Source organism: Electrophorus electricus, chromosome 18, assembly GCF_013358815.1.
Source record: "Electrophorus electricus isolate fEleEle1 chromosome 18, fEleEle1.pri, whole genome shotgun sequence".
Lineage (NCBI taxonomy): Eukaryota > Metazoa > Chordata > Actinopteri > Gymnotiformes > Gymnotidae > Electrophorus > Electrophorus electricus.
This window is the reverse complement of record NC_049552.1, coordinates 8792219-8864307: the sequence shown is the minus strand read 5'-3', so window position 1 is coordinate 8864307 and position 72089 is coordinate 8792219. Positions and strand designations below refer to the sequence as shown.

Here is a 72089-nt window from a genome sequence, read left to right as displayed (position 1 = left end):
TTATTTATATGTATTATTCAGTGTGTGTGTGTGTGTGTGTGTGTGTGTGTGCCTGTACATGTGTGTATATTCATATGAGACAGCAAGTAAGAGAGAGTTAGAGCAGTAGTGAGCGGGAGAAATTCAAATGGAGGAGGAATTAATGAAGACAACATGTCACATATTTTCACCTGCACTGAGCAGGAACAGGAAATGAAGCTCTGCTCATCTCGCAAGCTGCCGCCCATGTTCCGCATGTCACCGTTCTGTCATCGGCCTGTGTAAAAATGGCAGACAGTGATATGTTCACTCCCTCACAACACCGCCCCCCATCCATCATCGCCTGCTCCACTCTCTCTCTCTCTCTCTCTCTCTCTCTCTCTCTCTCTCTCTCTCTCTCTCTCTCTCTCTCTCTCATATCCTTGTTTATTTATGCCTGGTGCCATGCATGACTTTTTATTAGAACTATGCGTTATGTGACATGTGACATGTTGGTAGAACTTGTGGTTTTGCTTCAGCGAGATGAAAGTGTGTGTGGGTGTAGGTGTGGATGGGGGTGGTGGTGTTGTATGATTGCGTATTCTTCGACTCTGTACATAATGCTTTCTTTATCCTCCAGCATCACCTAGTGACTTGAATCTGAATGACATCTCATAGAGATACGCTTAGTTTTAACAACCACTGACCAGCCCAGCAGACAGCCCAGCAGGCAGGACATTTAGACATACAACTTGACAGCAAGCTGAATGTACAGAAACATACAAAAAAGGGTAGGGGGTTGTACAAATTGTTCCCTTACAATATTTGCCAGCACCCTAAAGGTTTGAGTTTAAATATAAAAGTGTAAATGTGCACAGCGAAGACTCTTTAGCCATCTAATTTGGCTCACAGTGGAGATAAAATATCATATATATCTTAACAAATTTGCAATCATGGTTTGATTCCTTTATTTAAATAAATAAATAGCAATACATGTATAATTATGTTCATTCACTTTTGTTTTGGGGGGTGATAATAGTCTAGATGGTTAGTCTGTTGTAAAGTAATTTATAATGCAATAAAAATATCCATTTTTTTGAGCCTGTATAAACTATTTAACTGTTTACACAGGTGTAGTAATGTATATCATTCCTTTATATAAATCTAAGCTATTATATGTGATTATACATTAGGCTATTATATCGCTTTCAGACAAAAAATTCCAGTAACACAGTAATTCATACATTCTCCACTAGAGGTCAGTGGTGGAATTTCACTCATTTCCAGTGGAAATGAGAAAAATTCCTTCACTGACCTCTAGTATATATGGTTTGTTTGTTTGTTTGTTTAATGAAATGATGACAGTATCAAAAATATATTCTACGAGCAATGGAATTTAGATACTTAAGATACCTAAGAGGTGAATATATATATATATATATATATATATATATATATATATATATATATATATATATATATATATATATATATATATATATATATATATAGAGAGAGAGAGAGAGAGAGAGAGAGAGAGAGAGAGAGAGAAAGAGAGAGAGAGAGAGAGCTCTCACAAGACTAAAAACAAGATATGCGAAGGTTGTAGCGATGCTTTATAGTGTTAAGCAACGGTTATAGTGTTTAAAGTTAGAATTTTAAAGAACAGCAAGAATACAATATTACTGCCTGTGTAACAGTACAGTACTGTTCTATTGTAAACTGTCAGTATGAAAACATCTGCACATGAAGTGAAAGGTAACTGGTAAATTGATTTAATTACACTTAATCACCTGGTTTAGGTAAACTATCAGATTCAAATGTTAAATGTTTCTATTAGAATCGTCGGCGTACCTTGCTTTTAGAAGTGCTGGGGACAAGAATGTGGATGTTGCATTTAGTTCAATTGTCCCTGAAATTCGAGGTTCATGAAAGATGGTTCACGATTTTACTTTGTTGTTTCATACTTGGATACACTTGGGGGCGGCAATGAGCAAAATACGCTTGCAGACATAGGAAAGACTCTTGACACTCACTCCACTGGGTCTTGCACTGAAACCGAATACAAATTTTAACCATGACAAGGGTCTCAGACCAGTCAACTGACAAATAACCCTACTGTATGTTTGTGGAATATAGTGAGAAAACCAGTGACTAGACAGCCCTGTAACACAATAATGATCTCATGCTTTCCATGTTCTCACGTGGTCTAATTTCAAGCTTACATTTTATAGAACAGGGTGAGGGAAAAGTAAAGTATATAAAGTACGTATTAATTCATCAAATAAAATTAAATCAAAATTGATTTATATACTGCTTTTTACAATAGATCTTGTCACAAAGCAAGCCCAAGCCCCAAGGAAAAAACCCCTAGAGCATGAGGAAGAAACCTTGAAAGGAATCAAGACTCGGGAGGGGGGGGGGGTTGGGGGCATCCATCTCTGGCCAAAAATGGTCACCACAATAATAACAATTTTAAGAAAAAGTTTAAAAAAAAAAAAGTTTAAAAAGCACTCTAGAACTCCAACTTTCTAGAGGTCCTAGTCTTGTCCCGACGGTGTGCATGTGTCAGAAACACATCCCGCAAGAGAACGTCCATTAAGAGCAACGGAAAAGTAGTTGGCTGGGAGGAGGTGTGGTGGGCTACAGTAGGGTACATCAGGGGTGGTGGGAGTAGCCATGGCAGCTGAGATGGGTAGAGGCTCAGTTACATCATGACATCCCGCAAGAGAACATCTATTAAGGGCAATGGAGAGTAGTTGGCTGGGGTAGGAGTAGCCATGGCAGCTGAGACGGGTTGAGGCTCAATAACATCATGCCATCAGTAGTAGGTGTACCTCAGCAGAAAGATAGAATAGATTATTAGGCATGTCCAGGTATGAGGGTGTGTAAATTAGGGAACTATAATGTGTAATGATGGACTCTGGCAGATCTAACTATGGCAGCACAGCTAAAAGGAAAGAACCAGAAGGAACCACAGGCATGAGGGCACCCTGGAATATCAGCAGTCCGCCGCTCTCAGTCAACAAACTTGAGTGACAAAAGAGAGGTGAAGTGACAGCATCATAATATCCCAGTTTATCATAACTCTCAATGCCCATGGATCCCTAGAAATTCTTGTACAGCAACTGGAATATTAAATATAATGGATCATTTATATTAGTAATTTCATTAAAAAGTAAATCTCCCAGTAATTTACATTTATTTTAATTGAGATTTAATCATCTTTTAGATTTGTCACATTGTTGCAGAAAACTGAAAAAAGAATTCACATGAACAAAGTGGGGAAACTACAAAAAATGACCCAACCACCCAAACTTCAATCTGAAATCTTGAAAACGGATATTCCCTTCTCCTGCTAAATGCAGAGTGCCTTGGCCAGTGAGGGCTTGCGCTGCCTACCTCTGAAGGCTTTCCCAGTGTCTGCCACTCCCAGGGATATCTCTAGCCTCATTAAAGCAGGGTAAGTAGAAGCATTTCTTCTGCAGTCAGAATGTTTCATTCGCTTCTTGGTTTGCAGTATGAGTATGCCTTCAGCCTGAAGCCCATGGCAGCAACCCTGATGGACCTCCTGCTCTGAGAGACACGGAAAGATCCAGGTTAAAAAAGGGAAGACACACTTAAAAGTGCTCTCTCAACAGCGAGCCAGACATGACAGCCACAATTCAGCTTATACATCACATTTATACATGTCTCACATCAGAGAAGTCTTTCCCAAAGTGGGTAGAATATGCCACAAGTCAGGTTTGTGTAAAATTCTATACCTTAAATACAGTGTTTTTGATTTAGTTAAAAAAAAAAAAGAAATGTAAACTTGTTTTCAGTATAATGTATAGGTCAATATAATCTATAGGTCAGTATAAATCTGAAAAAAGAAACAAAACACATACAAATGCCATGTTTTAATTAAAATACACTGCATTGTGCTGCACAAGGTTTTTAAGGCCTTGTAAACATAAGGCTTTCAGTCAGTCAGATGTGAATTAGACACAATTTGAATTATATGTACCAAAAGAATAGTTAAAACTTGAAGTCAGTTAAAGGAACCTTTGACAAACTACATAAAGTTTTAATCTTTTATGTAATTCACATAAATGGAAAGTTAAATAAAGACAAGAATAAAATGTCATCTTGCTTGTTTTGTATTATAATTGCAATGTGTTACATCAGTATTTTGCATTTTGTTATATTGGGCTTTACAACTAAATTTCTCCACCTCACCCTCTCTCTCTCTCTCTCTCTCTCTCTCTCTCTCTCTCTCTCTCTCTCTCTCTCTCTCTCTCTCTCTCTCACTCACTCACTCTCTCCCTCTTTCTGTATGTGTGTGTGTGTTAGATGTTAATAGTCAGAGGTTGTCCAATCTGTGTCAGCGTGTTGAGTAGATGAAAGCGGGTGTTCTGTATGCGGGCCAAAACAGTGTCCACCTTGTGCAGTTGAACAGCAGCTGAGGGTTGGAGAAGTGGACGTGTTTTACTGTTTGGCAAGCTCTCTAGACTCCCCACTCATGCTATGAGGTACTGGACAGAATGGGCTGAAAGAGGGGTAAAATACACTTAAGTTGTACTGAAGTGATACAAGGCAAAATGTGTCATTTTTTAAACCCCTATTTCCTTGTTAATTTATATTTAATATATATTTTAATACATTTGTTTTTAATTGCTTAAGTGTATTTGCTCTACTAGCATTAATAATCCTATAGTTTGTTTCAAACTTTGTCAGTTATATGCAAATTATAAAATTGTACCCAGCCCACTCATCCAACTAGCTGCACAACATGATTAAAGCTATAAAAAACATTTTAATGCTAGCTTTTAACTCTAACATATCCCTTAATAGGATGTTTGAACAATTCCAGAAATTGTTAGGTGTTTATGAAAAGTTATTATGCAACGGCCCGAGTGCCGCAGGGCAAGGAGCAGGACTTATGGACTCCCTCGATGGTGATAGACACTTATTGACACACATGTAAGACAATGGCACTCACATAAATGTTGAACATGAATAAGCATTGTGAACATAAACACGACTGCAAACACTAACAACGATGAACGGCTAATGACTGACAAAGCTGCACACACCAACAGCGGTTTAAATACACAGACATTATAACACTAAACAATATACAGGTGTGTGCTGACAAAAAAGGGCGTGGGTACAAACAAGACTAAATGAATTCCCATTACATGTGGCGCGCGGAACCACATGACCAGTTGAAAGAGGAGCAGTCCGTGACATATTAGTAGAGCAGAGACATTGAGGATCTGGTGTCTGCAGATAACCTATCTCAGACAAGACTGAAAATTAAGTTGATTCACTATATCCTTCTTGTACAAGGTTAGACAGAACCTGAAAGTACCACACGCATTATAATTTAATGGATATTTGTCTGAATGCTAAAAGAAGCAATCATGCTTTGTTGCAACATATTTCTTAATCAATGGGCTATGTAACACCATGTTATAATTTTTGGGGAAAGCACAATTCTTAAAAGCAGTATAATATGCAGATTTAAAATATGTAAACTTCAAATTTAGTATATCTCTATACATTTTATAAAGAATGCATAAATATAAATCTATAGAAATTCAGTTTCTAGTACCTTTAATGTGTATGTTTTTTATAGGGTAATTACAGCAGGTACTTCTCTTTTTGGTATGTTGATAAGTGCCATGCACATCTCCATTCAGCTTTTGTGAGCTTGGAGACAATAGGGTGGCTCCGATGTGTCCCTACGAAGGCGAGAATCTGGAGCTACTGAGGGGCAGTGCACCCACAGGGCCTGGCTGACAGGCTTAGATCTGCTCCATACCTGTACCTCCCAAGTCTCACCCTCAGCTTGTAGCATTTCAGACATTTTACCCGTATGTGACACATCACACACACACACACACACACACACACACAGACAGACATTTACAGTGCTCAGAAATGCTCCCACTTGGGCAAAAATGTGATTAAAACAATGTTCTTATGGCTCTGTATTGTCATTATAAATACAGGTATTTCTTTCATAAATGTATGTGCATAATATACATATATACATAATATACTCTCTTTCAACAGAGTATGCTGGAGAAGGCCCTAACCCAGCCCTCTGGACTCTTGGAGGGTCTGGACCAGCCATACCCAGTGACTCTGCCTCCACACATAGTCCCACCCCAGATGCGCACATAGACACTGCTTCCAAACATAGCCCCACCCCTGCCAAGCCCAGTGACACTGCATCCACACATTCTCTCCTCACATGTTTTTACTTTTGTCCCTGTTATGCTTTTGTGATGGGGAAAGTAATGATGGTATTCTGAAACCACACCGTAAAATGAAAATATAGAAAATAAAAAGAACCAGCGATCCATGCATGCACTTCTCTTTGGCTTAAAACCTTAGTGTGTGTGAAGTGTGTGAATAGTTAGTGAATAGTTGTCTTAAAACCTTAGTGTGTGTGAGCATTTTTAAAGCAAGTAGCAATGTGATTTTATGATCATGTGAAAAGCAGAGTGCAGCTATTTTAAATTAAACTTCTTTCCATCCAGGATGCAATTAGAAAAGTCATGGTTTTGGTATTGAAAAATGTCTTCAAATGGAAAAGGCTTGGATCATGTCAGATATTCTCAGCCTGAAAATTCACTATGATCACACTGCACATAATGTGTGCAGCATATGTCCACCAAGTGCGAAGAGTGAGTAAGAAGATGAGAGAAACCTGTCGACCCATGACTGGGAGATCGTGCACAGGCATGCTCTCCTGAGATCACACTGTCCATCTGCTTCCAATGGAGGGTGGAACGAAAGAGCCATTCATCGCAAGGCACGTCTTGGAGAGTGGGCAAGGGTGCAGTTGGGGTGGGAGTGGGCTCATATCTTTATGCTCTCCATTCCTAGTCAAACACTCAGCCAATGTGGAGAAACATGAATTCTTGTCCTTGACAATTATCTAAACTGCCTTGAGTCTCTATGTGCTTCTGGATGGGCAAGGCCCAGTAGAACATGAACTCTGGACCACTTCACACAAAGCTGAGAATACATAATTTACCTGCAGTATTCCTATTATTGTCTAATAGAATGTGCCTAGTAGCAGATAATACCTTCTGTGAATGCTTTAAATGCAAGAAAGTGGAAGATACTTTCAATTAATGTTAATTATTGTGGCTCTGCAAGCCTTTTGTTTCACATTATTCCGTTGATGGTTTGGTGGAGGGCAGTGTGCCACTGTGGTTTTGTCGGGGGGGGCTAAAATGCACAGTCCTCACTGCACTTCCTTCTTAACAAGCTCAAAGTGGACTCTGGGGGCAGATGGAGATGAAAACCATCATGGCTGGATCTGGCCAAGAGAAAACGGAGGCATATCAAAGCGCCAGGCAAGTTCTCTCACTCCACGGGGTTTCTCCCTCTGCTTCTCCCTCCATCAGAATGTCTCTGCAATGTGAGGCATATTAGAGTAATTGAAGAGCACTGGAACCAGGCGTGAGCTGATCTCTTTCTTCTTCTGCTGGCTGTCCTGTCTGTACACACACATTTTTTTCAGTCTTTCTCTCTTTCACTCTCACTATCTGAGTCTCAAAGAACTCAATTTTCTAACTTTCTCGCATCTTCTTCCACCGCCTCTCAGATATTTAATTATTTATGGACTATTTTTCTTTGACATGACTACTTTTTGTTCCTTATTAATTTTTCTTTCTTTCCACTTGACAGCCAGCGGCGAGTGGAACAAAAAGATCAATTAGCTCCTTTCAAGTCAGATCAAAGCAGTGTGGCCCCATGTCCAGACGTTTACTTAATCTGTGTACCAATTAAATCACTAGGGGATACTGGCCCCACCCCCACATGCCTGCCCACACATGCTGATAGGTAAAGGTTAAATAGGTATATCTTTTTTTTTTTCTTATCTATTACTTAAGATACTGCTAATAGCATGCTGGTGTCAGACACATTAGCGAAATGCTGGATTCTGGTTGATAAGTCAAACTTATTTTTCAAGACATCCCCTCCAGGACAATTAGAGGATGTGAATATGACTTCATATGAAAATAGACCTTTACCACTACTGAAATAACCGAGCGTCATGATGGCATGGAGGTGGGGGCATTGGGGAGGCTTAGGACAGGGAAACATCTCAGTCCACAGACAGGTGCAGTGACCCTGACCACCTCTGTAGGTGCCACTCGCAGTTTATGGGACATTTATGGCCTGGCGGTGCTTTTTAACACGGCCACCTGGATGCAATAAGAGTGCAAGCCCAGAGTCCCCCCCATAGGAAACCCATGCGGGCTCCTGGGGGAGCCCGGCCCCTGTTATGATGTTTATGATGCTGCAAGTGGCCTGAAGGGAGAACACTGGCAGGTACAGGAACGGATTTGGTGGAGGGAGCTTGTTTTCTTGTTACTCCTAACACTCCCCCTGAGAATTGGCCCCTTCCCCACACATATTTCCCTGAACAAACACCCAGTAGAGGCCTCCCTTACCCAGAAGCCTAAAGAAGACTGGCCTTTTTAAATCTATTTACTTCTTTTGTTTTGTTGTTATTTTTGTTATAAATATAATTTTTGAGTAGCTAATAAGCCTCTGATTTGTGTTCCATTCCCTTAATTTGTAGTGGCCCATAACCAGAAGTGGCACATAAATTATTAAACCAAATGCAGAACTGACCAAACCCGTACATGTATCATACATTATGAATCATATTTTGGCAGTGTTTGATGCAACTACCAACTACCAACCTTGATGTGAAGTGTAATGGAAAAGGAAATACCCATTCCTTCATTTTGTCATGCAGCTCAAACCCGTGTTGGCTTTGCAAAGTGGGGTCAGCGTAACAAGTGCCATGTCTAACTATGCCAGAGCCCTTGTGCTAACCTCCAGATGGGGTTCTCTAAGAACGTCATTAGATTGCCATGGTTTCTGCTCAGTGATGTTAGAGTTTGTATTTCTTCTTTTTTTCTCTTGTTTTCAGTTTAATTTACCTTTTGCTGTTTTAGAATGATATTAATAGAGCTTAATATTTGCAAACACATAGTTTTTGAAAAATGAAAAGATAATCATTGCAAACTATCAGTTCTATATAATGAAAAATTCATAAGAACCTTGTTCAGAACTTTCTTGGAACGAGCATGAAACTGAAAATTCTAAAAATTATGAAAGTAAACCCACTTGACCTTAACCTCTCCTGCCTGGTCCTACCTGGCTTCTTTAACTTCTCATAACTATACCTAGCTGACCTGAACATCTGAATATATATATATGCCGTCTGATTAAAGGGGCGGGTAAGTGACCTACCCATCAGCGAGAAGGAGTGCACTGATTAATTCTGACTGTTATTTGCACAGGAAGCTGCAGGACACCGTTTAAGATCAAGAAACAGGCCAATGGCTGAAATAGTTTGAAACTGGTTTTCATGATCAAGGAGCTCCTTTCTGGCCAACCCTTCAAACAGTGTGCTTTCTTTGGGTAAAGGATCAGTGCTTTGGACACAAGTCAACATGAGTCTTTTATACATTTTTTTTTACTCTTTTATGGGCTACACTGAGGTCAGCAGCTGAGAACAGTGTGCATGCCGTCTCTCTGCACTCTGTCTAATGTTCAGACAGAATGGAGATGCTCATTTTTGACATCTACCACATGGATCTCCCCATCACCACCACAAGCATCAGAATCAGCCGGATGAGGACCATCTGGGAGGACAGCTACCCGGATACACAGTGGGCTGACAGGACCCACACAGCAAAGGTTGTTCAACCTCTGAGTTATAGTTTTTCCCCATCTATGGTAGCATGCTTTGCAAACTAATGCAAACTCTGTTTGGTTTTCTTTGTTTGTTTAATAAAGATGATTGCATTAAGAGGTGGCGATTCAAAACAGAAGCCCACTGGCTGGCCCTTAGTGACATGACATCAGTGTGTGACTAAGATCAGTGAGCCCCATGACACACACACTGAGGCATGACTGTCGAGCACTCCATTGTTTCCCTGCTCATGCAGTTTCTACTGATGGCCATAAGGGCACAACTTTCCATTCTCTGTGAATCCTCTGTAATCCTTACTACAGTGCATAATTACACACCTATCAGGAGCTATTAAAACCCACTTGCTTTCGACATGGCTTGGAGTCTCTGAATGAACATGTTCGTGTACAAGCCGCAAGACCCAGGACACGCATGTAATTCGAAGAGCTCTGGCTGAACCTGGGTGTCCCACATAAGAGCGAAAGGGAAATCCTTCTTGTAAGTGCAAGGATCTTAAAGTCAGCCTCAGAGACGTGGTTGGCAGGAGCCTGTAAGTGAGTAAATCAGCATGGAGATGAATCACATAGAGAAGACAACCATCTGCTGGGAACATCGTAAATCTCGGGCTCCAGTTGGGAAGCCTTGCTGTCAGCTGCCACCGCTGTTTTCTGGTCTATGAAATCACTGAGTGAACAAAGGCCAGATCTCCACCGTGTCCCCTAAGAACCATGCAATAGATACACAATGCATATGGACACAAAGGCATGTAAAAATACCTGTAAAAAATACCTGTAAATGTAAAAATACCTGTAAAAAATACCTGTACATGTAAAAATACCTACAGTACAATCCTGTATTTTGCAAATATTTTTGTGTAGTACACAGATTATTCCACATTATTCTTTAGAATATGAAGAAGGCTGGACATGTAGAAGACCAGGAGTAAGGCCAGCATTAAAGAGCTATATGCTATCTGTGGTTGCTTCAGGAGTCTTTCTTTGCTTGATTGGTTGCCACGTTTTCTTCTTCTCAGAAAAGACACCAGCAGATATTTGCCAAAAACTCTATATGTCATACTCCATATGACAGTTTCCAGGTTCAGTCGAAAAGAGAACTACTTGTATGTGAGCTCAATGCCACATCAGACTAAAGCCAAAGTAACCTGTTTAATTTTAAACTTACTTTTGAACTTCTTGGGATCCTAACCTTTGATAAGAGAACTCAGAATAAAAGCTTAATATAAACAAGTGAAAGTACCGTGGCTCTGAAACCTTTCCTGGCGGGATAGGAAAAATGTAGATTGTAGGTGGATTACCTCGCTCTTCTCAGCAAAACAATAAAGGTCTACTCATAAACCTTTATTACTAAATGCTAAACTAATTGACAAATTACTTTTTCCAGTTTACATCAGTACTAACATATGCTTGCATCAAGTTTACAGTTGGCTTTTTAGAGAAACAGTTGGCAGTTGAAATGAAAGTCACTGCTGAACACCATTAGCCTACAATCACCACAGCTTCCAGCTCATGCTTACATGCTCTTTTACTTCTGCTGTTATATGTACTGAGACTTGAACAGATTGACAACAAAAAAGCAAGCAGTTAATTAAACAAATGCGCTTCACTTGAGAAATAATGTTGTCAGGTAGGTATTGTATATAATATTTAACAACTGTATAAAAGGGTCTATACAGCAGCCATGTATAATGGGCAGTGTTTCAGATAGCTTGAATACATTTTGTATTTGTATGTGAATGAGCTAATATAAATACTGCAATTGTTACAGGATGAAATGAAATGAAAGTTTCCAAATTTTTGTGTTGGTAGAGATGGTTGGCTAAATGATGATGATGATGATGATGATGATGATAATAACAATAATAATAATAATAATAATAATAATAATATTAATAATAATAATAATGAACAACTGTACTTGATACTTGCATTAAGAAGAGCCTTTTCTGTAGCAGGTTGGTGGTATTCTTGATTTGAGGCAATGTTTAGGTGTCATTTATGCAATGTTGAACCTGACTGTCATTAGTGTTGATGAGTTCTACAATGGGAAAACACCTGGTGATCAAAAAAAGAGAGAAAACCCTCACAGATGGGAGAGACATGGTAGTGTAGACATGACCTAAATTGCTTCATGTTGGAGAGATCACTACATGTAGACCACAGGTCATTAACTGCATTTTTAACATTTTTGACCTTCTGAAGTATAAAACTGAATAATGTTATACCACACTTTCTAATGAAATACATTGGTTTTTATTAATATCCTAAAATCTTAAAGTACAAGTGAAACATCTTTAGCCTAGTAACACTGTCTGAAGAACCTAAGAAGAAAAAACTTCGATGAACCACAAGGGGGAGACATTTACACTCATCTGAGCGTGAAAGACTAGAGGACTATTCTTGCCAATACTTCTGCGAAGCGCAAGCTGGAATACAATTCCAGAGCACAAAATAAATAAATAAATGTTTTTTTAAATACAGAAAACAGTATATGTTTACAAATATCATTTAATGTATCTTAATAAAAGAATAAAATATTGACAGCTTATAATAATAGTAAACATATATCGTATTTATAATAATAGTTAAATTCTTTAATGAATTAAATAATTGCTCATACAGTTAAAACGATCCCTGCTCCTTGATCATATCTGGCGATTTTGTAAAGTGTCAAGCCATATTTGGAACGAGAAGGACTACTTTTATTCTGTACTTAAAAGACGTCGCTGGAAGAGTGCAATGGTTCGGAGAAACACTCATTAAAAGATCAAAGTCAATTCAAACATCAAAGTTAACTGCCAGCCCAATTTACTGTATGTCTTCGAAGAAAGGCTTTTCTTTCTTTCTTTCTTTCTTTCTTTCTTTCTTTCTTTCTTTCTTTCTTTCTTTCTTTCCTGTTAAACGCAAGCATTAAATAGTCTTCCCACAGTTGGTTAAAACATTGTTTTCTACTACATTCCCCCAAAGTTTTTATTTTTATGAAGCTATAAAATCCTTATCTTTTACATAAGAGTAAGAACAAACACATAATATTCGGTATACTGAATTTTCTTGGAGGAAAGACGTGCGCTGCTTTGCCTAATAACTAATTACTAATCGTAAATTTAAAAAAAAATCATCATCATCTCAAAGATAGTTGAGACGCGAATTTGTAAATATATAAAGAGCATTGGTATGCGATGTTTCTAACTTCTACTGTCGCAAGAAGGAAATAAATCAACAATGCTGTTCTATACTTTGGGTATTTACGCACTAGCAATTCCAGTGATTGCTGTGGGCTAGCGTGTTAGATAACAGCGGTAGAAATGAAAGGATATCTAATATGTTGTTCAGTTGGTGTGTTACATCCATTTAAAATAGCTAATGACTTAACTGAAAAATAGTGCTTTGCGAAACAATACATTTTTATAACATTTAAAAATGATAAATTGTGTATTATAAGTGCAACACAAAAGTGAATGTTTTTCCCTAATATATTGCTTTTCAATCAATTTAGAAAGTTAGTGAACATCTAAATGGAAGTTACAAAATCATCACAAAATTTATTTTTATAATATGCAATATCATATATCATAATTCTAATAATTGTTTACACTTACGTTTTCATATCTTGTAATGAAATTATTATAATTACTCATTATCGTTAGAGGGTAGTGTAACGCTCCGAGTGTGAATGCGGTTAAGTAGCAATATCAGCTCTTTTAAATCAGTATATTAAGCAGGTAGTAATTTTGATAATGAAATAGTTTAACAGGAAAACGTTTTATAGTTATTATTCTAGACTAGAATTGAGTACCGACTAGGATGGCTTAAAAGGATGATCACCTACTCGAAAGTTCACCTTCTTTGCATTGACAAAGGGACGCGAGTTAGCCTGTAGGTGGTCAAATAATAATAATAATAATAATAATAATAATAATAATAATAATAATAATAATGCCACCAGTACACAGTCCCAGTGATTACAGGCAATTCGAACAAACTTTCGACTCAGGAGACCATAGGCTATTTCTTATTGAAATTCTCCATACGTGCAAATGATAAGGTCTATGATAGTATAACGAATAATTTTGAAAAGCACTGCTTTCTCGAAGCACATATCATTTTTCATTATTTTTAAATATGCGCTGAGATCTATCTATCTATCTATCTATCTATCTATCTATCTATCTATCTATCTATCTATCTATCTATCTATCTATCTATCTATCTATCTATCTGATAATACCTTAAACCTAATCCCAATAAATAAGACGCTGATCTAGCACGCATGTCCCAGCACACCGAAATCATTTAATCCTTTTCTTACCTTGTGGCTCAGTAATCCGGTTTCCTTAACTAAAACTACCCTACTGTATCAAAGCTGCCAAATTTAGGCCTATGTAGAGTTTAAATTAGCTTCTCGCTGTCAGTGGTGCACGTGCCACACACCTGCGGCTTAGGTGCTTCATTTTGCAATGGGGAGGGCACAAGAATGAGAAGAAAGATTTGCTCACAAAACATTTCTTGTTTCATAATGTCGTTCTCTGGTTTGCATTTTGCCCAAAGTCTGAGCCTACAGTATACGTGAAAGCTTCCATGCTTCCAGGTTAGGGATGTTATAAATAACGAAAGGTTTTTTTGTTTTGTTTCGTTTTGTTTTTGGTTAAAAAAAAACTGTAAATATTGTGGTTTGCACTAATTATTTTTATGCTCAGTGAGGTTTGTCTTTATGAAACACTTCGTAAACCAGTGACTAGGAGTTCGGGAAATATAGGCCAAATCCCTCCGTACACGCAAATCGTGCCTCTTGCGTATGGCTGATGACGTTGAGTGTAGTTCGCCGCGGTTCTGACAAAATTATTTCTCCTACATCTTTCATGGCGTGTAGCGTGCAATTTCAGAAGAAGAAAATACTCTCTCTACATTTACGTTAAAATGTTTGATTAGATAAATTGGTTCATGAACTGAGACCATTAGGGCTGTAATTTAAGATATGATACAGTCTTACATATTCTGATCGTGGATTCTGGCATTGCGGCATTTTGTCTCAACCGCTAATTAGGTCCACGCGCGTTCGAAGTGCGTTGCACGGCGTTTCCCCTTCCAGAGCTCTTTGCAGTTCATCTCGTCAACACGAGAGGGCATGTTGCACAAAATCTCAGTAAGGGTCATTTGGATAATGGAGCGGTTCAGTGGTTCCTCAGACTCATGTACCACAAAGGATGCAGCTAAACCTATGACAGCGAGGTAAACAATCTCTCTATCTCTTGATACAGTAATGTCATGCATGCAGGTTTTTTTGAAGTAGCTAAAGTGCCTGTCTGTTATGGTGAAGTCTATGAAGCACAGGATATTTATTTTCAATGGTTTTGAAACCATTTGAAACCTTTTTCTTTCTCATGAAATTCTGCTACAACTAATACTAATACTTCTAATACTAATACTAAAACTACTACTCATAATTTTGTTTTGTTTAGAAATATATATATATATATATATATATATATATATATATATATATATATATATATATATATATATATATATATACTAACATTTTTACTGTTAATTGATTTTTGGGGGGTAATTTGCGTAATCTTTACCGTGCACATCATTTCTTTCTGTATAAATATCGAATTGTAATTTCTCTATGATAAACCTGTTGTATTCTTCACTGAAAATTACAGTAAACAGCGATAAACGGTATACAAAATGTAATTGATATACAATATGTAAGATGTGATCCTGTAGGCTACCAGCATTCACTGTAATGTAATCAACCCCTGTGTGGTTACACAGTTCCAAAACATACAAGTTAATGCAATAAACGATCTAACCGGTTTATCGCTATAAAGATTGGCAAATAATGTATGTGTTGGTCCGACCACTGTATTCATTCAGTGTGATGACAGGTTGGTTTCTGTGTAATGCTAAATTTATTTCCATTCTTGGACGTTTTATCCATTGGATTTAAACACTGGACCATAAATAATACTATCTAATTAACTCTAGAAGACGACTTTGGTCCGTCCCCCCCCCCACACACACACAAACAAGCAAACACACGCACACACACACACACACATCCTTTCCTTATCCTGATTTTGTCCTTGATGCAGGAGATTGGTTTTACATTAGATTGTTTGCTCTGAGCAGGAGAGACTGCATTGTGGAAACGGGCATTTGGGAGAAAACATTACATTATCGGCTGAACTTGTAAAGGAAGAAATGCGTTTAACTGCAATGGCCTATGGATTTTAAAGTGTCGACTGAAGGGTTTCTTTTTTTAATGACCGCGGAGAATTGTTTCATAATGAAGGCGCACAGGTATCTCCCATAATTGCGTGAAATTTCGAGCTATGGGGGTATGGAAACACTGACACAAAGCCGAAATAGTGGAACATGACAAATTATGCGCAGCGCTTAGACTCGGCTGGAATGCGACGCAGCACTTTGCGTTCAGCACCTATAGAACGTGCAGGTTTAAATAGAACCGCGCTGTGATTTTCTATCCGCTGAAGACCAAAATATACTAGTACAAGGTCAAGGTAAAGTTGCTTAATGCATTCATGGTTCCAGCAATTTTTCTACGTTGACTGACTAATAATGTGAAGACATCCGACATAGTGCTATACTTATAAATATGTAAGTCGCTCTGGATAAGAGCGTCGGCCAAGTGCTGTCAATGCGAATATAAATATAAATTGCATTGTTTTTTGATTAGATAACGGCATTTGGATTGAACTAAATAATTCCCTGGTATTTAAAATAAGTATGGAGGTGGGATATGTGGAGTGCACCTCCCCACCCCAGAAATGGCATAAATATTAGCAACAACACAAGACACATGAAATGAACAACAACAAAAAGAAAGAAAAGAAAAAAAACTACTACATTTGGATTTGTACACAAATGTGCAAACATACGCAGGAATTAAAATGAACAGTGTTCCGTATATATGAAAATTCTAAATGGAACACCAACGAGAAATTAGTGCTGGTGTGAGTTAGACTTCAAATAATGTCAGTTTTTATTTACATTTATAAGGGAGCCTTTTCCTATAGTACCTGTAAAAGTAATGGCATTCAGGGAGTATTTATTTCCCTTTAAATGAAATGCTTACATTTTGTCAATAACAAATCTACCTCTAATTACGAATCATTTAACTAATAAAATATCAACGTGTTAATATCTTGTACAACATCGAGATTGGCGTGCTGAATCGACAATGATATTAATTATTTAGGAAGTTTCCTACAGTTTATCGCTTGCTCTCGTTAGCTCTGCTTCCTTATTTATTCGTTGTTAAATAAACAAAACTGTTTTTGAATGAAGGTGGTTCTACAGACGCGGCATATTTAGGCTACTCGTTTGCTCGTTTTTTCATATATAAATTATTTATCACGAATAATCTCAGTGGCGCTACGCGCACCGGTCTTCCTTTTTTTCCAGGCTGCGCGGTCAGTCGCTATCTGGACCTCGCTGCGTCTGCAATTATCGGCCCTGATCTCCAGGTGCATTGGAAACAAGGGTCAGAAGGTTCGAGGTTTCATAATGGCCACAAAGGTTCAAGGCATGCGAACGGCCTGGGCGATGCTCCACTACCTGATATCAAAGCGCCGCCTCTGTATGAGTAGAGAGCCTTGATGATCGAATAAAAAGACTCACAAAATAATAGAACCAAGAAACGGAGACAAGTGCTTAATCTGATTGAATTTTATAACAACAGCCACAATAATAATAATAATAGGATAACAACATCATCAACAACAACAACAACGATGATAATAAAAAATAACAACAATAATAATAACAACAACAATAATAATGTTATTATTATTAATAACAACAATAATAACAATAATAATAATCTATATTTCCCGATAATGGCACTGTCGGGATTATCCGTGTTATCGCAAAGGCCCGACATTTTGTGTTTGTTTTTTAATGACGAAATACGAAATGTAATATATAGTAGCGCTGCATTTATGTCAAAGTGTTGCTTGATTTTGCTTTTAATAAATTACACATTACATAAGTTATAAATTACAATTTTTAATAAATTGTAAACAAAACAAAAAAATTACCCTATGCTTGCAGCATGACATAGGAGAGTCCGTATGTCCCTCCAATAATTTTCACATCAGTCCCACTGTCCCCCTATTCACTTTAGTATACTAGAGTTTACTATACTAATCAACTTTCGATCTCAGATGGTCTTCTTTCTTTCTTTCTTTCTTTCTTTCTTTCTTTCTTTCTTTCTTTCTTTCTTTCTTTCTTTCAACTATTTACGCCTTGAATTTAATTGTTTTCTCGGTATTTGCGATTTTAATGCCTTTTTTTGTCTGTATACAGATATTTACTCCCCTCGTATACGCTTCTGATCTGGATGTTGCGATTTTGTAGGCGGAACGGTTTTAGTTCCAGTCTGCAGAGCGCACGAACCCTGTGCACCAATAGTATCCCGAACTCAGTAAATAGTCTGAGAAGTGACGCGACCAGAAAGGGGAGGGTGTATTCCCTCAATTGTATCTCGGTTTAGGGCTCTCGTGAGCGGCAGGGATCTGAATGGCACACTAATTTAACAGTTAACATTGTGACATCTCAGTCATATTTCCTTGGATTTTACTGATTACTTTCATATTTTCGTGCGTCGAGACAACTTATGTGTAGTACTGAACGGAAGGATCCTTCTTTGAAGTTCGTAACAACGCGGCCGGGATACAAACTTTGTGCAAAACACATCTAGCCTCACTCAGTTGTAATAAGCAGGTGATTACGCGTGTGTTTATCAAGTTTGCTGTTCGAACTCGCCGTGCCTGTGTGCCAAAGCAAGGTATGATGGAGCAGATCCCGTCAATGGCCATGCCAACTCTGATGAGAAGTTTCTAAGTTGGCCATCTTAGCTACATGCACAATAGGATTGAGAGTGTGGTTTCAACTGATTTGTGGGCTATTGTTGGAATTTAAAACAAGGACAGGTTTGACAAAATATTGTTATGGATATTGCAACAGGTCCTGAGTCACTGGAGCGGTGCTTCTCCGCGGGAAAAAGGTCTGAGTATTCAGATATGTTAGACGGTATCAAAATCGAAGATCACCCGCTGCGTACGGGACAAGCTACTCTTGGAGTTATGCTTGGTAAGTCTTTACATGTACCTTTTTGTTACATAGAAACCGGAGATAGCCGCGGTGCACAGGTATCCAAGGTACTTTTAGATAATGGAGTGTACCGTTGACTCTGTCAAATTGCTACGAGTACAGCACTGTCAAATTGTTAAAACGTAATTGTGGCAGACCCTTCTTGAATGCCACCGGGATTATTCGGATGCATTCTTGCGTCTTATGTCTTTCATGTAAATTAGAGCACTTGTCAGATTTTTTTAGAGCACCGGTGTTATTTTAAATAGGCTATTAAATAATGAAAAAAAATAATTTATATATATATATATATATATATGTATGTATGCATATAAATATGTATGTATATATAAATATATATATACATACATATTTATCTAATAAACATAGAGTGCGTGTGTGTGTGTGTGTATATATATATATATATATATATATATATATATATATATATATATATATATATATATATATATATACACACTATGTTCATTAATGAATAGTATGAATAGTTTTAGAGAAATATGCCCAAAACTTCAAACATCCGGCACGCTGAAATCTAAATTTACAAATATCTGAATTTGTCAACATAGGCAGTTACTTTAGTCAGTCTGGATTCTTGCCGATATTTTTGTTTATTTTTTAAAGTCAGTAACTACGTTATATTATTATTGTCTGTTTATTGGTTTAGCTGAATCTTGATTCGTGTATTTTTCAAATACTCTAGGAATCAGTTGCTATTTTAGCCTAGTCAAGTGTGTAACTGTGTTTTTGTTATTGGTTCTGATTTTTTAAATATCGTTTTAAAAGTTGTGTTAGACGTGACTGCAGCACGCAGTCTAAGACAAGACGAGCCTTCTACTTCTAATTCTGGACTTTTCGACTTTTCCTGTGATTGACTGATTAATGGCTTTCCAATTATAACTAATATCTAGTAATTTCTTTCCTCTCCAGGGACGGAGTGCCATCACCAGGCGGTTTGTGAGGGGTGCCAGCGTCCCATATCTGATCGCTTTCTGATGCGCGTCAACGAGTCCTCGTGGCACGAAGAGTGTTTGCAATGTGCAGTGTGTCAACAACCGCTCACCACCAGCTGCTACTTCCGGGAGAGAAAGCTGTACTGCAAGCACGACTACCAACAGTAAGGGCTTGGGTTATTCAAAATATGTGTATATGCTATGTTTAATTAATTGATGAATGTTTCGCAAAATTCGGCGCATATAAGTGTTTTTGTGTAGTAGGCTAATGCCAATGAATAGACTGCCATTTTATTCATTTGCCTTGAGTGGACTAATAATTAATAATTATTCTTAATGAACCATATTTCCTAAACTCTTGACGGACAGAAGTATGCGTTTACAGCGTCTGTCAAAGTCTTTAATTTCCCTTCATCTCCGGATGACACAACTCAGGCTTCAAGATCCGAAGATTAATTTGTCCTATCTTTTTCATCAATTTCTATATATTAAGCTATTTTAACCAGCATAATATTACAGATTTCTTCTTCACATATGTGGCAGGCGCGTTTTTATAATTTTAAGGCAAGATATTCTTTCGAATATCAGCACATTACACTGTTTAGGTGGAGTATGCGCACAGTAGGCCTGTTGTTTGAATGTTTCATAAGTGCAAGCCTTGTTTTGCAGTTAGGTGGTGGAAATCATAGTTTACACGTTTGAAATAATTATACCACTGCTTCGACACCTTCTGAGCGCTGAAGTCAGACTGCTGCTTACCTGTCATCGACATATAAAGATGATCAATAGCCTGTCGTGATTAATGTCGCATTTTTTTAATCCAGCATTCTTATTATACATTATGAGCAATATTAATAACAAAAAGACACAACTCAATTCTAAATGTATGTTCGTATCAATGTGATAATATTAGGCATAAATCACTGAATTATTTGTCTGTTCACCGATCCTTGAGTTCTTATTTCTGCTTTGTGTATGAAAATATTTTAACACCTTTCACAATGTGGTTTTTACTGCCTGGCAGTAGGCCTAATTGTAGACTAGTTAAATATTTAGTATTATTAAATTACTAATACCTTTATCTACTATTACCTAAGAAGTAACAACTTAATGGTCTTATCAAAAAGTTTTGTTGGTGTTATCCAATATTTCACATTGACAAAATAGACAACAAATTTGCCGTTGACTATATGAGCCTCCACAAAGACGAGTAGAATTGCATCGTTTTTATTTCGTTTTTCAATTTCTGTGCGAGAAAGCAAGAGTCTTCATACCGAACCGTAGAGAGTGGTTTAAGCGAAGTAAGTACTTGCCCACGCACCATGGGTGGGTGCTGTTTTCAAATCCCGCGTGTCCGAGACCTGAGTGTTGACCACAGGGTGCCTCGTGTTCTATGGATTTTCTCTTCATGCAAGTTCCTACATTTATGAGGTCCCCCCATCCGATATTTGAAAACATCACTACGTCTGTCATGTTCTTAGTGGGAATCCTTTTCAATGCCAGACAACAAACAGTGAAATATATCCACTACGTAACTTTATAGCGGGCCTTTCCCCCAGCTTGCGTGACATGGCCTTTAACAGTTAGAGGTAACAATGTGAATTTCATAGCTGAAACCTTGCATTCCATCGCCTTGGAGATGCCAGCATTGCAGAGACAGGCCAGTTTACTTACGATGGGCATCAATAGGGATTTCTTAAGCAGTTTATTGTGCGCTCTGCTGTGTGTGTGTGTGTGTGTGTGTGTGTGTGTGTGTGTGTGTGTGTGTGTGTGTGTGTGTGTGTGTGTGTGTGCGCGCGCGCGCATGCTTGCACGCGAAAGCATCAGAAAATGTATACATTTTTATCATTTTATTTCATGTTTTAGTGCTCTTCAAATAGGCAGTTCTTTTTAATTTGTGAGAATAATAACGTAACCGTTTTATTTTTGAAAATAAAGTATTTATTACCCAAATCATAAGGCCATTTTTAAACAAAATATTACGTTAATAATTTCCCTTGATCCCTTTTTATTTCTGTGCAAATAGCCATGAGACATTTCGACTTAGACCGACTGATAAGCCGATGCGTGCTACCTCTGTGTAAATCATACAGCCCTGACTGTTTCTACAAGAGAGCCCCCCCCCGCGCGCGCACACACACACACACACACACACACACACACACACACACACACACACACACACACACACACACACACACACACACACACACACACACAAATTCTGCCTTGCTCCCTCCATTCCATAACTGGAGCCGGGAAGCCAGTAGGTGCACACTCGCTTTTCTTACACAAAAAAAAATAAAATAAATAAAATTAAAAAAAATAAAATAAAACAAACAAAAAGAAAAAACCAGTAACCTATTTGTTTATTTGATTCGCACCGATAGGCCACTTAGAGATGTAATTGGCACCTTTTTGACTTTTATGACATTCGTTTAAGGTTGTACTTGTCATCCCGCGAAGCGCACTTGGCTTACGGCAAGGCGCTTGGCCGGTTCGCTGGATCTCTGCCTAATGGCATTCCAGCATCAATTGATTCATGCCCTATAATCATTAGGCTCATAAATCACAATATTGGGCAACATTCATATTCTCACCTCTCCGCCTGCAATTTACAGCCCGAGCTTCACAGGCGGGATTTATGGCTTGTTGTTGAGGCCAGGATTTAAGTTCAGTTTCAATTACTAGTTTTATAGGAAATGTTAATAAAATTACATTATTTGAGGAGTGACTTTAAAATCATGACACATTTGATGTGGTCCAAAATGAGCTCACAGACTTTTAATAAAAATGTAATAAAAACAAATTTTAATAAGAAATGCAATATATAACATATTGCAATATGCAATATATAACATAATAATAATAATAATAATAATAATAATAATAATAATAATAATAATAATAATAATAATGATGATGATTATTATTATTATTATTGTTGTTGTTGTTGTTGTTGTTGACAACACCAACACCAACACCACCAACACCAACAACAACAACAACAATAACAACAACAATAATAATAATAATAATAATAATAATAATAATAATAATAGTAGTAGTAGTAGTAGTAGCAGCAGTTGTATTTTTGCTGCTGGTGTTGTCGCCAACATTAAATTCAGGTTGACAGTTAAATGGTTGAATAATTAATATTTTAAGTGCTAATTACATTACATTTTAGGTGGTAATTATTAAATTAATTTGGCTCTCATCATTGACAAGGACATGTTAAGGTGAAAATCGCTTCTTCCCCATATGACCTTCAATTTCTGAACACATCCAAGATTCTTATTAAAACTGAGATATGAGCCTGTTTGAATAATAACAATAAAAGTACATGCTGAGCAAGTACAAGCACTGTTTGCAGTCGTAGAAGGTTTTATCAGACCTGGGAAAATAAGCTCTCTCAGTAGGACAACCTTCGCTCGAAATTAATACACAAATGATTAATAAAATTAATTAAAATTAATTAAACAAATGATTCCAGGCATACATATGATTCCAGGCATACATATATTTTCAGTTATATATATATATATATATATATATATATATATATAAAACCTTTTTTTTCCCCCCCGTTTGATAGTCCTTGTATTAATTGACCTTATATATGGCCTTTTATAAAATGCATCTTTGTATAAATAACCGATTGAATCAAGTTTATACATGGCAATCACTGAACATTAAAGACAGTTTACACCTGAGCTAACTGAGCTACATAATTATTTATGGTATGTCCTCTGGGCCTGAGTCACTTTGTCTTAAATGTGGGTGTCACACACACAGGGAAGGTGTTTTTTTGTCTATGTCTCTGTGTTTCTCTTTCTCTCTCTCTCTCTCTGTGTATGTGTGTGTGGATAAGAGAGAATTTTGATCTAGATGTGGCATTGATTGCTATCTCAGAGCAGTACATTGTGATATTTTCTGTGTTCAGATCATTGTAGCAAAATGGTTGTCCAAACTTTTTGTGTGGGTCACTGCTGATGTGAGGTGACCTCTTCGGTCTAATATTAGTGCTCACTCTTCTGTCTGTTCTTGATGTTCACTCTTCTGTCTGTTCTTGATGTTCACTCTTCTGTCTGTTCTTGATGTTCACTCTTCTGTCTGTTGTTGTCCCTCACTCTTCTGTCTGTTGTTGATGTTCACTCTTCTGGCTGTTGACTCCCAGTTCTCATTTATTCTAAAGTTACAAATCTTTATTATTTTGTTATGATAAAAAATGTGCACTCTTATATCATAAATTACATAGCTAGTTACACTTCATGTTTGCTTTTGCCAAGGCAATTCTCCTCTATATCCTTCCCCCAAACACTGCATATGTAAATCTGTTTAAGGTGGAAAAAGCTATGTGGTATTATGTGATATGATGTGTTATTAAGTGATACTACTGTTATATTATGTGATATTGGTGGTGCTGGTGGTGGCTTAGGTGTATTGTCAGGTCCAGAAGCAATTTATCCAGAGTGAAGCAATGTGGCTGAATCTCCCTAGTGTGCTGATGGGTAGATTTGAAGTCCGAGGGGGGGGGGCCCTCCCACCATGTGTTGTTTTTTAATTAGCCCTGCTTGGCACGTGGGATGCGGTGTTTGCGCTGACGAAGCCGGATTTAGGCACTGACTGTGCACTGGACTACCAGAACTCTGAAACCTCCTGGCTTGACCATACACATCAGCTGCTGAGCACCCACTCACCTTTTACCCACAATGCCTCTGCTGCCAAATGGAATGTCCCCTTCACCATAGTCATGTGCATGTTGCTGTGTGTTTTCCTACATGGAGAACTTCACTGTGAGGAGCTCTTCTGGGTTCTCTTCTGAGCTGCACCCACAGAGCCTAGAGCTGCACCCACTCATTGAATATGTTACCATTCAGTAGTACTGATTTTTACATTTCACTAGGCAAAGCATTTTGGTTTTTAATGCAGCAACACCTACATTAGATTTTTGAGAGTAGAAATCCTTTGCACACAGAGAGTACGTTTGCCATTAACTACATTACTGGTTAAACTAAACATCCCTCTAGGTGCGCCATAACATTAAATATGCATTAAAATATGTATTAAAAATGTACGGTTCTATACACAGTTAGCTTACCATTCCCACAACCTCCTTAGTGCTGCTTTTGTATTGGGCTTAATCACAGAATTGTCACTTAGCCTCTTAACCTGATTTTGAGGAATGATATAAAAATGAATATATTTTTAACATTAAAATTTTATAATTAGCCCCTATATACACCTGACTGTTCAGACATGGTTTCCTGAGGGAGACCGTATCGGGCCAAATGTTGCATGTGAGATACTTTAATAAATTAAGGAGCTTTCAATACCGTTAGTGGACATTTATTATGCATATTTTACACATTTGTGACATTCATATGTATTTTTCTGATTCAATCACCCTGATTCAATGAACCCCAACAATTGTGAGTAGTGGGTAGACAGTCAGTAAAACCTGAAAGATTTTCTTCAATGGATATCTTTACACAGACCCAGTTGATAAGGTTTTTTGCCCTCTTCTGTCTTGCCCTAATATGACCGTAGGCATGGTTAGCCCGAGTTACTTTTCTTGGAAAATACTGTAAGGCAATGCAAGCATGTGGTGCACACACACACACACCCCTGGCGGGTGAGGCCCAGCATTCGGGCCCTGGCTGGCGTACCCCCCCACCACATGCTTCCCCTGCTTAGGCTTCTTGCAGTGATGCGGGAATGAGATCACATTTGGGTGCCAAGTGGTGGCGAGGCAGTGCTTCCCGGCCAGGCCTTTCTCCAGCGCCCTAGTCACACATTCTGCCCCTGCGTGAAGACACCACTTATGGGTTTGCATTTAGCTCCATGTAGGAGACTCACATGGCCCCTGGCCTGTGCCGTCATTCCTGACAGGTCACATGGTCCGAACAGCTGGGCGGCAGAGCTGATGCTTGCATTTGTTTCAAGTCTGGAAACAGAGACAGTAGAATTTCGCCTTAGTGCATTTCCAAGCTATTTGGTAACGTAACATTTTATGCGTTAGTTTATGGGTTTGAATTTTGAATTCGCAAAGTGAGCCTGCAGAAAGCCCTAGGAGAAAGTTATAAATCTGATGATCAAGACTCATTTAGGACAGGTCAGACAGGTCTTTCTCTTTTTTATTTTGCCTCACTGTCTCTGACTCTTGCTCTCTTTCTCTCTCTTCATATCATAATAAGATTAGACTCCCTAGCAGTAGTTGTGAGACCTGACTGTGTATCCTAGGCTGTCTCACTAAGCTCTTGGCTGTTTTGTCCTGAATGGAGGGCCTGGCGGAAGCTGTGTGGCCTAATCCCTTTATTTGTGTCGGGGGGAGCAAAGTGGGAGAATGGGCTGAAATGGAACGGTGCTCTGGAATGGCACTAGCACTGGCTCTGCTTCCTCAGCCTTCTCTCACAGTAAAGTGAGCATGAGAGAGATCTAATGACAAACACACACACACACACACACACACACACACACGCATGTGAACACGCACACACACACATGCACACATACATTCGCTCAAGTCTAAAGACCAATACATTTTCCCTACTTAAAATATGTCTGTATATATATATATATATATATATATATATATATATACACATTTTATTTATATTCATGAAAAAAATAAAATAATTATATATATATATATATATATATATATATATATATATATATATATATATATATATATATATATATATATATATATATATATAAAATTATTTTATTTTTTTCATGAATATAAATAACATTTGTTCTCCAATACAACAAGGGTAGTGTTATAAAAGACCTCTGTGCATATTGCTTCATCAATATCATTTTTCAGTTAGGTCTGTATGATTATTTGTATATCAAACCTTTTGCAGGCAATCAAGATCAAAGTCTAATTAATTTGAAGACTTTACCTCTGCATCAGTGTGTGTACACATGTGTCCATGCACTTCTAAACGGCCTGGGAGGGGCAGCAACCCTGACTGGAATAAATAAGCTCCTCCGTCTCCTGGAGGAGGCCCCGCTGCTGGGCTTTGTGCCTGCTCAGGCCTCCTGCGTCTGGGCTTAGCAGCCCCTGCACCGCACCCTCTCGGAGCTGGAGGTAATCTGTCTCCAGCCCCAGCACCCCACAGTGCTTTATTTACTCATTCAACTGGTTGGAAGTCTGTTAGACTGGCAATCAGATGCGCTGAAACCAATCTGATTAATGCAGCTGGCCAGGCCTGGATCCTTCCTTTACCAGGCTTTAGTCAGGGTAAGAGTAGTGCAGTGAACTCACTCAGCAGGAGATTAGCCTGGCCAGTGATCGCTCCCAAAGCCCACTACAAGTCGTGAAAAACTGGGCCAATATATTGCTACTACAAGAGAAGGCTCATTCTGGAAATTATTGCTGAGGAATGTAAGATACTGATATCTGTTCAGGTGCTCCAAAGAATATAAAAGGTTCATTATCATGAATGTAAAAAATGTTATCACTCATTCATGTTACCTGTTTGGCCCCGTCTCTTTTGATCCAACTGCCTTTGGTAACCTCTTAACACACTCAGAGACATAATACTTCCTGTTAATTGCATGAATCGGACCAAGTCCAAGATATCCTGGATGGATCCGGAGACGCGTCATGCTGTCCATTAGAGCAGGAGCGGCAGGGCTCAGCGCATGCATATCCGGGGCCAAATCCTGAACCCCAACCTCAGTGGGCTGTCAAGAACTCTAACTATGCCTCCCTCCCTGCAGTGTCTGGGGACAGTGGGAGCAGTGTGTGTGTATGTGTGTGTACTTGGGGGACGTTTTAAGTAAACTGAAAGAACAACATTTGGCCCGGCGAGAACCGTGGAACCCCTCCGGCCCTCCAAACCCCAGCCCTGCTCTTCTTTTCTCGGCGGGGTTTTGGGGGATCACTGTGGAGTGGCCCAGGACTGACTGGGCTAAGAAAAACAAACGCGGGCGCAGAGCGGAGCGGATCGCCTTTCAGTGTCTCCCAGCCTCGGCAGGACAGGGAGCCCCCCCATAACCCCCCCCCCCCCCCCTCCCGCCAGCAGCTAAAATGATTTGTACTGGAGGTCGGCCGACCCGTGGCAGCTTCAAAAAGCGGCAAAGGGAAATATTTGGAAGATAGAGAGGTTAGGAGGAGTGGAGGAGTAGACAGGAGGCAGGGTGATGGGAGGAGGTGACAACGATGAGTTAGAGAGGGAGGAGAGAGGAGGCTGCACGCCAGTGATGAGCAGCTATACAACAATACAGATGTTGACTTCAGCCAAGTGCTTGGCCAGAAAGTTGGAAGGACTAAACAGACAGACCAGTCAAAGATAATTTGATACAAGCATGAGATCATAGGATTGATAGGAACGCAGAATTTTTCATTTACTGGTAAATGGAAGTATTCCTCAAGTTAACGGATCTTGTTTTTGTAAGCGAAGGTTGTTTTGGCTGGGGCCTATGTGGTGTCAGCCTTAACTCAGGTCTTGTTGCTGTTTTACCATTGCCATCTTTGTCATAGTGAGCCATGGAAAAAAGAAAGGAAGAAAGAAAAAAGAAAAAAACCAAAAATCCACACACACCCCTAAAAATGATACCGATCATCACTGCTGTTCTCGCTCCTCTCCCTCTCCCTCTCTGTCATCCCTCCTGGCTGGTTGCTAATATTTCTCTGAAAACAGCGACAATACATCTTCCTGGGAAATTCCAGTACTCATGAACACTGCAAAATGATCTGTTCGTCTTAGGAAAAGGCTAGATGAAGGAATGAGATATTGAAGCTCCCACAAATGGCATAAAACCCCGATCTTGATTTATTCTGTAATGCTATGTTAATAAAGACTCATGTAGCTTTGACAGAGAGCTCTCTCTCTCTCTCTCTCTCTCTCTCTCTATATATATATATATATATATATATATATATATATATATATATATAGATAGATAGATAGATAGATAGATAGATAGATAGATAGATAGATAGATAGATAGATAGATAGATAGATATGAAACCTTTTTGTGGGAGACAAAAAAAGCAGGTAATGTCCTTTTTGTTTCATCAGCCCCATAGTTAAAAAGTTACAATATGTCTCACTGTGTGTTGTTTTGAATGGAGTTTTCTCAAATTAGTCTTGCAAACATATTTGATAAAGGCCAGAAATTCAAAAGGGGGAGAGGTGCATATTGTTAATGTCTGCGTATCCTAGGAGTCATGAAGATCTACTCTGATTACATGGAGAAAGTCAACCTTGCATTGAAGCTGAGTTGTCCTTAAGTACTGAGGAGAATGTTAAGCTCTGCCGGCCACTGAGGTATTCTATCTTATTGGAATATTGTGGAACAACATTGATATTTATAACAACCCGCAGCACATTTTACACTGATTTTACAGTGTTTTGATAATGCTCTTTATATATATTTATATTTTCTGCTGTAGCACTTATCATAAACTTTGATCATGCTCCTGACAATGTAAACAGTTGTAAACAAATCTCACATTTGAAATCTGTGCAGTGTGCAGCATGGCAGATCCACTCCATTTCCACCCGACACGGCTGTCCCCCTCCTGTTGTTGTTTTGACGGAGCAAGCGAGCATGCGAGTGAACACCTCCCCCCCACCTACTGTGGGCGTCTGTCTGTTGTCAGGCATGAGGAGTGGCCCCTACCCCTGCCATCATGACCCCTGGCCCCCGAACATGAAACCAGAGCCGACGTGTGGCGCTCGCAGCTCAGCTGGAGAGGCAGTCGTGCTGTGACCCAGGCTGCACCGGCGCGGCGTGTGGTAGGCTCCTCTCAGTCCCGCCTGAGCGCAGGAGAGGCCAGAGGCCCATGCCAAACCACCTGCGGCCACTGCCCAGGTGCCCCCCAAAAATGCCTCCATCTGTGTACTAAGGAGAGCCCTGGCAATGGCTTCTAGCTCGGTGTCATGTTCTTCTACCTGTGTACACATGGTTTTCAGACGTTTACAGCTTGGGCTCAAAGACGTTCTCTGGTCATTTTCAGTTTTATAGAGGAAATGTCCTCAGTGTAGTTATTAAAGGTGTATTACAAATCTTTTCTTTGGAAAGCACATTTCGCACTGCATATTGGTGCTCTGTATTTAGTCACAAAAGAACACCAAAACAATTCTGTTATAACAGTGTAACTATAGTTTTCCTGAACTGTCAAGTGGTTATTACCACAATTGCCTTTATCTTCTAGTTTTTGAGCGTTAAACTCATGAAATTCAATTGCCTTAAACATCTGTGTGTACATTTGTATGAGCTGCTGTATCAGTTTGTCAGGCATTAGACAGGATGTTGGCAGACAATATATGGGTTCCATCCCAGTTCAGAGTATCCAGGATGTGGCAGGGAGTGAGTGCCTCTAAACCATTATATTCTCTCTCTCTCTCTCTCTCTCTCTCTCTCTCTCTCTCTCTCTCTCTCTCTCTCTCTCTCTCTCTCTCTCTCTCTCTCCAATCTCTTCATCTCTCTCAGATAATTCTGTATGCTCTGTATGCTGGTGTCTAGCTGCAGCAATGTAGCTATTAATCTATGAATTTTTATTTCGTCTCTATACATTTGCTTAGCAAGCCAAGCTAAACTATCCACAAAAATGAGCCATATCATTCAAGGAAATGCCAGGAAAACATTGTCCATAGTGACAGAGCTCCTGACACAAGAAAGAAAAAAAAGATCCTCTCAGTAGTGTTAAGTGGTGCTGTGTTGTGCTATCAAATGGAGCATGAAGGGTTGGACAGAGGTTTATGATTTCACACTCGGCATGCTTTCATGGCTCTTTCCTGTTACTATTTCCCCACCTCAGAGCAGTTCCCTGTCAGTCACCCATGGCCTGTATTTGCATACAGTTGCAACTCAGCACTGAACCTTTCTATACACTATAGCTGTACATTCATCATGGTGACGAATGATGAGTCAGAGAGGAAACACACTGGACTGACACAAATGCAATCTGCTCACACCCTCGCAAACTGTTCTGTGTCTAAGTGGAGCATTTATGTATTATTTTCTTTGGTGCATGTGTGTGTGTGTGTGTGTGTGTCTGTGTCCATGTGTGCGTTTGTGTATGTGTGTGTGTACCTGCATGCATGTGCGTGTGTGAATACATGTGTGTGTGTTGGCAATTTGTAAATAGAAACAGTGTGAGCTTATATCTGACAGCAGGCTGTAGGGCTTGTGGGTACAGGCTTTTGAAGAGTTGGTGTTCTACTCTTTTGCAAAGGGAGGGCAGCTGCTGCCTCCTTTCAACAATCTGGCTTGATCTGCAGGTTATACACACACACGCACGCACACACACACATGCACGCACACACACACACACACGCACGCACACACACACACACACACACACACACACACACACAGACACGTGCACATGCACACGCACAGCACAGCACATCTGTATCCCACATGCATATACAAACATGCACATGTTGTCATATTTGAGACTATAATCAAATTAATTGGTCCATCCTTCCTTGGAAACAAAGCATATACTGTAGGCATAAACAATCTCTTCTCAAGAGCCACATCGGTGTGATGTTAACCAGAAGCTAGCCTCTGAGTGGGGTCAGAAGCAGTTTGGAGGGCTTCTAACATGACATCCTAATACAAAGACCAAATTGATCACGAGACAAAAACATAACAAAAGAAAAGGAGATGGAGAGAACAATGTTAAGAATTAGCCTTTAAGAAGGAAGACTTATTATTTTCTTCATATTCCAGTTAAATACTGTTCTTAAGTGCAGATTAAGTGTATCTTTTCTTTAAATGAATGAAAAATTAACATTTTCTTCAGGTGTTACACCTTTGTTTTAGAAACATGAGTAGATCGTCTTTTCCACACAAGGGAAAAAGAACATTTGAAGTATGTTTCTAATCCTTATGAACATTCTCTAAAGTCAGGCATGAAATATAGGTTTTGTGCCACACTACACCCCATGTGTTTTCCTTTTCCCATGGAAGTATTTTTCAAAAAGATATCCACTACATGCACTGTGGTGCATTATTTTATAATAGGTTTTAAGTTCACCACAACCCTGATTCACAGAGACAGGAAAAAAACATTCTCTCTGTCTTTTTCTTTCTGTCTTGCACTTTCATTCTGTCTATATTTCTCTCCCTGTCTCTCTGTGTAGGTTTCTCTCTCTCTCTCTCTCTCTCTCTCTCTCTCTCTCTCTCTCTCTCTCTCTCTCTCTCTCTCTCTCTCTCTCTATCTATCTATCTATCTCTCCACTTTTCCCCTGAATTCCTTTGTTTTTAGTTGTTCCTTAAATCATATTCAGTGTTGTCATCATTGAAGTGGCTACAAAATATGAATTTTCTACAGAGCCTGGAGTACATTTAAGAGGATGCTTTCACCATGGCAACTACCACAGACCACCCTTATGATCTCTGCATAGATGTCCATATATGTTTTGGCATGTCATCTCCATCGGCTTCCTCATTTTCCAGTCTAACTGTATGGACCATGGCACAATCTAGCAAAATTGCCATTTTTCTGCACTCTTGGTAACTCAGGGCTGCTGTGAACTGTGGGTATCTCTCAGCCACTATTTTACAACACTGGACATCTGGGCTTCCTAGCTGTAAAAGAGATTGTTTTGCCACCCAGTCATTCATGGAATCTCGATGGAGATCCACCATAGGTGTGCAAAAATATTGCATTCCTGCATGAACGTGTGGCTGGGGTGAGCCAGAGGGTGAGCCAGAGATGCATCTGTATGGTGGGAGAGCCAGAGAGTGAGACACAGAAATGGTGAGAGACAGGGAGAGAGAGAGAGAATTGAATAGGTGAGCGAGGGGGTTCTGGGGGCAGCATTAACATTAGGCTCTATCGGATTAAAAGAGATTTACACTGCAGTCTTTTGAAAGCTTCTTTTCATTCAACGGCTCCTGTTTTACAGATATAACAGAAAAGCTACAATAGTGCATCAACAAGCCAAGCAGGAGCTCTTCACATGCTGCTGTAACACATATCCAATGCTTCCAGCACCAGCACCTGGACATAGATCCACCTACTGTCAGTGGTGAGCCCATAGCTGAAAACTAGTGCTACAGGCAAACTCCAGAGATATACCAACCTCTAACAAATTGCAAAAACCTTCCTGCTTGCTGCTTTGGCTCCAATGTGGACAGACTGAGAAGCACGTGAGCCCCACTCCATAGTTGCAAAGGCAGAACCTTGTCCTGTCTGGTATTAAAAGCAATGCCGACAGCAGCTTTGCTATGAACAGCTGCTGTGTTGACTTATTATTCTTTTGCTGTGCAGGAGCATGAATCTTTTGAAGTGCACACTCTGCACAGTCCAAGAGCAGCTCTGCTCATTGTTAGATGCCATTCTCCCCTCAGCAGTGACCAACAAGCCCTGATGTGCCCATAACATTTAATGGTGCCTTGGCAACCATGAATGGAAACTCTTACTTTGCCCCTGCAATCAATGATCGTTCACATCTCCAGTTGGATTTGTTGTTGTTGTTGTTGTTGTTTTTTATTCCCCAATCATTTCTTATTTTCTGTAATTATTTTCCCCTGAGTATTTGATATTTGTGAGTGAAAAAAAAAGCAGAAAGGACTTGGGGTTCTAAAACAAGGGAGAGAAAAGCCATGCATTATCTGAAGATTATTAAGATTATTGATAGATAAAGGATAGATAAAGCAGAACAAAAGAGAACATTTGTGTTGAGTAAATCATGCTGCTCTGTGTATAGTGCCTTAGGGGAGCTTGTTCCAAAGCATGCTGGGAGAAGCCAGGGAATAGGCTGCCTTAGAACAGCAGTCTGGCCATGGAGGTCATAGGGCCACTTTACTGGTTCTATGGAGAATGTCAGTGTGTTATAGGTGTTTGTTTGTGTGTCTTTGTGTGTGTGTGTGTGTGTGTGTGTGTGTGTGTGTGTGTGTGTGTGTGAGTGTGTGTGTGTGTGTGTGTGTGTTTGTGTGTTTAACTACAACACAGTCTTTTTGGACCTTTAAGCAAGTTCTGGGTTCAGGGCCTGCTTTGGATTAGTCACTGGGATACTCAGTGATAAACAATTCCAGTGGTCTTTATTTGGCCAGTTTTAGCTTCTACTTCTGTTGCATTCTTGATTATACTATGGTTTATATACAATACAGTTATAGTGCAACTACTACTTTAAAATGTTTTTTGATTGTAGGTAAGGTGATTTATGTTACGCAGTAGCATTTCTGGATCACCAACTTTAATATTACAAAGAGAAATATGGTCCACTAAAATGGTCCTCATATAGATTATCCACTCCTCTGATACTGTTTTCTGGTACTCGATATATATTCAACCCTTGTATACAAACTGTGTTTTTGTAATCAATAAACAGCTGGGTCAAATGAGTTTGCTACTGTGTCATGATTCTTTATGACTCATTGTGTCATGACTCCTAGGCAAAGTCAGGATGGAAAATCTGTGGCTACCATGGGAACAAGAAGCATCAGGAATCTACTACATTGATAATATATAGCATGTCAGCAAGCATTTAAGTGAATATTGTTTTGGACAGTGATATATATTGTTTGTTTTGTCACCAAACTCAGTAAAAAGAATAAATATATCTTATGCGTGGCTACCCCAATATTGTTGCATATGATTAGCTGAGTTTGAGGGGTCAGTGAGAGCTTGCCCTGAACCGGGCGAACATTCGTCAGCAGGTTTATCATGTCTGAGCTGTCCTCCTTCAAGGAGAAAGTTGCCCTGCAGTGGCAGACAGCCAGAGGCTGGTGAGTAATTGCACAAGCGGGTGACATTTCAAAGCCCAGGCTGAATCACTGCACTGCAAACACATTCAGGTGTTGGGTGGGATGCCACGCTGCAGTTTGGTAATCCAGCCATGCTGGTGACATTTCAGAGAGCTGCAGATGAAAATTTCACTTCTGTTGCATTGATCAAACATGATGCAGACATTGAAAAATAGATGAAAAAAAGTGCTTCATAATTTTCCAAATGTTTAAAAGTGAAAGTGTTCTGTTGTTGACATTGCGACAAACTGCTGGGGGCCTGATCGGGAGAGCTGGCCATCCGATTTGTACCAGTGATTTGGGAATTCATACGTTCTCATGACTGCCACACAGATGCCTTGCATCAGACCCTGGAGGCACTAAAAGTGTCCCAAACAGGTAGACGTTTATGTGGAAGATTCATAAGTATGCAGGATCAAAGAGGTACTGGACGAGCAACACGTAGGGAAGCAGGAAAGCCAAACAGAATGGGGCTCTTTGCCTTCATCAGTGCTGTTAATCATGCTAGCATCAGGTTTACAGCTCGTTCTACTGACTGTGCAGCACTGGTTTTTAAGTTTTTCTTTATTTTTATTGCCATGCAGAAAAATAACAGGGAGAAAATAAGAAACAGACCACTGAATGTAAGAACAATGGCAGTTAAAATTATCTAAAAAAACAAAAACCTTGAAACACAGACATATATCTTTTTCCAGGGTGTTTTTATATAGCAATAATATTTTCTTTCTGAGTCCAGAGCGCCACAAGACTGGAGATTGGGCAAAGATCAGGTTTGACGTTTGCTTCTTTTTTCCTCCTACACGGCATTCAGTTTATTTCTCAGGTTTTTTTTTTTTATAGGGGTTTGTTCTGTAGCGAAACATTTAGCAACCTACTGTGTGAATTACATGCCAGACAAGACACTTAGCTCTCATCTGGCTGTAACTTCTTTAGCAGCTCCCCACACATCTGCTGTTTGTTAGTGGACAGTTTTGATTAACTTGGTGAAGTGTGAGTTGACTAACCTGATTGACTTTTACTATGTATTCCCATTAATTCCATTATCCATGTTGCTGTATGCATGTCTCACCAAACTGTAATTTTAACAAAAATCATCATTAACTAGCATCTTGCCTTTAAATATACACAAAATTGAAGGATTAATTTTGTGATGGGGTAGGATTGCCACAAGCATGTGGAATGATTCTTCAATGTATTTATCTGTAAAGGGCACGCAGACCTATGAAAATGCTATGTAAGATTTGTAGCATTATGTTTTGCGAGCCCATTTCTCCCAGATGATCATAATTTATTTGGATGAATCAGGAAAAGTGTTTGTTTGGGCTGTAAGATGGTGTGCAAGTGTGAGTGAAGGTACTAGTGCAGAAGGATAGGTAAGGACCCCTGTGAAACCTTTGGTTTCCATGTCTCAATTTATCAGTCATATACTCTTGGTTTTAAATGGTATTTATTGCTTGTCAAGATAAGTATGGAAATAAGCCAACTCTTTTCCCTGCTGATCTATGAGGTGCCTGGATGTTGCCAGTGCTATGTGGTAATAGAACATGTTTGGGGCTCAGAATTGACCCCTGTGAAACTCCTCTTGACCTACTCTGACACTTGCTATCATGCACTGATGACCTTATCTCTCATGATTACATGCAAAGTTCAACTGATGTCAAGGAAGAGAAAAAAATCCAAAGGATTTCTCTTCCTTGACATCAATTGTACCTTGCATTGACATGCAAGGTACAAGGTACAGTGATTCATTTCCACAGGGCACACTTCACATCACCCTTGCAGCTATAAGTGTCTGATGACTTGGGATTTCAAGGGCAGGGTTTGACCAAAAACAGCCATTAGGGGATACCTGAGAATCTGATGTGTACGGAAGAGGCATTTATGGGGTTTTCCCCATGTTGGTGATATGTACATGGTGGTATGGTGGCTGAAAATTCCAGACCCAACTATGTTAATTCTCTTCCTAAAGGGGTGTAGAAGAATGTAGCCATTTTGAAGTCACACTCTTTCCCTTTCAATTCTTTCTCTTGCACATTCTGCAAAATTTTATGGTTCTTATGCATGTGTCTTCTCCTTTCCCTTTTCCTCTTGCTACTTACGGGCTTACCCATTCTTCACCTGTAAGATGATGGGGAGGATGACAGATCACCACTCGTAATGCGCACATGCCTTTGTTTTGCAAAGATTAATGGGGTTACAAGTTTTTTCTCTAAGCACAAAGATAAAAATCAGAACATTAAATTAGATGATATGGATATGCTCAAAAGTATTTGAATAATTGCCAAAGAATTTTAAACACTTTTTTAAAATGTTTGATTAACTCCAGAGCAATGCTTGCTTATGTAAAGAACAGGCTCTCTCTCTCTCTCTCTCTCTCTCTCTCTCTCTCTCTCTCTCTCTCTATATATATATATATATATATATATATATATCCAGGATTCTTAGCAATACTTAGTAAATTTCTGATTTTGTTTATGCGTTGATTCAGAGGTTAACACTTTCTCTGTAACTCTCTTTCTCTCTCTCTGACACACACACACACACACACACACACACACACATACACACACCTCTCTTTATTAATCATTTGATCTGTGCTGTGATGCTTCAGTGTTTAGCCACGTCTGCGCCTCCAGCCCCGCGGGCTGGCTCCCTCAGTGGCCGCACCAGAGTCTCTGTTATTAGCTTTGGATCTGGGGAGCGTGGCGGCCGTCGCTTCTCCCCCCGGGGGAGATCTGGAGCCTGAATGAGAGATGAAGACAGGCAGGGCTGGTGGGGAGAGGAAGGCTACGTGTGCTGTAATTACTCCATTGATATTCCTTCCACAATAATGCTGTCATGGCTCATTTGCATATGGGCCACCTCTCCCCCCTCTTGCTGAGGCAAATGAGCGTGGGCAGAGGAGTGGAGATCCAAAATCTGCTGCTCTCTCTCCATGTCCAGAAAGGAGGAAGCTTGTGTCTAGACTGGAACTAATAATGTCTGTGGGACATTTTAGGAGATGCTGGTAAAGTAGGCTTGCATGGTCTAATTCAGAAACTTAAATCTGTTCTTATCTGCTCATTGATGGTGGTCAGGGTGGCTATAGAACCTGATGGTGATAAGAGTGAGCTGCTATGCACTTTGCAGATTAAAGCCATACGCATTAATTTCTGTGACCAACATACAATGCAGCACTTCAGGCATTCATCAAACTATACCACAACGCCTTATATGGAATGGACATGTCTATTCAATCTCCCCAAGGCATAAGGCATGCTGGGCAGGCTATGTGGATGTACGTGTGTTTTATGTGTGCCTGTGTATGTGTGTGTCTGTGTGTGTGATAGGTCCTCCATCTTGGCACTGAAGGTGCTCTGGACGTTTATTTATTGTCAGCGGTCTTTGCCTCAGTGTGGGTGTGATGAGTATTGGTCACTGGCTGTCTCTCCTGTATTGCTTTTCCACAGCAGGCCCTGTCCTTCTTCTTCTGCCCTCGGAGTCAGAGGCCCTCAGGCTCCACATCATTTATTGCTGTCAAAAGTCAAGAAGAGGAGGGGAAAAAAGATGGGGTGATGAGTGTGGAGCTCAAGAAAGGCAAGAAGGGAGGGGAGGGGATAGAAAGTGTTCCGGTGTGCGGGGGAGAGAGGAACCGTTCCAGAGGGACGTATGGAAGCGAAACGTTGACAGTTTAGTCAAATGTGAGCTGCTGAATATTTAATGCAGCCGGGAGTGTTTATTTAGTTAGCCTGTCGATTTTTAGTGCTCTGTCAATAGCAGGTCCGTGCGTTGAGGCCTGATGATCTTTAGTGTCTCTACTCCCCAGGGTCCAGACGCTAAACGCAATTATGGATTTTTCTCGCCACCCTCTCCCCCCTCCACCACCACTGCAATGTGGTTGATATTTTTACTGATCTAATTTGCAATCTGGTAGTTTATTGTTTGGCATTTTAGTGGCGCTCAAGTGGCGAGGCAAATTTGATTTCCCGTCATAATTCTTTATAACGTCATTAATGCAGTTAGCGCACTGAAGCGGGTCTTAAATAAAAGCGTGGGGAATCTGTCTGTGGATGGGCACATTCCTGCTTTTATTGTCCCTCATCCTACTTTCATTTCAGTGATTCCAGTTTTAATTAAAAATCGTCACCACGGTTTTTGTCATTGTGAAATATGAAATTTGAATGAATATTGCACTGAGCCAGAAACAGTGCGCCTTAGTTTAAATGTTAGCACACACAGACACACAGACACACACACACACACACACATATATATATGTATATATATATATATATATACATTTTTTTATTTATTTTTTTTTGGGGGGGGGGTTGTTTTTTGTTCCGATGGCTGTTCTACTCGGCTAGCATCGCTAGTGCTAAGGGGTTATTGGGAAGCACCATTAATAGCTCTAATGTGTAGGACTCTTGTGAGGGATCTGTTAGCTGATGATGGATGAGGTACAAGCCACCCCGGCCTCGCTCTTTCCTCACCCGAGAGTCTGTCGGCTTCTTAAGTGGACGAGCACAATTAGCGGTGAAACCAGAGATCAGGCTAATCTGATGGCACGCTTCAACAGCAGAGTGAATGTGTGTGAAAGAGAGAGAGAGAGAGAGAGAGAGAGAGAGAGAGATGGAGAGAGGGGAAGGGGAAAATTGACTGTTTGCAACCATCCAGAAAAGAAAGGGGTGTTATTTCCTATATATGCACTTATATAAAAATCACTGCTATATGAGGATTCTAGATTATTTTTAGGCCACTTTACACTGATATAATACTACTAATACTTCAATAATACTTCAATACTTAAAATGGATCAATAATACTTAATATTGTTGCACTATATTTATTTATTTATTTATTTAAATGTATGTTTGTGGTGGAATACCTTTACCTTGTTAGCAATTACAGCAGGGACTTCTTTATGTATATGTATTCAAATCTTTATGACCAGTTTTATGCACAAGTTTAAATAAGATTCCCTTGTTTTGTGCGAGTGTGTGTGATTGTGTGTATGTGTGGCTGTGCACATGTGTATGTGTGAGCGTGCACGTATGCATGTGCATGTGTCCATGTGTGTTTATCAGGTTCTCGGGATAACGTGACGACACACATACCATGTGTGAGATGATATAGCGGGCACGTCACGGCAGTGCAAGTGTGTTTCTCCAACAAACTAGCTCCACATCAAAGAGCCATAGTGCCTGAGCCCGTCAGCAGTGTATGGGTGTGGGTTTGCATGTGGAGGTGTGTGTGTGCATGTGTGTGTGACTTAACCTGTTCTCACCTGATACATACCTGCCATTGCTTGAAGGATTAGCTAGGTGTAATTGAAAGCCTCTGTGTTGGTGGTTATTTTAACACCTTGAGGTAAGAGGCAACCTTTGGACTCATTAGGAATTCTGCAGTCGAGTGTACGTGTGGCCGGAAGGCTGCTCCAACAGTCCACTGAGTGCATGGGATTCTCAGTCATTTCTAAAGCAAATGCATAAACATAAATTGTTGATTTATGTATAACCAAGAACGAAAGAAAAGCAAAGAAACAGTATTCCATTTGTCATGTGTTCATCTGAAAGACTCTTGCTTTCCCCTTGCATGGTTATGAGGAAACCAAAGTATTCCTTCAAATATAGTAAACATAGAGTAAACATCCTGACTTATGTCTGTGTTGCAACTGCTACTGTTTCAAAACTTCACCATCCCTACAACTCTAGTTACGGCCCTGATGTTTTTGTGGATTAAGCCTCTTTCCTAATTTGTGTTCCTTCATTAAATCACCGAACTTGCAGCACTGTTTGTGATGGCTGCGGTTTTGGGCAGACTCTCTAGTGAACATTTTTGCACCCTTCACCCAGTAGTGTGAGGTTCGGCTACAGGGTGGAGGGAGTGGAGAGAAGAGAGGGGTGATGTTTACAGTCTGCCTGCTCTGTGTTCTGCTTTGCCATCCCGTGCACGTCTCCTTTCCACCCTCCCTCCAACGCTTGTCATTTTCACCTAATGTTTTCTGCCCCATCCTGGCATCTCTGACTGCATAATGAGGGATGACAATATGAGCAAGCCAAAGACCTGCAGAGTCGGAGGTCCATAACTCCCCTTGGCAGAGTGTCTCTTGGTCGGAGCTGGCCGCCGGCAAACTGAAAGCAGATGTGAAACCGGGCGACTCCCAGCAGGTCGTCCGTGTCTCTGGCTGCCGCAGGCCACACAGTGACACACCGCGCTGGGGTTCAGCCCCCAGCAAGCCTCAGGACCCCACTTGTGCCGGAGAGCTTTGGTTTCCTGCGAGAGGAGGAAATTCGCCAGCTCCACACTGGGCTCCCTGAGCCCGGGGCTGCAGTGGAATTAGGGGTGCACATGATGGGCTTTTGTCTGATTCCTGTTTTCTGAGTTAGCTGGAATTTTGTACCTCCATGGATTGCTCAGACTCGCTCCTTTTTTGCTCTTCTTTTTCTCCATCCTCCCACCTTTAACTATATTTTTCCTCTTTCTCTGTCTGTTCACCTACACTCTCCTTCACACACACACACACACACACACACACACACGCACACACACACACACACTCACACACACACTTTTCTGCCTTCCTCACCGTTTCTTTCCTACCCACTCTCCCCAAAGCTACTTTCAAGACTAATCTGATCTCACTGCCATATCAAAGGAATATGATTACATTTGCGAGAGGGAGACTGTCGTGGAGGAAAAGAAAAGATATTCTCTATGATTTATTAGGTTTTGAGTCAGGTGCAGCATACTGTGATGTATGTGTAATCCAGGCCAGGTTAGCATGTTCCTTCTATATGCATTCTGAATTGTGGGTTATGGTATGCAAAATCTGAGGGATAATGTACATGTGAATAAGTGAAACCGTGAATCTGATGCAGTTTAGGACTAAGATGTTCTTTTGTTTGTTTGTTTTTAGTTTAGTGATATATGCCATTCCTGGCACTCTAAATATGAATGTTTAGCCTACCTCATATCTTACTATTTTGTTCTAAAATAATTCCATTTCAGTTTTTTTTTTGTTTGTTTTTTTTTGCTTATTTGTTTGATATTAACCTGTGGCTCATAACAGGCAGCTGTCTTGTAATCCTTATACCACATATTGACCACATCAGCAGAGAGGAACCAGGAGAGGAGGGCACATGCAGGAGCCAATAGAATGTTATTGATTTGTTTAACAAATTAACCGTGATGACGGCAGGTGTGGTGTCTGTGGCTGGCTGCCGGGGTCAGCTCGTCATATGGTTGCTAACAGAGACGATATTGCTCTGAGCTCTGATCTCTTCATACTCACACAATAGCTTTGGGGAGACCCCTGGGAAATAAGCAGTCTCTCTCTCCTCTCTCTTTCTTTCTCTCTCTCTCTTACACACACACACACACACACACACACACACACTCATCACTGTCACTCTTCAGATTAACTCCCTGGAAGCTTAGCTCCTTTGATTCATAATTATTCAGTGGCTCTCTTTCACCACTCGGTCTGTCCTGTCTTCTTTCAGTTGGTCACCATCTCGCTCCCTCTCCTATGTCACCCCTCCTGAGTGGCACTTGCCTTTTAAACTGGGGGAATTAAATGAGCTTCACTGACCTAAGAGCGCAGCCAGATGACGGACAGGTGGAGTACAGCTTGATCTCTGTCTCTCTGACTGTCTCTCTCTCTAATCTAGCTGTCTGTCTATCTCATGATGACATTATTGCTCACACACCTCTGGGTGCACAGGGGCCTATCTCCCTATACAATTGTCCACTTGATTATGTTAGGGACGAACACAGTGATCTCCGTGGCCATCTGTGACATTGTCAACATCCCTGGCATGGCAGCTTTGGGTCTGTTTCTCACCAGGGCTCATACGAACCACATGATGCCACAGCCCTGCACAGTTGACCAATCAGGAGAAAAAATAAAATTCTGAGCTATTCCTTAATATTAGTCATACCAGGTTTTGGGGATAACGCTCAATACCATTCACTAGTCAATAATAACATTGATTCTATGAGTGTGAAAGCTGTAGCTTTGTCTAATATTGCAACTGGCTCCTAGTGGTGATGTTTTGCCCTTTGGTCACTGTTCCCGTTTTGAGTTGTATGGGTGTGGGGTTACGCGAGGTGAAGAGTGAAAATGGAGAAAACACGCTCACTCCAGGACGGCTGCTCAGTGCCAGTGTGCTGTGGTTTTACTTTTAAGAGCTAGCCTGACATGAAGCCTTTATCTCTCTGTATGATGTATAGGGTCGTTTGGGCTAACTGGCTCAGAGCACTGCAGTAATTTCGCTTCTGTAGCCAGGCTCTTAAAACATAGAGCCAGGCAGTGGTCAAATGCAGCCGTCAGTGTTAAAGTTTAACATAGATGTGTTTTAAATATCACATCTAAGGGACTGCAAAGTATATATAGTTCTCTTGTATTTGGCTATTTTGAGTTTGATTTGTGACTGCTTCCTGCCAGTACCTTCAAAGATTTAGATTTTGGGAAACACATTTCTTTTGACCTTTGTTGTTATATGAAAATTATGTTAAATTTCCCCAAAGAAAATGTTATATTTTGTTTCCAAATGAATATGTTTACAAATTGTATATATCTACAGAAATACTACACAGATTTATGTAATCTGGCAGAAAAATGTACAACTTTTGTTAACAAAAGTCTCGGTACCTTATGATTAAACTGAGTTTACAACTTTACACTTAATCTCATTGTGCCGAGAGATGAATTCTCCATGCATGATTATTCTTTAATGTAATGAGCATGTGTAGTGACAGACAGAAACTCTCTCCCTCAGAATATCTCCTAATGAGTGATCTTCCAGGGCAGCGAGATGGTTAGAGCCTTCCATGTCTCTAGGCAGTGCTGGTTTTGCGTGCCCTGCATAAAGGATGTGCTCAGTGCTATGCTGAGCATCTTTACAATGGTTGCAAAGCCATTCCGATACAGTCTACAGAGGGCTAATCACCCCAGCAGCTCCCTCCCTTTGGACCCTATTAGGAGGCAGAGCAAACACACACATAAAACACACACATACATACACACACACGCACGCAGACACACACACACACACACACACACACACTTACACTTTCAGAAACACACAACCAGATACTCTAATGATATGTCGGCAATTTAGATAATTACCAGAGGGCAGATAAAGTAGAGTGTGTATTCCAGTTAATTGGATCTGCAAAGCTGCAATGCGTACCTAACGTAAGCACTAGTGGTTTAAGGTTTGTTTTCCAACTGTGAGCCATCAGTGATAGAATGAGTGACATTAGAAGAGTTTTCTTAAGTGCTGCTGTTCAGTCCCTTGTGGTAAAGAATGGGTGGAGGAAAAAGGAATCTCAACGTAGAGACTGAAAAGCTCAATCCGACCCCAAGCAAATCAAGAATGATTGGAGATAAATAAGGTTGGCAAAAGGAAAAACAGCCTTGTGGAAACACCAGGTCTCCAGCTGTGGGTGGAGGGCTTCTGGGGTGGTTGAAACCCATCTGTTTTCTTTGTTTTAGTTCAGACCTTAAATTCTTCCATGCCTGGTCAGTTTACATAAGGCTGACGTACCTGATGCTGGCATCGTGGCTTGCTTTGTTCCCTGAGGTTCAAGAACTGGATGTGAAAGTCTGAACTCTTCCAAGAAAAGTGATGAGGTGCTGACATGAGGCCATCGGGTTTGTAGCATCTTATCTAACAAGGGCAAATCTTAGGATAAAAAGTAAGCCTAAAGGGTTAGCACTTTTAACCTAGTGCTATGACGTAGTAAAGTATCAAAGTCTCTATCTTAAAATATATATATATATATATATATATATATATATATATATATATATATATATATATATATTAAACTTATCCCTGCGCTGTGTTGATTTCCTTATTATTTGAATGAATGGCTTACTGGGCTTCAGAAGATCTTAAAAGGCTGTCAGTACATATATTGTGTCAGAGGTATAAGTTCACTAGAAATTTGCATGCAAGCATGCAAAATGCAAAAAAACCTACACCAAAGTCCCTTGTATTGTGTTTGCCTAATGAAATAAGCAATACAGTCAAGCAAAAAATAATATTCTGTCAAATGCTGCCATTCACAAGGCCAAAATGGATTTGAAAACATTCATAACAAGGCTTTTCAGCTCTTTGAATGCTGGGTTGGGGGGGGGGGTTGTTTGTTTTTTTGGGGGGGGTGTTTATTTGTTGTTTTCGTTTTCCATCTTTAGGGGTGGGAGATCTACAACAACAATCGGGGTCAGATTTTTAAAAACCTTCTTAATTAGATGAGAGACAGGCTAATTAAATCAAATTCATTATCTGCGGGTCTGGAAATCAAGAGGCACTATTGAAAATAAGGTTAGTTTGCCCCTCATCCATCACGCTCCTAACTAACCAATTTACAGCGCTGACTTTTGCATGCTGCGTTATTAGCTTGTCATAAGCAGTTAGCTTTAAAATCCTTGAATGCAGGCCTGATCTCGGCAGCTTTTATCGCATTACTTTCTAGCTCTGTGTCAGCCCGTTTTGGCCTAAGATAAAGCACACATGGAATAACTGCATTACACACACTATATATACAAAGTGTAAACGACCTCCACTTAAAGCTAGCTGCTAATTCACCGTAATTAAGACATACTGCTGTAGCCTTTTGCAAACAAAGGTTCTTTAAGGGTCTTTCCCTGTTTAGAAGATCAGTGATCACATCTGGGCAGTTTTTTTTTTTTTTTTTTTTTTTTGAAGGGGTTGTTATTTATACATACAAAAAAAGAAAAGAGAACAAGTAAACAAGAAACCTGTGACTGAATCTTCAATGCATGAAGTCACCATTAATGATCTAATATGTTTGTTTGTTTGTTTTTTATTTAATGATTTATCATTAGCTGGCTGCCTGGGCTTTGGCTGAAATCTGCATTCCATATACACTCCTCACACTCCTCACACTCCTCATCTCAGCTGTGTGTCAGAAGTCACACAGCTGCTTTTGCCCCTCACACACAAAAGACACAACCGCCTCCATGCCCAGGTCAAAGACGTGTGTAGTTTTTCACATGCACATTGGCGGAAAAATTGAGTTTATCAACTGAGGGATTTCTCTAAGGTTTGGTGTTGTGACTAAATCAGCAGCCTACATGAGCCCTGTGGCTTGCCAGCGCACCGGGTTGAATTTATATCCCTCTAGCACAGGGCTTCACCAGCATATGGGTTCTGTGTTATAATGAAGGTCCACTTAGCAACACATGGCTCTTGTCCTCCATGTTGGAACTTAAAGTGAATGAGGGAGTGAGGCTGTAGAGAAGGAGATGGAGAGTAGAGAGGAGTGGTGATTTGTTGGGCATGTAGAATATAGCCCCAGTGGTCAGAGACAGAAAAGGGGAGAGAGAGGAAGAGAAAGAGAGGGAGAGAGAGAGAGATCAGTGCGTAAGGCAAAGCCCCATCACTCAAAGTTTACTCACACTAAATTGAGTTGAAATAATGGAATGAAATAATGGCCTTTTTCAACTGGCCCTTCACACAATGGCATGGGAGGCAGGTCATATCAAAGGCTGGCCCCAGGGCTAGTGAGACAGTGTACACAGGGCACGCTTTCATGGGGCGGGGGACGGCATCGTCTCCGAGTGGCGGCCCCTGCTGACAGGCACCTGGGGAAGGGTGCGGGGCTTTGCACCGGGCCCTGAGGCTCTGTCATTAGGCTCAGCTTGGCGATTTAAGGAATGATGACAGCCCTGGGGACACTGGATGCTGGGGGGGTCTATTGTAGGGTGGTGGTGGGGCGACCGGCCCCAGGCTGGTGGGATGTGTTAGGGCTCACATCCACCCAGCAAGTCCCCGTGAGCCTCTCTGCGGGAGCTGGAGCTTTGAGAGGAGGGAAGAGTCACACCAAGTCTCCTCTTGCCATGGTGCATGTGGGTACGTAGTGACAGTTTATCTGTGGGTGCCTTATTGTGTGCATCCATCTCGGTTTGTGGGCTATAGGATATTTTATGTGCACACCTTCTCATATTTTTCTAGTGAACATTTCTGTGTGTATTTCACATGCTTGAGTCTAGGCATGTGTAAACCTGTCTACACTTTTGCGAGTGAATATGTGTGTGTATGTGTGTGTGTGTTGTGAGTTTGTATTTGTGCAAGTGAGTATGTGCATTTGTTTGTGTATGTGTGTGTGTGTGTGTGTGTGTGTGTGTATGTGTGTGTGTGTGTGTGTGTGTGTGTGTGTGTGTGTGTGTGTGTGTGTGTGTATGTGTGTGTGTGTGTGTGTGTGTGTGTGTGTGTGTGTGTGTTTCTGCTTTCGTTGTCCTCTCATCATTACTCATTGTGTGGTCTGAAGTGCTGCTTCTGCATTCTCTCAGCAGCTGCTTTTCCCCTGGCCCTCTCTCCTGCGCAGACAATACACAGCAAAGTGTGTAAAATCGCCCCGTCAATGCACGCACACTCCCTTCCCGAAAGGGTGTCTAATCACACAATGAGTACACACACACAAACACACACACACACACACACACACACATATACTCCCTTGGTCAAAGAGCAGGCGGAGGCAGCGCAGGGAGTGTGTTGTCTGTGTGTAACAATGAAGGAGAGGCAGCCTATCTGATCAATACTGGTGCACATTTGCACACACACACACACATATACACACATGCCCGCACGCGCACACACACATTGACATTGAGTTTCCTCCCATGGGCTTACATGTGCAATGTTTCTCCGCCAGCTGGTGGGAGATCAGAGAGTCCGCAGCGCTCAGCTGTGAAGTGGCAAATTAACATGTGGATGTCATACACAGAGAACTGGGTGGCAATGTGGGGGATGCAAGCCACTAGCATTACATACAAAGGCAAAGGGCATGGTTATATAGCACAAATACTTAAAAAAAAGATTGTTTTATATATATATATATATATATATATATATATATATATATATATATATATATATATCTTCGATCTCAAAAGAAAATTTCATAGCTCGTTTTGAGACAAGTATTGTGGTTTGAGAAGCTGGAAGTGAAGAGTGCACACACTTATTGTAGCTGTTTGTACTTGTTCACTTAGAGACATCGGCACAGCAAACCATCTCCAAACTCATATTATGAAATCCTCAGACTTCATCTTCCAAGGAGATGTATCTATATGAGGATAGATAACTGGCTCACTGGTTTTTCAATCAATGAGAACCAATTCATTATTATATAATAAGACTTTATTTTTCTAAATCCAACTCCAATTCATCAGAAATTCAGCAATCTTACAATGATTTCGTGTTGAAACATGTTGTCAAACCATGTCATATCAACTTCGCTCCAACCAGTTTTTGCCTGGCAGGCAAACATATTCTTTCTACTTTCTATTTTCTAACTCCAGCTTAAATGCAGTATCACAGTAAATATGTTAATAGTTTCTACTTATTTTATTCATAAAATGGCGTTGCACTGTATTGACAGTACTACATGTAACTATTGTACCTCTAATGTGTTATAAGAATACAGAGCTCTATTCTATGAATACAATAAGAAAAAGGAGAGAGAAATCAAGAGAGAGAGAGAAAGAGAGATAAAAAGAGAGAGACAAAGAAAGAAAGAGAGAGAGAGACATAAAGAGAGGGTATCTTATTTTTCCTGCCAGATTACTTGAGGCAAGCAGCATAGCCGGGTGCACCAGGAAGACACACCTTGATCAGAATCAGAGTAACACTAGACGGTGCATGTGAAAGAAAGAAAAAAGTCCCCACTGCTATGAAACACACAAAAACAGCACATCCAGATCACATTCGATGCACGTTTCGGCAAGCAGGCGAAACATCAGACAATTAATTTGTTGTTCTTATAGGTCTGTTGTTTGTCTCTTGCTTTGTGCAGTGTCTAGACAACATGTGCATATGGGCTCTTCCGCTAAGATGAAATGTATCCGGCTTTACCTAAATACCCATGATCTGTGTCATAATGCTGCATTTATCTCGCTGAATGGTATAAATCAGTTTGTCTGTGGCTGTTCAATTTGTGTTTTTTTTAAACACGTTTTTTAAATGAACTATATCAGACCTTTTTATTAAATATTTTATTTTGTTTAGTTAGGTTTAAGCTTAAAAGTATTTAGAGAATTTATGTATAGGATTGCAGGTATATAGACTATATGTATACAATTATAGAAGGGTGTAGAACAGCCTTTTTTGTTAGATGTTCAAGATAAATGTATTTTAAATGCTAAATATCTAACGTTCAAATATTTATTACCATTCACAGGAGCATCCAAAAGCGCTGAATATTCTACACTGCATGTGAAATAGAACTTCATCGGCAAATATTGTGACTAAGCTCAAGCTGTTTTCATATGGGCAACTTTGTCTGTATCCACCTCCACCCCTTTTTGTTTGTGTGTGTGTGTGTGTGTGTGTGTGTGTGTGTGTGTGTGTGTGTGTGTGTGTGTGTGTGTGTGTGTGTGTGTATGCATGCACGTGTGTGTGTGTGGGGGGGGGGGGTGCAGAATGAATGGCTTTGTGGGCTGAAACAGAGAAATAGATTGAGAGCTGGTTGAGAGCTGGCTGGATGTGCGGTCTGTTGGTTTGGCACGTGCCCTGTCCTGTGAGACATGTGATAGTCCTGTGCCAGCGGGCTTTTCACAGCAGACCACTGGTGCCAAGCGTGTAGGCGGCTTTCCATCGAGACCTCGACACATGGCTCTCTTCAAAACAAAAGGTCATGACAAGCTTCAAAAGCATTGTTCTGCTTGAGTTCAGAAAAACGAGACATGGTGATATGCTTGTCATTCATGTATGCGGGAACGACCCTATAAATTTGTGTGGCATTTCAGCTACAATATCTGCATTTTAAAGGTTTTTTTCCTACCTTTTTTATCACGCCACAAGGATTCAGTCAAAAACATTAACCATCACTTAACATTGCAGCAGACATCCAGCACTTATTTATTTAAACCAAACTTAGCCGACACTTTGTTATAATTACTTTTGTCTTTCTTGCCCATCTCGACGTCATGCAGCGCGGACGCTCGACGCCAGTGTGCTTCCTCCTCTCCCTTTCTCATACCAGAGGAGACGAGGGCCATCTCCACATATGACCCTGTCCCTTGGAGCCCAGAGCTGGGCTTTCAAATGTTGCCAGCTCCCCAACACGGCTGGAGAGCCACCAAGCAGTGCGGCTCTGCGCTGAGGGTGGGAGAGCCGTCCTCCCGCCATGAATCAGGCATTGCTCACTTACACCATTCCTGGATGCACTCAGTGTCTAACACCTGCTGCTTAAGAAATGCACAGAGAGGTACAAGGGTGAGCCATCGGCCCATCGCTCTCTCTTTTTTCCCCCTGTGATTCTAAAGCTTTTGGCAGTAATAGCTACAGTGTATAGGTGGTCTGTGATCCGGGCAGGGGAATGTCCTTCCCGCGGGCTTATGTGTGTGTGTTTGCACGGGTGTGTGTGTGTGTGTGTGTGTGTGTGTGTGGAGGGGGGTGATCCATGTCTCTTTCACACATTCCACCATTGCTCTCCCAGGCTCTCTCCTTCCATTTTTTTTGATGCCGTCGTTACCATGGCAACGTGCACACGTTTTTGTGCCAGCTCCTCACACTGCAGACATCTTTGTTTGGCTAGTGTAACTTCGTTGCACAATAAAAGACGCTTTTCAGCACAACACCTCCTAATCTGGGATTGAGCTCTTTGAAGGGGAGCTGCTGATCACAAATTCAAATATAGTTTCTGTATGCTAATCTGGGTGGTAATCCCCAGCCTTTGAGTCCCTAAAACATCCTGTGAACAAAAAAGACTTGTTTGTTCTTCATTTTCTCTCTCCGACCCCTCCCCCTTGTTAGCATTCCTTCTTTGCTTCCTGCTTCTATGGCCTCCTGAGAGGGAACATGACAGGGTGAAGGTTTCGCTTTATACAACAGGTCATTTTTCTGTAAATTTATGCATGGATCTCTGTCAAAATCTAGGGATTCAATACATCTGAACTTCTATTGGCATTTAGCAGCAAATAGACCTTATTCATTTGCTGTTCTTTAGACTCATTCTGATTGAGTTGACAGGCCACACCTACAACTACAGCCAAAATCATGTATTGAAAACCACTGTCCTGCTTCTTTATCAGAAAGAAGCAGTTTAGAAAGCAGCTTCTGTGCTTGGCTCACATGCTCTCCTAAGCAGAGATAAGAAAAGAACCGAATATAAAGTGTTACGGTTAACTCCACCAGCGTTACCAGTAGCCAACTCCCCTGGAGACCAAGAGAGAAGACTCGACAAACTCCGCCCCCTCCCCGGGGCAGTGACCCCTAGCATGTACCTCCACCCGATGGATTACAGTCCCCCAGACAGAGGCAGGCTAATGTAAGAAATGTACCTTCGCAGGGCAATGTGTACTCCTGAGAAGCAGAGCTACCCCTCATTCATCACCAGCAAAGCTAATGCTAGCCAGCCTCACAGTGCTGCCATGACAACGAGGCTCTACATGAAGCAATCTTGAATGGCTTGTTTTAAGAGTGTTATTCAGGTTAAGCTTTCTAGGCTTTTTCCTTTGGCCTATCCTTTTGAAACTGTCATAACATGCTGACTTATTGGTGTGGGTTTCTGCTGCATAATAGTTTGAGAAAAGCATTATATTAATACAACTTATTTATTATTATTATTATTATTATTATTATTATTGCAACTCTTTATAGGCAAAATACTGTGTTAATGTTCTTGTTAAATGCTAACAATAAAAGATACTATAGAAAAAATCACTTAAATGTTAATTAAAAAATGTAAAATTCTCAAACTTCATGAAAATTATATCTAACTGGAAATTTTGGTTTATATAAGGTAGTTATCCTTCCCCTTGTGCCCCTTCCACTGCTCTCTCTCTCTCTCTCTCTCTCTTGCTCTCTCCTTCTCTCTCTCCCTCACACTCTCTCCCTCTCCTGCCCCAGGAGCTGACATGGGCCTCTTCAGCAGTTCTTCAAGGGGTCAAGAGAGCGCCCGTTGACTTTATAACTCTACCGAGCCTGCCGTTTCACAGCTAGCTACCTACTTTAAACAGGTCTATTAAATGGGCATTCGCCACTTCGTAGCCAGACAGCGACAAGACAGCCAAGGAAGGGGGTCCACCAGTGTGGAATGTGCTTGTCAGGGCCACTGAAATATACCTTGCTAAAAAGAGCCTCTGTTACGGAGTTGAGGGATGAACACAGAGACAGGGATGAACACAAGCTGACTTTTACAACCATATATCCCCCCCTTTATTGTTCTTCTTAATAGTCATCTACTATGTCAAGCTTATGTTACGAGAGATTATATAACAGACTGACTACATACTGCCAGACTGAGGACAGGCATGGAGATATCTGTCCGTAATTCTACCTTGCCGTGTTGCTGACAGAAATTTTAAATCACTTCATAAAGTATGAATAGGTCGGACCCATATCAGTAAGAACAGAGTATCACCTCTGGAAGAACAGTTCCAACGTATACTGTACACTGAAGCGCAGTGGGCGTGAGTGAATTTCCCTAACATGACAGTTTATCATTTGTGAGAGAATAGCACAGACCACAACTACATATGTCTAATGACTTTTTTAGCTAAAAATGCAGTATACATGGATAAACATATATTATAGGCCTCCGCCTTAGTCCTCTGGGATGCCTTGTCAGCTGTGGGGACGTTATGCATTTCTTAAAAAGTGAGAGCGCTTAAACAGCAGGAGAGTAAACAGATGACTCTGGATTCATCTGTACATGGGTTAAGCTGCTGACGCTTCACATGACCTCGGTTATGAGCACAGGCCTAAACCTCTGCCAGCTAAACAGATCCCACACCTTAGACAGCTAACATCCATATAATGAAGGGGTCATCCCTGCTAATTAAAACTTCAGTAAACACTCCTCCCCTTTCAGAGCATGGCACTAAAGGCAGGGAAAAAGAGGGGTGGGAGAGAGGACACACACACACACACACACACACACACACACACACACACACACACACACACACACACACACACACACACATACACACACATGCACAAACACACACACACACACACACACACAAGGACATAGAAGCCTTTCTCCGGCTCTCTCCTTGGTCTGTAATCCACTACCTATTCATCCAGGGTAAACTCCTCAAGATGGACAGGGCATGGTTGTGGATGCAGAGGGGCTGGCTCTTCTAGCCCCTGTATGGAGCTGAGGAATTTTTCATTAGTGAACAGCTGGGTCACAAGTGGCCCCAAAGCCATCTTAATATTGTGTAGGCCCACAGATTAGGTCCTGCTGAAAGGGAGCCAACGCGTGATGTTCTTCACCCGATCTCGCCTTTGCATATTTGCAGAGCCCTGGCTGAAGAACACCTCATATTACTGTTTGTTTTATGTCTTAGACGAAGGCCCTTCAGGGGTCAATAGTAATTATAAAGTCCCTCGCTCCAAATGTTGCTTTTTAACCACATCAGTGCTGAAAAACTTTATTTATTTATTTATTTATTTATTTATTTCATTATGCACTTGCACCTGAATGGAAATGTCTTTTTAAATGTGTTAATAGGCATGAGTTAATGAATTCTGCGGCTTTTCACCACCCAACATAAATGTTCCATGAAGGTTCTCATTCTGTTCCAAGGTGGTGGCCCCTGTCTGGTGCATGAGCTAACATGGCGTTCAGATCTGAACACTGTCCTGTTTTTTAGCCCAACTATCTGTATATAGTTATGGCTCATAGAATGCATCTGATAGTTATAAGATTCATTACAACATCTCTGGCTATTTCAAAAGGCCCAGTTAGGGAGGGATGTGTATGTGAGTGTCCAGATGTCTGCATATGGCAAAAGCCTGTTAGACCTCATGTGGATTGGCCCAGAATGGCTGGTCGTAGAGTTATTAGCCTTATAAAACAGGTACAGTGCTGGAGAATTCTTACTCCCTCTCTCTCTAAATGTCCTGCTCAGTTTCTTTCATTCTTTGATTGTTCTTCCATGTCTGGGTGATATTTTAGGATTCTAACTATACAACCTCACTGCAGTTATTCTTTTTTATTATTATTTATTTTATTTTTGTTTTATTATGTTATTTTAGTGAAGTACACTTGGCCAAAGAGTTGAAAATATTCTCTCTCTTTTTTTTGTCTCTCTCTTTACCTCGCTTTCTCTCTTTTTCCCTCTTTCTTTCTCCCTTTCTATTTCTCCCAATCTTTCTCTCTCTCTCTCTTTCCCTCACTTGCTCTCTTCGTGCCTTAGTCTCTCTTATTTGCAGTGTGTGCACTGTAAAGATGTCTAGTCTTCAGCAGGGAGGCGAGATGGGCATTATCCGAGACTAGGGTTACACGACTGCAGGAGGCAACGGGAAGCACTGCAGGCATGCCTGAACTCACCTATATATACTCACCTATAACTCACACTCCTCCAGCCCGTTTGCTCTCAGGTCCACTCGGCAGTGTTAGAGAAAACGTGTCAATGTTTCTGGGATTCACACAGGAGATTCCAATACTGAATGAAAGTACTCTGAAAAGTCAAGAAATTCTGGGAATTCTGGGTTTTCTGATCAGCTTCTCAGTTACATGCAGTACGCAGAACCTTTCCTTACCAGTAAGATTACCCTTATGAGCCATAATTAATTTATACATATACTTCAAATGTGGATAATATATATTTCTTCATGATGATTTATCATTTGGTCAGCTCATTTGATGCCATATTCTCTAACTCTGTCCTCAATTTTTTTTTTTTTACTTTCTGTGTGGAAATGAGGGTCCACAATTGGGAATAAAAGGGGCATTCATGTCATTCTTTGAGGCCTCGCTCCCCTCCAAAAAAGTTTATCTCTCTCTGTCTGTCTCTCTCTCTTTCTCTCACCCTTCTCCCTTTCAACTGCAGTGAGTGGCATCACTGCCACTTTGTACATAGGAACTGTTGTGTGGCATTAAGCGTGCTGACTGAAGGGGCCCAGCTGATCAAACACGTTGTGTGTACCTGTCTGTCTGATCTCCCCACTGGCCTGTGTGCTTAGCCTCCACCACTAGCTGCCCCATGTTCCCTTTCACATGTCTCTCCTTTTCGGTTCCCTTCCGCCTATCTCTGGCCTGTCTCTGAACACTGTAGATTTCTATGTATATGATTTTAGGCAAAGTGCCCGTGCTGTTTGAAGGATGCTAGTCGTGATTTGTTGATGATTTTCTCTCTCTCTCTGTCTCTCTCTCTTTCTCTCACACGCTTTCTCTCTCTCTCTCTCTCTCTCTCTCTCTCTCTCTCTCTCTCATAACTGTCTCAGAGCAGTTTGATTTGTGTCCTCTCAGGCTGTCACTGTTTCACTTGGCTCTGCTGCTTAGAGGAAGGTGTTGAAGTACATGCAAAGGCATGTTTAGAGTAAGATAACTATTATATCTTATTCTTGTTTATGAACGATCAAGGATTATATCAGTTCAGTGGTGCAGAAAGCATAGTGTTCTTTTTGGTTGTTATTAATATATGTGATTTAGCACAGTTGAACAATGAAACCGTGTACAAAAATCACACTTCTGAGCATATTCTGTAATTTGCCATATAGAGATTCTTTGAAAGAGGGTCTTTAAAAGAGAGTCTTTGGGAAGGAGGTCTCTTTTACCCTGTCTGACAGTGGTTGTCTTTTTCAATGGATGCACGTGCCAGTGTGACAACGGACACACATTGTCTTTTAAAATGAAAAATGCAGCTTGCAAGTTTTACAATATAATAATAATACTTTATTATTCATTGTGTAACTGCCATATTTCACATTACTTACACCACAGAACGTATGAGGTATCATTTATATCCAGACAATACCCATGGCATAAATGCTGTTCAGTAATAAATTGCTTGGTGTCAAACAAATATGACTAAAATGTCCCTGTAGTCATGCAGCTGTTTGTATTAATACCTTTAAAGCTTCTGAAAGTCAGAAGATAATGGTGTCATACAATGAGCACACCTGTGTAGTTATTTACTGAATCCATCACGGTGAAAGAGAATGATCTCCAATGAGATCGTGAGTCATGGCATCACCCACGGGAGGGCATAACCGTCTTCGCATGGAAAACTGTAGACGAGTCATTCGCTCATCTGACAAGCATGAGACCACGAAGTGAGAGATGGGAAGGGCCTGCCAAGACCCTCACACTTGTGGTCTTCCTTGGTAGACAGCACACAAAGATTGCTCTGACAGAGAAAGCACCACTGGGCATCTCGTGATAGTGAACACTTGCCTCTCTAATGTGTCTTACTTTTACCTGCTGGGAGTTTAATTAAAAAACAAAGTGCCTCAATTTAAAGCTCATTACTATGCTAATTTAGTAAAAGGGGGGAGGTGATTAAGCTGCTCTTAGAACTGACTTAAGTTTGCCCTAAGGACCCAGGGAAGATGTGGCAACTCTTTATTTTCCTTCATTAGCTCAAACTGTAATTTCACCACACCAAAGAGAAATGCTGATACCACACATTAATGGAGGGCAATTTTCCTTATGGATTATTAAACAGGAGGTTTTGCTTTAATTAATATGGGATCTTTTTTTTATTTTAATGAAAGCATTTTTAGTGTGGTTAAACTTTAAGGACTTTAGTTATGATCTACTGCCTTTAGAAAGCTAGCTTCACCAAATGGCTTACAGAAGAGTACAGTGTAGCCATAGGTTGGTTCTATTACTCGTGGACTACCTAATGTAAAGAAAATTAATTCAGCCAAGAGTATTAATCATTGTTCAAGCCTAAATGCTTCTTGCAGTAAAGTTCATATTTGCAGTATAGAGTCCATATTATAGTAGTGCTTTATGATTACAGTGCTAATTATTTTGGTGGAAATAGTGCTAACAGAAACAATGCTAACAGTTTTGGTTCAAACTCAGGCCATCTCTATTTCCTTCATTCCTTCAAAAAAAATGTAAAAGGAAGTGTTATGAAACTTTAGCCATTAACATGACATGGTGTAAATGACAGGGTATTATGTAAAGCAGATGTCCCTAATTTGTCTTGACAAAGCACATGTTTTCCAAAGCACACGTACATGATTTAGCCACAGATTTTACTGTGAATAACAAGAGCAGGCATTGGCTCATATGGGCCTCAAACATCCCTCTGAAATTGTGTATCAGAGCTCCCAGTTGAAAAGCTCCCCCAGACCCTTTCCTGAAGGCCTTACTGCACATCCAACTTTGGCGTTTGCCATCTCATGTGGCTCCCAGACTGAGTGAAGGGAATGTGTTGTGGATCTTTTCCTCTCTCCTCACCACATCCCTGCACCATGCCTTGCTGCTCTGATCAACCCCCGCCCCCAGTAAGTGTCAGTATCCAGGAGATGCACTGGCTGTGCCTCCAGTTGGGTGCCGGGCCAGGGGAAAGGAAAGGTCACAGAAGCCTTGTAGCCTATAAATCAGCCGCTTTGGCTTCTACGCCAGGTTGGCTGGTAGCTCGGTGGGCTCCCCTTGCAGCTCCCTGATGCACCCACCCCCTGAACACCTTATCATCCACGGCCTTATAACTGACATACTCCAAGCTCGTGTGCCCAGTGGGGGTCTTGGGTAGAGAACGCCAGAGGAACTGCCTTCAAAGTGATCATTTACAGCTGTTCTCCTGGGTAACTCTTATCCTTCTCTCCCTCGCTTGCTCTCTTTGATGAAGATGTGGTGACATAAGAGCCTATTGTGCCCTAAATTGTTATGCCCCCCAACACACCCCACCCCACCCCACACCCTCGTCAGCCAGTGTTCTCTTATGCTATTTTCAGTAGAAAGTGAGAGGGTAATAGGTGGGGGAAAGCATGTGTTGTTAAATGTACTCTGATTATCCAGGCTCACATTCCCCCCCCCCCCACACCTTGTTCCCTTCTCTGGACTCGTCTTTTATCTCCCCTCGGCTCAGCGATCCTTATCTTTGAGGTAGAAGCATTGAGAGGAAGGTCTTTTGTGGTGAGGAAATCACTGGCAACATGTGGTGAAAGCTTCAAGATGTTGTAACACTTTAAGTTGTTCATAATCTGTTCAAAGGGAAGAGCACCCGTCCTCGCAGCGGCCCTGCTTTTGCGGTCCCAAGGGGAGAAGGGAGAGGAGTGAACTGCTGAGGTCCAGGATCTGGCCAGACAGAGTGGCCACAGCCACATGGGGCTTGGCCTCTGACTCCCAGCCTGCTGCTTTCCTCTTCCAAAAATATCTTCATTCAACCAAGGCTGTCAAGTGCATGCCAGTGGCACCAAATGCATAGAAACAACCTACAATACAAAAGGTGAATGCAGAAGTGCATTCGCAGGATCAGGATCATGAATCAGGGTCTTCAAATTTCATTGCTGCTTTATTATTATCTCTTTTTGTATCGGAACCTTACCTCCCATTTCATACTCCCTGATCTATGAAGGCAGTAAATTACCTATTTACTCTTGCTTCCAAACCACTTGTTGCTCGTACATTCCAAAAGAGGACCTTTCTCTGGGAAAACTTGTGTGTGTGGATGTGTGTGTGTGTGGTTGAGTGTGTGTGTGTGAGCGCAAACACATTGAGTGACGAGCAATTTTGTGTGTGGCTGAGTGATTGGGGGCAGATAATGATCTCCTGGGGAGCTTTCCCGAAGTTATCTCTGGGGATTATCTCAGATTCTACTCATGGTCTTCAGGTCTAGGAGGGCCTGAATCAATATTGGCACAGTGCTGCTTGAACTGCGTCAGCTGATCCAAACGCCAGAGCCTTATCCACTAATCTGCGCGCTCAGGTGTTGGGAAGGGAGCATGCATCCACAGAGCAAAGGAACATCATGTCATTGTCCATTTTTCTCCCTCTTTCCTCTTTCAGTCGATCTCTCTACTTTTTCACTTGTTTTCATTTCCCTCTGGTTTTCATTTTGCTTGAGGGATTTGCCCAAGTGAAGGATCTTTTCCACACCATTACTGGATCGTACACTTGGCATTTTGTCTCGGAAAAGTGGCATCCACACTGCTACTCGAATTCAAAAAGAATAAAGGGAGAAGAAGCAAAAGAAGAAAGAAAAATAAATAAATTAAGCTCAATTCCAGTTTCTTTTTACACCTCCAGATCAAACATAGTAGGGGCATCGCGAGGCAGGGAGCTTTAACTCCTCTCGAATATGATCTTCTGTTGTGTGCTCAGAAGCAGCGTGCACTCTTATTGAGTTTGTAGAGAGGGGCATCTTAAAAAGGCCCAGATGTGGGCCTGTGTCCGGTCCCACAGTGCAACTGCTCCACTGGGCTTCTCCCTTTCTTCTCCCCCTCCTGGCTTTCATCTAAATCCACGGGACAGAAATCCTCTCCAGACCTGGCCCAGCACCCAAGATGGCAACAACCTCGCCCGTGCTGCTGTTTACCATGCACTGCAGCGTGGCTGCGCTGGTGGTAGCCGCGCTAACCGGCGGGGGTGGGGGTCCTGGCCTGTCTGAGACCACGCGGCTATGCTCAATAGTGAGCCCAGGCCCCAGGCTGTTAATCAGGTAATGTTACGGGGGATTGAGAGTGGCGACTCCCCTGGGTTGGCCTTCGCCTGCTCACACTGTGGTGTTGTTTTAAAGAGCATTCTTTCGGCGCTGAACTTGGAAAGGTATTAAAGTGGGATTAGGGGCTCCTCCACAATCCAGTGCTTGTGTCATTCACTGGGCCCTACTTCTTTCCCCCTCTCTCTCTTTCTCCCCCTCCCTCATACACCCGCCCCCCCCCCCTCTTGGTGACCCCCTGCCTCCACCCTGTTTGATTGTGGCTAGCAGTGGGAGTTGAAGTGACTGTGCCTTTCAAAAGGAAAAAAAGGGGTAGGGTTAAATCCCTACTCCAGTGCTCCCTGCTAATTCCCCTTGTTCCTCCAAGAAGGATTTACTTCTGCTGCCAGCCCAGTCAAAGGCTTTCTCTGCCCATCCGAAAAGTTAGCCGTCGCCTTCCTGCCGGGGTGTGGTTGCTATAGCAGGGGCGTCATGCGTGGCTATTCCATCTGACATCCTGCTGAGAATGTTGAGCAGAGGAGGTGTGTGTGTGTGGGGGGGGGGCAAAAAAGTCCGGATTAGATTCCAGGACAAAGCCAGGACAGGAAGATTCCAGAAGGAGCGAATAGGAATTACAGCGGGAAAAATAATGCAAGGTGACAGAGAGGGGAAATAGAAAAATAATGGCTTACAAGATTAGAGCAGGAGGGTAAGAAAGGAGGAGATGGAGGAAAGAAAGGGATGAAAAAGAATGTTTTCATTTGGATGAGAGGGATCAGGAGAGTGCAGAGCAGAGAAGTGAGCAGGCGAATCCAGGAAGTGTCACGGCAGCTCAAAAGGGTCATTTCCTGCTCGTCCCCTGCTTTTTCAAGCTTGATCTCTCAGGCAGGGACTCCTATCATTAAATAAACATTTGATTTGGACCTGTGGGCTGGATCATGACAGATTCATCACCTATGAGTCTGACATGTCCAGCATTTAATAAAATAGTCTACTCAAGTTCAAGTTGTGAATACGTCATTAAAAATCTAATAGAGGTGGACATTTTGGATGTAAATTCATTGTATGACAGAGTTCAAATATTCTTTGGTGCATCAAAATTAAAATAATTTCTTGTGACCATAGCACTTTTAAATTTCTGAACACATTTTATGCTATTACACTATATAGTGATATTGGGTTTTTGGCATTTTGTAATTAATAGTTTTGGCAGTACTTGCTTAACAAATAGAGAAAAAACTGACTATAATATGGAAAAGTAAGAGTTTGTGGATACAACTGATGAATAAATAGGCAGTAACCATAAAACATAAAACATAATACATCAAACATAAAACATAATACATCCAAGCCATTTCATTCAAAATTACGAGGGCCTTTCTTTCTCTGTCTCTCTCTCCCTCAAACACACACACCCACTCACACCCACACCCCCCCACACACACACATTCACTCATTTTTATATACACAGCCAGAGAGCACCATATTTTTTTTAACTGAACAGAAATGTTGATATGCCAAGATTTTTGACTTTTTCTTAAGGGATTAACATTTTTCCATTGTCAAAAAATAATCTCCTAATCTTCTTAATGTTTTGTAATAAATCAAAGATTATCAGATTTCATAAATCCAGACAATGCCAATATTCATATTATTGTTGTTTTGATAAGTTATAAATGTGACTAAAGGTATTTTCTCAAAGCAATTTACTTTTAAGAATATTCATAAAAATATATTTAACATTATATTCATTCAAATATTTAATCAGAAAATCAATGCTTAACGCATTTACCGTAAATAAAGATGGAACAATAGAAAATGGCAAGGCATTTTCCCTCTGAACAATGGACTACACATGGGTTTAATTACCACAAATGACAGGGCAAAGACAAATATTACAAATAAATACACATGATAACCACAAAGAAAATACCCTACAAAGAAAATACAAACATTAATACAGCTGCCCACCAAAAGCAGTGTGCCCAATGCACGGGTTATATCAATATCCCAATCAGCTTTTTACAAAGCCATTATCATCACAAAGGCTGCCGCTGCTGCCCTGTGGCCTCATATTTGCCCATATTCATCACTGTCGGCCAACCTTATCCAGCTTCCGCAGATGACGGCGATGCGCTTTCTGTTTCCCTGCCCCTCTCTCACTCTCTCTCTTCATCTCTCTCTCACTCTCTCGTTGCATACAATGCCATCAAGGCAGAGTAGATATAGATGATCATTGGAGCAGCTGTTCTTCCAGCCCCAAGCAAACAAAGGAGCTGGTGTTAATAAATCAGCCCTGATGGGACGGACAGTACAGCTCTCTTGTGCCTGCTACGGCAGGAGCCTCCGGCTTCAGGCCGGTGGCCCAGGCAGGGGACACCACTGTTGCACCTCGCCTTTGAATGAAACACAAAAAGATGTTATCCATGACACATGCCCCCCACCCCCCACCCCACGGAGGAAATGAAGACCACGGAGGCAGCCGAGATTTCCGCAGAAACGTGAATATCAGCTCATTGTGGCCTCTGCTCCGGTCTATGGGTGATGAGTGAAGATACCGTTACCTAGCAATGGTAGATATGTGTGCTGAGGCAATCACGGATGTGACGTTGCTCTGGGATTGAACAGGTTGGAGATAATGTGTTTTTTTGGCTGAGTTCTGTGTTCAAAATGAAAACGATTGCCAGTGTGCCAGTCACTGATTGACTTCAGTCTTAACTGACATATCAACAGACATGAATCAAAGCAGATTTCACACATAACATGCTAATGTTTGACTCTGTATGAAAAACTAAAGCTTTTTTCTTCCCCTTCTAAACACATGAAGCAGATTCTGGGCTGCCCAACATATCTCTGCAGTTTCATTCAGCAGTTGGTCACACGATATGATCCTATAAGGAATAGCCTCCAGTTCCAGCCATATTGTCCCAGTTGCAGTGGGGCCTGTCTAATCACTGCCCTGAATGGGGCAAAGCTGTTGTGGGTCGTGGACCCTTGCAGCTGATTGAGGTTTGCTGGTGCATTTGGGCTGTCCGGCGAGCGTGCACTTCCTCTGATTGGACTTTGCTGAGCCATTGAATAGTTATCCAGGGTGCTTTAACAGATGAGCCGCTGTCAAAGGAGATCACCCAGGGACTTAGTCACACACCCCCTACCCCCTTAATCACTGCACCGTGATGGACAACCACACATAGAGACATTGCTCAACACTGCAAACCCAGCAGAGGTTCCAGTGCATTTCTAAGTTCCAAAACACAGTGGGCCAGATTCATAAAACTTGACTACTAATTAATTCCCATTCATAAAGTGACTGTTGTGATTATTAGCACACTGGTGTTGACTTAAATTCATATGTGCCCTAGGTGGAGGTTGTTCTGTTATAAATCACTAACTAATCACCAAAGTTGGCATATACATGAGGCCATGCATATTCAAGACCCACCAAGAGACAGATGACTGACTAACCCCAGTCGTTACATACAAATGTATCGCAATTGTAACTTTCAAGTTGGTTGTGCTGAGTTGATGATGTCAGTACTTCTTCAGAATTGTGGCAAAGCAGCAAAACTGTATCTCTCCTCAATCTATATCGGTTTATGTTTTCTTCCTTTATAACACCTACATTTGCATATCTCTTGGCAAAGGTTTGTGGCATTCTGAAATCAAGCAAGCTACCTTCCTCATCATACTTCTATTATTGCAGTTTGCGATGATGCTCATTCCACACAGACCAAAAATGTGCCATTTAAATATTGTAAATTTGTCAATTTGCTAAATGGGTGTGTGTGTAGAATTTTGTTGATGATTGATATGGTTACTAGCAGTGGTATCTCATTGGTTAAGGTATGGCTTTAGTAATCAGAAAGTTTCCAGTTCAAGCCCCACCACTGCCAAGTTGCCACTGTTGGGCCTCTGAGCGAGGCCCTTATCCCTCAAGTTGTATTCAGTCATAATTGTAAGTCACTTTGGTTGAAAGTGTCAGCTTAATGCAGCAAATACACTAACACCATATACCATGCAAATGGTAAAATACATCTGCAATCCATATGTATGGGTGAGGAAATCTGGTACAATGTACTGTTAATGTCATGTTACATCTGGCAGTAGGTTTTATGAATTTGGCCCTGTAAGTGGCACCTCTGCTGAATGCACAAAGCATGAATTAAGCTTCTGACCATGGTTTCGCTCCACCGGCCCTCTCCCTGTTTCTCCCTTCAGACTGTTTGCCACTAAATGCAGTGGTTGCCTGGAGAAAATCGCGCCCACGGAGTTTGTGATGCGGGCACTGGAGTGCGTCTACCACCTCAGCTGCTTCTGCTGCTGTGTGTGTGACCGGCAGCTACGTAAGGGCGACGAGTTCGTGCTGAAGGATGGCCAACTGCTCTGTAAGAGTGACTACGAGAAGGAGAAGGACCTGCTAGGCTCCGTCAGCCCAGACGACTCCGACTCGGGTGAGAGTTTGCACACGGGGCCCAGCCGGATGATACAGGTCCACCGTGGCACCAGCACATGGGCAGATGGAATCAGGTGGTCTGGCACCCACTGTTCATGCCAGGTGGGGGAGCTGCAGCTGAGGGAGGGAAATTGTGAGCGTGTTGATTGTATGGTCTGGAGTGATCGGGCAGAACTGCTGGAAAGAATTAGAGCAGCAGATCGCAGAGTGATGGGAGAGATTTTTGGGTCTGTTCAGCGGCAGGCCTATGCTCCTTTTCGGCCCTCCACCCACATCCCCCTCTCACCTCCACCTCGCTCCATCTCTGCCTCCATATGTCTCTCATTTGAGTGCGCACTCTAAGATGTCAAGAGAGTTGTCAGACGCGCCGGGAGGCCTGCACTGACTTTTACGGATATTTGTTCCAGTTCCGTGCCTCGTTCAGGTGGGCTGCAGGAGTGAGGGCTTGTTTGGTGAACTCCCACCCTGACAACGAGGTCACGTGCAGTTAAAGGGGGACAGTGATAGTCACCCTGAAGCTGCCGTCAAGTAGGATGAAATTCAGTGACATCGCAGCGCTCCCTACTGCAGACAGGAGGGCAGCTGAGAAAAAGGACACTAGCACCATATTTACATCTCCCAGCCATCCCCTTAAAGGGCCAGTTTGCCAGCGTAATCAACACACCCTGCTGATAAGGCTCAAACCACTAGGCCCAAATTGATGCAGCCCTCAATGTCAGAGAAACTGTCTCTTGGGGACCCCAGCCATTGCTTTGGTTTTTAGCTTTTGAACTATGCCATGTCATGGAGTTCAACCCATTTTCTAATTATGATTATTATTCTATCAAAGATACGCTGATTTGGCTTATTAGATAAAACCTCCATCCACTGAACAATAAAGCCAATCCCCCACTTGGCTATTATAATTACAGCAGGAGAGCCAGAAGCCATTTCGTTTAGATGGCACATTAGCACGACCTACTGAGAGAGATTACCATGACATGGGAAGGGTTTGATTGACCGCCTGAGGATCACACATATTATCATCGTCTAATTGAGACACTATGATTAGTTCATATGATGAAATAACATCATAAGGATTTTGGTTTAAAAAGTCATAATGTGAACAGAGATATTGGATGTCTGGCTTAGCACTGGGGAAAAGATATTTAGCACTTGGTAAAGTTAGTTGAATAATGATTTTCTTACAGCACTCTTCTCAATGCACATTAACATGCAACTTTAGCAGTATTTATTTATTTTTTAGTCTGGTATTATTGTGGACATGGTTATTGTCTAGTTACCTATAGACTGTGGTTTTCATATCTGTTTCACTTTCCATGGATATCGATGTTTGATTTCCCATATGTGGACAAGTTCCTTGTTCAAATTTTCCCTTCAGTATAGCATCCATTATGTGTAGGATTCTTATCAAAGATTTATTCAATGCAAAATATCCAAAGCCGTGTGCTATTAATTCTAAATGACGCGATATTCAGTGCAGTGACAGATGTGCATACTTCACAGAACTTTGCACATCGGGGCTACAGCCTTGTAGTGAATGTGGCCTATTCTTTCAGTAATAAATTGATAACAAAAGTATTAAAACCACATGTGTCTCCTTTCATTATGAATGCACTGTGTCTGAATCTCCCGAAATTGAAAAGAACAAAAACATCTATTCATCAATAGGCTGTCCAAAAAGTTGCAGACTTCAAGAAATGTGCTGATTCCTGTCAATGACGGATCTCTCCCCAGAGAAGAGCGAGGACGAGGAACTGGATATCAAGCCAGAGAAGGGCTCTGGCGGCCCGGGTAAGGGGGATGATGGGAAAGACCCTCGGAGACCCAAACGGCCACGCACCATCCTTACCACGCAGCAGAGGCGTGCCTTCAAGGCCTCATTTGAGGTGTCCTCCAAGCCCTGTCGGAAGGTGAGATATTCACATAGATAGATATGCTTATATACTGATTGCAGCAGGAATTGGGAATATTGGGGTCCAGCCAAACCTTTTTCTTCTTTGACATTCATATTAATCCATAAATGAAAATAAAACATCTTTACATTCAACAGTTGTTGGATGGTAGATATCTAAGGGTTTGGTCTTGCTGATATTTTCATGTCCAGGTACGAGAGACCCTGGCTGCTGAGACAGGCCTAAGTGTACGTGTCGTTCAAGTGTGGTTCCAGAACCAGAGAGCTAAGGTGAGCCCTCACTGAGTGCACTCTGTCCATCACCTGGTATTATCCGCATGAACCTGGTGATGTACAGTCACCCAGCAGATAAGGCAGCAATCTGTGAGTAATCCTCCATTCATGGTGCTAGTGGTGAAGCCCTCCACACAGTCTGCCAAAAAGGAGCGGGGCCAGCATGATAGAGACAGCAAATCTCGGCCGCTATCTGCCTCAGGCTTAACCTCTCGCCGCATTCCACGAAAACCTCCCCGCGAGCTGCAAGAGCGATGCACTCACATCCATCCCATTTTTACGTTAGTGTCTGAAACCCACCTCCATGCTCTGATGCTATCTTCAAAAGCCCCAGGATAATATAATGCACTCCGCTAGACGGCTATGTAGTTCAAGCAGAGGTGAACAACAAGGAGCATCACTTCTTTTTTTAATATTACTTTAAATTAGAAAAGAGCAAGAGAGCCGGTTTGGGGATGTCCCAAAGTTTCCTGATTGCAGCTTTATCGGTGTTTTTTCAGATGAAAAAGTTGGCACGAAGACAGCAGCAGCAACAGGAGCAGCAGAACTCACAAAGGCTGGGCCAAGGTATGGTCCTAATATTCACTTTATAGTAAGCTCTGTAGTTATAAAAAAAATCATATACCATAAGGGCAGGTCTACCGAGATTTCTGACAATTAGTCTTCAAGTAGACTTTACTCAATGTAGTGTTTTAGCCTAATTCGGCGTCAATGTTCATTTTGAAGCCATGTCTCAGCCATGGAACACCAGTCAGGCAGAAATGAATGCTCCCACGGATAGGAATTAGATGTCTCACGCAGTTGCCCTCTTGCATTTCCCCATGCTGCATCAGCCATGCCCACCCTTGAGCAGACGCTGACGCTGACCTCTGTCAACCATAGATGGGGAAAAAAAGTCATGTGCGTCCTGGAGTATGTGGGAGTGTGTGTGGATGTGCAGTACTTAATTTACAATGCAAGCACATTGAAGTTGCCTTAACTTTGACCCATCCACCCACCTCCTTCCCTCCTTGCTGGAAGCAGCCACGCATCTCCTCCTCGGCAGTCCAGAGTCTCATGTTGCCTAGTGCCCTGGCATAGAGGACGACCTGCCCTCTCTTTATGATTTGCATGTTGCCCAATGTAGTAGTTGGAGATCTGTTACATGTTTCTGTATCCTCACATTGTCAGGGTGACCCATTCCAGATCAAAAGGCCTTGTTAGCTCATTTGTTTTGTTTTAAGCAGTGCAAAGATGAGCAGTAGAATGATATACTGTCTTTTATATATGGTCCCTTATATTGTCAGGTTTAAAAGGGTATGTCACTTAAAGTTAATGTGTTGTCGAAAAGACCCAAGAAAGCTCCCTTGACAGTTGATCTGACCCTCTGGGGAGGGGTTGAAGAGTGTTAGTCTTTGGAGAGGGATAAATGGTTTCTTTATAGCTCAGAACTTTAGTTCCTGTAACAATATTTATTGTTGCACTCTCAGAAAAATTAGACATCACTCATTTATGATCTGTGCTCTTTGTTGTTGCCTTTGAATCATTGTTATAAAATCTCGTAAAATAATCCATTTGGAATTATTTGAGACCTCAGTGCCAGTTGCTTCCAGCAGTTTATACATCTTCAAATATTCAGAGTTAAAGAGTCTGACTGTAGTGCTGAATTTAATATTATTCTTGAAATATTGAGATATGATAATGGTATCATAGCATGTGGCTAATTACATTGCACTAATGTACAGAAAGAATAAATTCAACCATACTGGTAATGTTAGCAAACTTGTTTCACTGTAAAGCAAAACACAATTAAAGGTATGAGCACAAAGTAAATTTAGATTTAAGATCCCTAAAGAGATAAAATAAGAAGCATACATGTCTGTTGTACAACAAGAAAGTAGTTCTTCCTCTCTTTACTTTGGGGAAATCCCAAAGCTTATATTGACATTTTACTGCTGAGCAGAACCCCTTGTACCTTCCCTGCTGGAAAGTCATAATCTGGAGATCATTGAATCATCTTCAGCTATAAACCAAGAGTAATAATACTTTTATTTTATAGACCAATGTTAGACTATCCTCATGGTGCATCCAGTTATGAGGCTTTTTCACAAACTCGGCTGTAAAAAAAGAAGGGGGGAGCCCTGGATTGCTGTTGAAAAGGAAAATTGTAGAGTCATCACATCAGCACAAGTTCATAGTTTCACTTCTCCAAAGTCTGACAGAGAGAAGGAGGGTCAGCGGTTCTGTAATCTCCTGCAATCTGCTGTTGCCTCTCTGTCATTCTGATCGGATCATTCATGTTGTTGAGATAGATAGCAATCTCTTATTGGTAATGGAACTGTGTCTTCGTCAAGCAGAAATGTTGTCTCAGAGATGTGGAGGAACATTAACTGGTAATGGTGCTCATGAGAGACAGTCAGGCGTGGGTGAACTGACCCGGTGGTCCAAGACATTGAGCACTGGTGAAATTTGACTCCTCTTTAGGGATTACTGAAGTAGCCTAAAGTAGACACACTGATGTCATAGATCATATAATCAAGCTGGAATGTGTCATTAAAGAAGACCCACAGTTTTTATGTTGTCAGATATGTTAGCATAAACAGTATTCATCATGGTTATCAGTGTCAGCTTTCCAGAGGTGTAATTGAAAACTGATTATTATGTAATAATTAAAAGTAAGGAATATATATTTACTATAATATACAGGCTAATGTATTCTCTAACAGTACTCGTCAGCCCTTTGTAAACTACTCAACACATTTGCCTATTCATCATTTGATAACACAAGTAAGCAACATGTTTACATATTGGCTGTCATTCCAAAACAACATAAAATGCCTTTGGTCAGAATCAAGACAAGATGTAATGGAAACTTGTGGAACTCTTTCAAAAGGAATCTCAGAAGTTATTCTTGCAAGAGCTCACCACTCTAAAGCAGGCGGCTGAAATGATGGGCTCTCGTCTGAAAGCCGCAGGAGCCATGCCTAGCCTTCAGAGATTCATGAAGCATTTCTCCAGAGCTTTGGTCTAGGAGCATCTTGTACTGCCCCACAACAAGAATGTTTCTTGTTTGTTGATATTTCACAGAGTTCAGCTAGATTTTGAAAGCAGACAAAGTCTTTGTCCCTGATTTGTTGTAGAAATCCCATTTCCATGTCCCAAGAACCTTTTGTCCCCCACAAACAGACGATAAATGTTTTGCATTATCTATAGTTACCTAACTATAGAAATTATTCCTTCAGGCGGAGTATTTAAAAAAGAAAAAACATTTTAAATGGAAGCGCCGTTCTCTCAGTGTTGATAGATCTTAGCCTTGTATTTTCCCTTTGTCAAATGGAATGTCTTATGGAAAATTATAACAAGATTTGCTGATGTTTCTCATTCTCTGAATGTTGCAATGTTTTTGTTTTTTTCTGTATCTGCTTCCAGAGGTGATGTCCAATAGGATGGAAAGCATGATGAACTCCTATACACCATTGGCCCCTGCCCAGCAGCAGATGGTTGCCATGGAGAACGGTTACACAGCCGATGCCTTCCAGCAGGGCCTCACTCCTCCTCAGATGCCCGGCGACCACATGAACCCATATGGTGAGTAGCACCCTGGGGCTCTTGCACCCCCCCCTCCCAAAACAGTTTCATTTGCCTGGGCGTGTGTTTGGACCATAGCACCATGCAGTTCAACTCACACAAAATGCAACCATCCTGCATCCCCTGCAACCCCACCTCAACCCCTCCCCAGAAGGAAGTTGCACTTACAGACCCATCAATTTATTTTTGAAGTGTCCCTGCCAAATGAATACAGCATGTCGAACTCTCCCCACTCGGCTCCCTTCTTTGACAATTCCCACACCAGCAATCATCTGCTTTAGTCCCCCTGCCTGTGCATGGAGGGTTGATGCTCTGTTCTGGTTTGCTTTGTGACAGTGTTCATTGGCTAGCATATAAAACATCAGAAGATAAACTGTGGTGAAACATAAACACAACAATGATTAACCCTGAAGGGTCTAATTACCCTTGGATAGAGGATATGGGTCCACTGAAAAAACACCATACTATAACAAATACTGATCTTTGTTCAATTATAAGCATTCTAAAGCTATGCTATTATTTCTCTGTTTTTCTTTCTTTTTTGTATGGACAAGAATCCTTAAGTTAATAATATTAAAGTGAGGAACAGTCTCAGTAATCCTCTTATGGCCCGTGTTCTCAATATTATTGACATATTAACTCAGCGATTAAGTATTGCTTGCGTAGATTGTTTGGTCACAGATAAATGATGAATGGGTCCCTGCTGGCTTGTCATCCATTCGCTTTAATAGCAAGGCCCCAATCCCCAGTTTCATCACACGCCATCTCAGGGTTTATGGCAAAACAACAGGAAACAGGCAGTGCTGCCAGCTCATTAAAAAACCATGGCCCATCAACCTGTCACTGTCTTGTGTAATGGTGTCATTAAGAATGAGACCAAGTATTAAACCAAACTGTGCCCACAAGGAAAATGACAGAGCTGGAGATTAGCACAGATGACAGAGCTGGAGATTAGCACAGATGACAGAGCTGGAGATTAGCCCGTTTACTATTTGTGAGGGCATTCATCAGACTCTCCGTCCCCAGAAAAACATCTGATCAGTATCTAAATGCCTTTCTTTTCTCCATCAGAACTACATTTGTGTCCAAGGAACTATTCAAGAAAAGGGGTGTTGTCGCAATAAAATACTCAGAAAGAAGTGAAGTCTCAAATATGTCAACACTGTTAGAAAAGTTAGGATTGTTAGGAATTTTTGGATAACACATCACAAACTGTTTTACCCCTCCCGAATCAACCTCTTAATATATCCACAGGAAATGACTCCATATTCCATGATATCGACAGCGACACCTCTTTGACCAGCCTCAGTGACTGCTTCATGGCCTCTTCTGAAGCAGGATCCCTGCAGGCACGAGTGGGAAACCCCATCGACCGACTCTACTCCATGCAGAACTCATATTTTGCTTCGTGAAAACTGATGTTTACAGGGATGAGCAAATGTGGGTTCATTCGTTGCAACTCCCTGCTCTTTCCCTGCAACTCCTTTCACTACATGCCTCAGAACCAAGAACTCCCAGCAAAGCTTAAGAAAAGACCTCTTCCATGGACAAAAGGCCAAAAAATGGGGCCACAAATCTAGAAAGCATAGAACTTGAAGACAAGTGGTCCTTGTTACTCAGTAGTGAAACACAGCTCAGGACATGGTTTTCTGAAGCTGACAGACTTTTTCTATGTCTTCTGTAGATTGTTTGTACATGACTTTTGTCGAAGTAGCACTCAACACTTCGATATTCACTTATGGAAAAAAGTATTGATGTATAGTTCAAAGCCACTGAAGCCACAAACCTCAGTCCACAGCATCTTGCCAAGGAAGGCTGAAGATCAAGACACAAAGCTCCCAATGCATGAACCCATATTCTTTGTGAACATGACATTGAAAAAGAAAATCTTTAGAAAATAGATCTTGTGTTGTTGAGATGTTTAAATGTGATGTTTGGACTCTCATAATTTCTCTTTTCATTAGGTTCAGCATTGCATTTTTATCACTTTAATAGGTTTAGCTTTGAAAGTGGATTTAGAAATGCTAGCAGGAGGCGGAATGTATAGTTAAAGTGTATTTGTGTGTATGTGTGTGAGAAAGAGAGGAAGAGTGTGTGTATGGCCGAGGGAAAACGTGAGTACGTATGAGTGGTGGGGGGGGGGGGGGTAGCCACCTCTCTCTATGTATGTATGTGCTTCAGTGTGTTCTAGTTGAAAGATGGTAAGAGATGAACTGTGAGAGCTCTCTCCTCGTGTAAATATATATGTTTTCCCGAACAAATCAGTTGTGCATGTTCAAATGGAGATCATTCTATTTATTTAAGTAAAACATGCTCTTGAAGGTACTTAAACAAGAAAAGCTTTATTTAAAAAGGAGAAAACCATGTTGAGTAGTTGAAGCATTGTTATCACAGCTCACTTGTATGTCATTTAATTCTGAAATATATCCCCTTTTCCAGCTATGATGTGCATCTGCAGAAGTGTGCTATTTATTTGTTACAAGCCCTAAACCTTGTCAAAAATGCATTTCCAAATGTGAACACTGCTAAATTACCAAAGTTTGTTGGTACGATGAATAAACTCCATTTCTCCTGATTCCCAGATTTTTTGTGTCAAGACTCTCCCCATCTATTCAGGTTTTTAAGTATGTTTACTGAAATATGAAATTAATGACGTAGTAGACAAAATGTCAAAGCAAAGAATAGCACATATTTAAATGAAAGGGAAAAGGGGAAGACAAAAACCAAGTTACTACTCCATGTAACAAATGAGAGATATTGGTAGCAATAAAAGTCAAAGTACAGAGGGTGCTGTCCAGTTTGAACACATCTGCTCACTAGTTCAAGACTAAGAGGGCTGTAAAATATGGTCAGGTTGACAACACATATGCACAGCCAGCTGTAAACCTTTAAACCCTACCAAAGATCTGGAAGAGCAAGTCATCCAAGTCAGTATCAGTCAGGAAAAAAGGCTTTGACAGTTTTGACAGTCTTAGTCACTCACACACACACACACACACACACATAACACAC

At 41.1% G+C, this 72089-nt stretch overlaps 1 protein-coding gene across 3 annotated transcripts; it reads left to right on the top strand.

Annotated features, from left to right (window-relative positions):
- The first annotated feature begins 14848 nt into the window (after window positions 1-14848).
- On the top strand, window positions 14849-71231 carry lmx1bb (LIM homeobox transcription factor 1, beta b). 3 transcript variants are annotated; one of them, XM_027009812.2, is made up of 9 exons: window positions 14849-14922; window positions 18691-18816; window positions 19768-19954; window positions 63088-63320; window positions 65060-65235; window positions 65430-65507; window positions 66011-66077; window positions 68919-69077; window positions 70332-71231. In XM_027009812.2, exons 2-9 carry the CDS (start codon window positions 18747-18749, stop codon window positions 70487-70489), a joined length of 1128 nt encoding a protein of 375 aa, XP_026865613.1. In that variant the 5' UTR covers window positions 14849-14922; window positions 18691-18746; the 3' UTR covers window positions 70490-71231. The 3 variants fall into 3 exon arrangements, with proteins under 3 accessions (XP_026865613.1, XP_026865614.1, XP_026865612.1); XM_027009813.2 differs by lacking the exon at window positions 14849-14922 and adding an exon at window positions 18244-18511; XM_027009811.2 differs by lacking the exon at window positions 14849-14922 and having other exon boundaries at window positions 18509-18816.
- The last annotated feature ends 858 nt before the right edge of the window (window positions 71232-72089 follow it).

Excerpts from the sequence above, each read along its gene's own strand:
- lmx1bb (XM_027009811.2), top strand. The coding sequence starts at position 18,675 with ATGGATATTGCAACAGGTCCTGAGTCACTGGAGCGGTGCTTCTCCGCG. Across the intron at positions 19,955-63,087 it reads TGCAAGCACGACTACCAACA|ACTGTTTGCCACTAAATGCA; the intron begins GTAAGGGCTTGG and ends TTCTCCCTTCAG. Across the intron at positions 65,508-66,010 it reads TCCAGAACCAGAGAGCTAAG|ATGAAAAAGTTGGCACGAAG; the intron begins GTGAGCCCTCAC and ends GTGTTTTTTCAG.